The 60,948-nt window shown below is 36.5% G+C and overlaps 1 protein-coding gene and 1 pseudogene across 1 annotated transcript; one reads left to right on the forward strand and one right to left on the reverse strand.

The window, feature by feature from the left end:
* Positions 1-7,007: 7,007 nt before the first annotated feature.
* Positions 7,008-8,922, forward strand: LOC140867030 (glycosyltransferase family 92 protein RCOM_0530710). Its single transcript, XM_073272099.1, has one exon. It carries the CDS (start codon positions 7,008-7,010, stop codon positions 8,613-8,615), a length of 1,608 nt encoding a protein of 535 aa, XP_073128200.1. The 3' UTR covers positions 8,616-8,922.
* A 20,619-nt stretch (positions 8,923-29,541) lies between these two features.
* On the reverse strand, positions 29,542-60,330 carry LOC140861973 (uncharacterized; annotated as a pseudogene).
* Positions 60,331-60,948: the final 618 nt, after the last annotated feature.

Here is a 60,948-nt window from a genome sequence, read left to right on the forward strand (position 1 = left end):
TTAATATTTAAAAATCCCTCAAGTCTTAATTTCGGGATAATGGTTTTTAGTATCAGATTATTATTATTTTTAAGAGTTTTAAAGATTTTGCTTAAGGTATAATATCTTTATTTTGAGTAATATCTACTATTAATATATTATCTACCCAAAATTTAAACCTAAAACACTCCCTAATCTATTCCAAACCCCATCAGCCGTCTCCCTCCCCCATTCTCACGATCCAAAAACCCCCAAGATCCCATAGACGTTCCTTCAAGAAATTTAGAAGTTTGGTCGCTCGTTCTTCGTCCCGGTGCTCCCGCAATCGCGTGTTATTCAAGGAAAATTACGAAAGGCATGTTTAATTCTTTTCTCAACACCATATAAGCTATTATTTTGGTTTTTACAGCAGAAAGTTTGTGGTATATATGTTTGTTGTTCAGAATTATATGCAGATGGTATTTTTCTTTCCTTTTTCTCACGTTTTGCTTGATCTTTCATGAGTATGATCAAGTTTTTTATGCATGGTAAAGGTTCAGGCGGCTAATCCACATCTGAGGGCATGTCTTAGGGTCCTTGTGGTCGAGTGGTCCTGTTGGTTTTGTCGGTCTGAAACGAAGCACTTCTCCTCTAGTGCACCAGATCGCGCAGATTTGTGTTCTGAGGAAGAAGGCTTCGTTCTCCCTCCTCAGTACATGGTTTGGGGTGAGGTCTAAAGGGTTTGAACCCCCTAGATGTTGGCTAGGATTGAGAAGTGGTTTCACGGAAAAATATGGCCGGAGTAGGGAGAACGATTGAATTTACGGCAGCCGCTCAGGGCTGGGCGCGAGCTGGGGGACAGCCTGTTGCAAGGCTTCGTTCTCCTTCCTCGGACCACCGTTTGGGCTGATTCTTGTCTTGTTAGAACCGCCTAGGAGTAGGTTAGATGTGTGTGGTAATAATTCGGCCAGTGGTGGCCGGAGTTGGTCGGCCAATTGCCGGAAGTAACTGCTGCTCGCCCAACCGAGAAGAGAAGGAGAGGGGTGATCGGGTTTGGGGTTTGGGGGGTTGCTGGGTCGGGTTATGGGTCAGGGTTGAGTGCTGGGTTGGTTCAGGTAGTCATGGGTTGGGTTAGGTCGGTCCGAGTCCGGGTTAGGTGGGCCGGGCTTGAGTATTTTAATTTTTAAATGTTTAATGTTTTAATTGGTTTTTGGGCCAATTAATTAGAAATAAAATTATTTGGGCCTTAAATAATTTATTTAAGTTAGCACAATGATTTTTATGGGCTTGGGAGTCCATGAGAATTTTTGGGCCAGTCAGTGGATTTTGGGCCAGTCTAGAGTTTTATTGGGCTTAAGTTAAGTAATTGGACTTAAATATTTTATTTAGGTCAAATTAAGTTTAATTAAGTTATTTGGGCTAAAATATGATTATTGAATTTTATTTAAGTTTAATGGGCTTAGAGTGAGTGATCAGCAGTCTGGACCAACCCATGAAAATAAACTAAGTTCGAAATATATATTTAATTATTTTTATGCATGAAGTCTATTTTAAGTAAAAGTATATTTATTATTAAAATTAATTAAATATATATTACGGACATATTTTAAGTGCATGCATACATGAAATATTTTATGATGTGTTTATGATTAAGAATTGAGCATGAAAAATATTTTTATGGAAATTGAAGTGATGTGACAGCATAGAAGTGGTTTTACCACTGACACAGATGTAGTTCTACTACCGGCATAGAAGTGGTTTTACCACTGGCACAGAGGTAGTTTACTACCAGCATAGAGGTGGATTTATCCACCGCCACGTACGATGGTTCTTTAGACTGATCAGTCGGCACAGTTATTAGTCACATTCATGGATATGACCATACTCAGTTTTTATGTTTATGACATGCTCAATTATGTTATGTGATGAAAAAAGTTATGTTATGTTTAAGATTTATGATTCAGCATTTATGTTATAAAAAATGTTTCCATTCATGCTCATGTACATGTATATGTATTAGTATCTACGTGATGCATTATTTTTAACCTTGTTATAAAGGATTAGACATGTTGAGCCCCTAGGCTCACTACGCTTATATGGTGCAGGTGAGCATGATGATATTTATGTAGCTCCTACCGGTGGTGAGGACGTATGAGCTCACGGAGCAGTGGACCCCGTGACCGTCGCAGTTATTTAGTCTATTATGATGAAATTTTGAAACATGTTTTATTTTATTATTATTCCGCATATGAGATTTTTCAGCAGCATTGTTTATCATTTTAAATTGATGCATGAAATATTTTTAAGGATTTATTTATTTATTTAATATTTTTCAGGTTATTTAAGAAATATATGTTATTTTTATATACATATATGTATGGGCGTATATGTATAGTATTAAAAAAAAAAAGTTTTTCCGCATTTTATTAGTAGTAGGTGTTTCAATTGGTATCAGAGCGCGGTCCTTAGAGGGTGTCTACTGTCACGTGAAGCTCAGAAATCCTGCTACCGGTCTGTAAGTTTTAAATGCTTTATTAAGATTTAGAAGGAGCTTATGTATTAATTTTAAGTATTTCATGTTCAGTAATACTTTTGAAACCCTTAGTTATGCATTGCGATTTACGTAAAGAAATATGTGATGGTACAGAATGCCTCCCAGACAGATGAATAGACGCGGAGGACCTCCACCTCCACCTCCGCAGAACCCTCTCTCAGCATTGGAGCAGGCCAATGCTAACATGATGGCAGGGATCACTGCTTTGTTAGAGCAGCAAGCTACTCGTCCTAGGCTCACCCACGATGAGGATGTAGCTGAGCGGTTCCAGAAGAAGGGACCAAAGGAGTTTACAGGCACCACTAATCCGCTCATTGCTGAGGGGTGGATTCGATCATTGGAGTCTATATTTGACTATATGGGGATTACAGATGCTGATAGGGTCAAGTGTGCGGTGTATATGATGAGGGGGGATGCAGCCTCTTGGTGGGAAGGCGCTGTTAGGGGCGTGAACCTACCTACTTTGACGTGGATAGAGTTCAGACGTATGTTCTATGCCAAGTATTTTACTGAGGATGTGCGCAGCCGCATGATCCGGGAGTTCATGAGTCTCCGCCAGGGGGACAAGTCTGTGGTGGAGTATATCACACAGTTCGAGAGAGGGTGTCGCTTTGTGCCCCTTATTGCTGACAGTGCACCGGATAAATTGAGACAGTTTGTTGATGGGTTACGGGCTGACATTAAGCATGACGTCCGCATGTTGGATGTCGCTACTTATGAGGCTGCAGTTAGTAGAGCATTGCGCTCTGAGAAGGGGAGAAGAGATATACAAAAGGAACAGCAGCGTAAGAGACAGTTCCAGCTGGAATCTTATCAACCATCTTCGCTACCACCCATAAAGAAACAGTTAACAGGGCCATCTAAGGACCTTAACCAGCAGAGTCAGCAGGGTCAGCAGCAGCAGCAACAGAGGGGCGGGGCCCCTAAGTCAGGAGGAGTACCACTTTGCCCGAAGTGTCAGAAACCACATTCGGGTCTGTGCCTGAGTGGGTCGAATGTGTGTTTCCATTGCAAGGAGCCGGGGCACATGTCCATGAATTGTCCCAGGAAGAAGAACACCACAGGGAGGGTGTTTGTCATGCAAGCAGCTGAGGCGGACCCAAACACCTCTTTGATCACCGGTATGCCATAACTTATTCTTTTAAGGGACCTTTGGTGAAGTTAAAAATATTTTGTTTATCAGAGTGCGCAGCAGAAGCATGACTTTTGGAATACCGAAACTTGGGAACTAGCTAGATAGGCGTGGATTTAGTAAATAGGATTTTGAGAGACTCCGCTATGGATTTTGATCAGTCGAATTTCGAGGACGAATTTCAATTTAAGGGGGGGAGAATTGTAACACCCGAAAATTTTAATACGTAAATTCGCATGCATAATTAGGGAAAATAATTATTTAAAAATTTATATTTGGGTTAAATGACATTTATGTGTTATTATGTGAATTATATGCATGATTTAAATTTATTTTATCATTTAACCCGCAGTTATGGTATTTTTGGATTTTTGAGAATATTTATTATTTTGATCGCGTAGACGGGACCGTGGACGGACGAGATACCAAAATTCTTAGCCAAAAATATTTTATGAGTTTATGAGCCTTAAAATCTTATTTTAAGGTATTTTGTCAAGAAAATTTTAGTATTTAGATATATATTTATTTAATAATTAATTTTTGGCCAAAATAAGTCATTTTATTGACTTTTATTAATATTTAAAAATCCCTCAAGTCTTAATTTCGGGATAATGGTTTTTAGTATCAGATTATTATTATTTTTAAGAGTTTTAAAGATTTTGCTTAAGGTATAATATCTTTATTTTGAGTAATATCTACTATTAATATATTATCTACCCAAAATTTAAACCTAAAACACTCCCTAATCTATTCCAAACCCCATCAGCCGTCTCCCTCCCCCATTCTCACGATCCAAAAACCCCCAAGATCCCATAGACGTTCCTTCAAGAAATTTAGAAGTTTGGTCGCTCGTTCTTCGTCCCGGTGCTCCCGCAATCGCGTGTTATTCAAGGAAAATTACGAAAGGCATGTTTAATTCTTTTCTCAACACAATATAAGCTATTATTTTGGTTTTTACAGCAGAAAGTTTGTGGTATATATGTTTGTTGTTCAGACTTATATGCAGATGGTATTTTTCTTTCCTTTTTCTCACGTTTTGCTTGATCTTTCATGAGTATGATCACGTTTTTTATGCATGGTAAAGGTCCAGGCGGCTAATCCACATATTAGGGCATGTATTAGGGTCCTTGTGGTCGAGTGGTCCTGTTGGTTTTGTCCATGGATGGTCTGAAACGAATCACTTCTCCTCTAGTGCACCAGATCGCGCAGATTTGTGTTCTGAGGGAGAAGGCTTCGTTCTCCCTCCTCAGTACATGGTTTGGGGTGAGGTCTAAAGGGTTTGAACCCCCTAGATGTTGGCTAGGATTGAGAAGTGGTTTCACGGAAAAATATGGCCGGAGTAGGGAGAACGATTGAATTTACGGCAGCCGCTCAGGGCTGGGCGCGAGCTGGGGGACAGCCTGTTGCAAGGCTTCGTTCTCCTTCCTCGGACCACCGTTTGGGCTGATTCTTGTCTTGTTAGAACCGCCTAGGAGTAGGTTAGATGCACATTCATGGATATGACCATACTCAGTTTTTATGTTTATGAAATGCTCAATTATGTTATGTATGATGAAAAAAGTTATGTTATGTTTAAGATTTATGATTCAGCATTTATGTTATGAAAAATGTTTCCATGCATGCTCATGTACATGTATATGTATTAGTATCTACGTGATGCATTATTTTTAACCTTGTTATAAAGGATTAGACATGTTGAGCCCCTAGGCTCACTACGCTTATATGGTGCAGGTGAGCATGATGATATTTATGTAGCTCCTACCGGTGGTGAGGACGTATGAGCTCACGGAGCAGTGTACCCCGTGACCGTCGCAGTTATTTAGTCTATTATGATGGAATTTTGAAACATGTTTTATTTTATTATTATTCCGCATATGAGATTTTTCAGCAGCATTGTTTATCATTTTAAATTGATGCATGAAATATTTTTAAGGATTTATTTATTTATTTAATATTTTTCAGGTTATTTAAGAAATATATGTTATTTTTATATACATATATGTATGGGCGTATATGTATAGTATTAAAAAAAAAAAAAGTTTTTCCGCATTTTATTAGTAGTAGGTGTTTCATCTAATATATAAATTCAAGCACTTCAAAGTTCCTCCTCATTTCACTCGTCGTCACTTATCTTTGGGAGTTAGTATTGATGATATGATAAAAATACTATCATATCTTTATTTATATTTTAGAGATATACCATAATATTGCATAGATATGCATAAATCTAGTTGTATTACACATTACAATTCTACAAGTTGTATTTTCTTTCATACGTCTCCCATATACTTCTTTTACACATCTTATTTATGTCTCTTTCTTACTCTTACCTTGCAATTTTCATACATTTTTTTTTTATTGAATCCTATACTGACTTTAGCGTCGGAGTGGTTTCGCCTACAGGCGAGCCATCTCACATGTTTTTTTGATACACAAAAATATTTGGGACCATTCGGCTCGGTTTATTGAAAATTTGTTCGTGATTACCGATTCAAGGTAATTCATTTGATGTGAAAATTTTTGAACGCATCAAATTATATAAGATATAAAGATAGTAATAGACAATGCCATGCAATATATATATATATATATATATATATATATATATATTTACAAAATTTTAATATTTTTATTGCATTAAAATTATTTTTTATAATTATCTTTTTTATTATAACATACTTGGACATATCGGAAATATATATTTTGTTATTTCACTATATATATAAACTAAAAATAATACTTTGATCATTACAATAGAATTAGATATATGCACCTTAGAGTTTGTAAGGAGAAATGCTTATTTATCAACTTATTCCGTGTTTTAGCATATTCTTTTTGTACACTACAAAAATTTGCTGGGTAGTAACGGTAAAATCCGTTAGAAATTCACGTTAGCAATAGATTTGTAACGGAATAAAAATCGTGGCTAATTCCTTCGTCGCTAAAATTTTAGCAAACGAATATTATCTATTTGTGACAAAATATAGTAATTATATTCCTTGCCTTTGGGTGGCGGTTGATCCCTTGCCTTGTGTTCACGTACACCTTTAGGGGAAAAAAAACTAGTGTACATCTTTTAAATGTAATGTATCATGTAACATTAACTTAAGCATTAGATAAAGTGGCATCACTCTTCCCCAATTTGAGAGGAGGCCATGAGTTCCAAATTCCAATCCCGCAACCCCACCCCTAGATAAAAAAAAAAAAAAAAAAAAAAAAAAAAAAAACATAACTTATACAAATAATATTTATATTAGTTAAATTGGTTAAAGTGAATGAATTGACGGTGATGGGTTCAAGTAATGGCAATAAAATGATAAAATTTGGTATTTTCCATGCCATGTATCCTTTAAAAATCACAGAATGGCCCGTAAAATTCGGACAACCTTCCCATACATGGTCGCATCTATCGTCTTCTGCGCCTCCATCTACCACCACTACCTTCGCCGGACCATCTCCTCCTCCGACCATATCCCGCCTTCACCAATTTCATCTCCAGTGCCGCCGCTATTTGTAATCTCCACCACGTCGGTTCTCCTGCCTGATTGGGAAGTTTTGGTAATCGTATCACCCGAGGAACCAAATCTGGCTGGAGATTACAGCGGTTATTCATGTTTATTCGACACAGATGAAGCGTCGGCGGCTAGTTTTATGGGAATTTTGCCTTTTCCCAATCGTTTCATATTTAATTGCATGCTACCCGTACGAGCTCGAAGGAGGCTTCCTTTCAGGCAACCGTCGTTGTTGAAGTCTCCGGCGATTCGACCTCAGAGACCGCCTCCATTGCTGCTTCTGAGGTGGTCTTATCTGGTGTACGATTCCCTCACAACTGAAGACGACGTCGTATTATTCGTTAAAGGTGTGAACACAAGGCAAGGGATCAACCGCCACCCAAAGGAATTAATGTGCGTGTTCGGAGAAGACGTGAAAACACCCGTCAAATCCTCAATGCAAGAGGTCTTCCGCTGTCAACGGCCGGATGATGATCTGGTACTAAAAAAAGTTTCATTAGAAATCATAGCGGAGAATCTGGTGGTTCCATCGGTGACGTACTACACGCCCCCGCGCAACTTAGCCTGCAGCAAGCTGGCCGGTACTGGGAGGAAGTCTCTGCTGTGCGCTAGCACCATGGTGTACAACGTGGCCAAGTTTTTGAAGGAATGGGTCTTGTACCATTCCAAAATCGGTGTTGAAAAATTCTTATTATACGATAATGGGAGCGATGATGATTTGGGTAAAGTGGTGGAAGAGTTGGTTGGAGAGGGTTTTGATGTCACCACATATTTTTGGTTGTGGCCTAAAACTCAAGAATCTGGTTTCTCCCATGCTGCCTTGTACGCCAGCCATTGTTGCAAGTGGATGATGTACATTGATGTGGACGAATTTTTGTACTCCCCCTCGTGGAAAAACTCTTCACCACCCTCTGAATCCATGTTACATTCATTACTAGTCTCTAACGATCACAGCTCGGGTTTGGGACTGGGACAGTTCCAAATCGGTTGCTACGAATTCGGGCCTTCCAATCAAGACGTTCACCCCATAATGGGAGTGACGCAGGGATATGATTGTAGGCGGTTGCATGAGAATAGACACAAGTCCATAGTGTTATTAGAAGCCATTGATCATTATTTGCTTAACGTGGTACACCATTTCAATTTAAGTTTAGGCTTCAAGTCCAAGAAATTGAGCACCAACGATATGGTGGTCAATCACTACAAGTATCAAGCTTGGCCTGAGTTTAAGGCCAAGTTTAGGAGGCGCGTGTCCGCTTACGTTTTGGATTGGACGCAGAAGTTGAACCCCGATTCCAATGATCGGACGCCTGGATTGGGGTTTATGCCGGTGGAGCCAGAAGGCTGGCCGCACATGTTTTGCGAATTACGCGATGGTCGCTTGAAAGACTTGACTTGGAAATGGTTTGGGGAAAAATCGAGCTTGGGTTATGATCGGATGGCATGGCAAAGAGGATAGAACTTAAATCATGCATGGTATTGTTGCTTACGGTGCATGGAAGAGAATTATCCATGGGATATAGATTAGGGACAGGGGAAAAGAATATACGCACGTTATATATATGATCGAGAAGCTAGTTAGCGTGCATGGTCAAAGAAAAAAAAGGCATTTTTGGTAACATCTTGGCGAAATTTAAAATTCAATCTAACTTTTGTAATTAGATTTAGAAAAGAAGGGAAAATTTATTCATTCTTTTGTTGATTTTTTTTTTTTAAACAAACATAGTAGGGGAGTAAATTTTAATGTACAATAAATCATGTCAGTATTTTATTGCTGGGGGAACTTTTATTCTCAAAAACGTCACATTAGCCGTAGCCGATACTCACATAAGTTCTTATAGGGGATGCTCACTATCAAAATTCTATATATATATATACGTTGATTGTATCCAAATGTAATTTAAAATGAAAATGGGATACCTTGCTCACTTGCGTACTTTGCTCGTCAAAGTCAATTAAGCAATTCACACCAATCGTCCTCTATTGTTAGGATCGATGCGCGGTGAAGTTAAAGACTTATTTTATAGATGAGATGAGATGAATATAATGAATAGATAGTTTAAAAATTTACTGGATTTAAAGGGGGAAAAAAAAGAAAGGATTTTTCAAGTTTTGTACAAGAAAACGGAAGAGAGTGCGATAAATCCATTTTTGAAATGTTAAGAGTTTCAACTTTCAACTAAACTCCAAGAAATTGTTAGTTTGAGTTTTTGTTTCTCAAAGTCAGGTGAAAACAGTAGGTAAATTTATATTTTTGGTCTTGTAATTTGCATATTTTTTATTTTTGGTTTTGTTAACAGTAAATTTGCATTTTTAGTCCCGTAACTTGCGTTTTTTTATTTTTAGTTCTGTTAACAATGAATTTGCATTTTTAGTCTTTTAACTTGCATTTTTTTTCCATTTTTAGTCATGTTAACACTCATTTTTCATTTTTAACCCTGTAACTTCCACACACACACATATATATATATATATATATATTTATACATATTAAAGGTGAATTTTCACTAATTTGTATTTTGTTTTTCATTTTTGGTCCGTAGTTTCTGCCGAAATTTGCTTGTGACAGACATGGATGCTATGAGTTCTTAAACTTTGGTTAAACCAAAATTAAAGACCATAAATCCAAACCGAAAAAATAAAATACTGAACAAAAAATCAAATTTTTTTAGTTCAGATATAAATTTTTAAATCGAAAATTATATGGTTCGATTTCATATTATATATGTCAAAATCGAAAAGACAAAAAAAACGAAATTTTCATTAGATTAATAGTTTTATTTATATTTGTATTTATATTATGTATTTTATAAGATGATATTTAGTGTAAGAATATTTTGAATAATGTTTAGTTGATTGTTTTTATTTAACTCATTAAGACTTTAAACGTTTTACTAAAAACGAATGTAAAACCATAATATATTATATTTTTAAAAATATTTTTATTACTAGTTAAATAACTGCCGAAACCAAATAAAGAAAATTGAATAACCAAACTATTTTGATAGAAACCGAACAAAATTGAAGGAAAAGGTTCCAATACCAGATTATATATATATATCTAAAGCCTAAAATCGAAATAAATTACTCAAAATCGAATCGTAGCGGCCAATGACCACCATAGTGGACGACGTCATATATTTTTTTGAAGAAAATGTCGTAATTTTTTTATAATATCATTTGAAAGAAAATACGAAGCATTTCGATAAAAAAAAATGAAAAAAAATCATGCATTGACAAAATTTTTTAAAAAATGTAAGTCACGAGACTAAAAATATAAATGTATCGTTAATAAAACCAAAAATAAAAAACATGCAAGTTTATGGGACTAAAAGTGCAAATTTATCTTTAACAAGACAAAAAATGTAAGTTACAAGAATAAAAATGCGAATTCCATCTTTATAGGACCAAATATAAAAAAAATGCAAGTAACAGGATTAAAAATAAAAAAATTATCGTTAATATGACCAAAAATAAAAAAATGAACAAATTACATAACTAAAAATGTAATTTTTCTGAAAACAGTACTCCGATTAATTAACCCTTTAAAGATTTGACAATTATTAGTTAAGTATTGGCTTCAAAAAAAGTATTAGACAAGTAATTGAAAAGTACACCGTACCAAAAATACCGATATGAAAAAAATTCATACCGGTACCGATACCGAAATTCTGAAATTTTGGTACGAAAAAATTCATACTGATACCGTACAAATATCGAAAAAAATTCGGTACACCGAAAAAATGTCTGTATATCGAAAAAATTTCGGTACGGTATCTCGATATTTCAGTATTTTGGTACGGTATCCCAGCCCTCATATACCAATTCTCTCAACATAAGTGCCAATGTTAACTTATAAACCCATATGTGTTCCATCCCCAAAAGCTTGTATATTGAGTGGTATAACCTCATGGGTTTATATGCCACTTTTAACAATGATTATTCAATGTGAAACAATTGTAACATTGCCGATCTCTTGAAAAGTCGATGTCGACGGTGGCCTACTCTAGATGACTTTCACTCACCTTTCAGTATTCGATGCATCCATCATGCACATTAATCTAGCTTTTTTTTTTCAATTATCGATAATGATATGATATATGGTAGCCATTTTCTAGATTGCTCCTTCTGCTATGCCAACTATCAACGAGAGCACCGATTCGTTTTCTAGCTAAGTTTAATATCCAATGTAAGACTTGTAACAATTTCTGTAAAGAAACTGTTTAATTTAGAATTATCTGTCTGCATTATGACAAATCATGAAATGAAAAAACCCTTCAAACTCAATTATATATATTAGAAATTATGCACATGTGTTGCACGTGAAAAATACACGTAAAAGTAATAAGAATTCGAAACAAAATCAACAAAAAAAATCTTATGAAACGATCTCACGAGTCAATTTTGTGAGACAGATTTTCTATATGGGTCACCATTGAAAAATTATTAATTTTTATGTCAAAAGTATTATTTTTATTTGTAAATATGATCAGGATTGACTCGTCTCACGGATAAAGTTCCATAAGACCATCTTACAAGAGACCTACTTTAAAATTAATTAATTCAATAAATTAAAGATAATGATAATAGTATTGTAAATTTTGACAACTAGTGTTAATTAATCATATGTAACTAATTTGGATTAAAACATGTTTTTTTAAAAAAAAAATTAAAAAGATTTGGATAGACTACTTTTTTTTTCTTCTCATATTTGTTTTTATCATATCATTTTTTTTGTGATATTCTCGCAAAAATTCATATATTTTCATATTTTCTTCAATTATTTCATTTTTTTGGCAATTAATTATTTACATTTTTATTTATTTACAATGGTGTTGACTATTCTTTTTTCTGTAAAATAACAATAATTGCTAATGGATGTTTGTATTTTCATAGTCACCTTTAATTTATTAGACACCTATATTTGATAATATATAAATTTCATATTATTATAACAATCTATAAACATATAAAAATATTGTCATACTAATAAAAAAAATCATCAATGGAATGTTGTCATTCATTTTCAATTTATAATAATAATATTTTTGGCATTAAATCATCTTTTTTAAATAACTCTTATGACACATATTTTAATATCTCATATTAGATCATAAGTATAATGAACACAATTAAATTACTAAAACTTTCATATTGGTTATCTCCGGATAATAATATCTTTTATTTTCTAATTGTTTATATATCTTCATATAATAATTTGCGCATTTTTATTTTGAGAGAAGTCCATTTAATTTATAAAGTTTGAATAGTACATATATATAACTTTATAACATAATATAATACATTTAATTTGAAAACCGAATACTCATTGTATGAAAAACGATAATTTTTCCTCCCTTTATATTTTTTGTGTGACCCAAAAGAGTTAATATTTTTGTTTCTTTCTCCTTCATCTTCTCCATCTCAGTGAAAAAAATTAAAAAAAAAAAACAAAAAATATATTCACATCTAGGTAATACTTTCATTCATTGTTTTTCTCGTCTATATCATCTGTTATATGTGAATATATATATATATATATATATATATATATATATATATATATATATATATGCACTCTACAACATTGTTGAATATTGATATAAGAATTTTTCAAATTCAATTTATTCATAATGATTTTTATAATAAAGTCTAGCTCAAAATAATGAAAATTTGGATGCATAATTATTTTAAATATGATTATAAAATCATATATAGGTAGAAAATTTTCTTGGTCTTTTGGTTGCAAACTATAGTGATAAATTAATGTAGAGAAATATTCCATATTTTAACAATTATAACTTTCTTTAAATACCTCATTTATCACTCTTGGATCAAACATTGTTGATTTCTTTATTTGAGAACCAACAAATCCAATATTTCATCTAAATGTTTCAATTAAGAATACTAATTACATGTGTTATATTGTGTATTTATTTATTTTGAAAAGAACCAAATCTTATTCAATCTATAACAATATCTTAAAACTAAAGAATGCTTTCAGATTTAAAAAGGGGAAAAATACACTTTTGGTCATGTAATTTGCACATTTTTCATTTTTGGTCCTGTTAAAAGTAAATTTTCAATTTTAGTCCTGTAACTTGCATAATTTTTTCATTTTTGGTCCTATTAACATTGAATTCACATTTTTAGTCCTGTAACTTTCATGATTTTTTTACTTTAAGTCCTGTATACATTGAATTTACAATTTTAGTCCGGTAACTTGCATTCTTTTTCATTTTTTGTCACGTTTGCATTGAATTTTCATTTTTTTAATCTTGTAACTTTCATATATTTTTATTTTTAGTCATATTATCGATGAATTTATATTTTTAATTAAATAAATTTCATATTTTTTATATTTTTATTCATAATATATTATGATTTACATATTTTAAAGCTTTTAAAATTTAATTGAATTATAATAAAAAATATTCAATTAAAATTATTCAAAAAAACTTTAAACTTATAAATATCATCTTATAAAATACATAATATAAATTAAACTATTAATCTAATGTGAATCATGTTTTTGGGTTTAGTAAAATTACAAATTATTGATCTAAAAATAAAAATTCGCCTTTAATATTACTAAAAATAAAAATTCAGCGTTAACAAGACCATTGAATTCCCCTTTAATATGATTAAAAATAAAAATAAAATTATATGGTTCTATTTCAGATTATATATATAAAAATTAAACCAAAAAAAATGATTTACATTAGATTAATAGTTTTATTTATATTATGTATTTTATAAGATGATATTTATAAGTGTAAAGTCTTTTTGAATAATTTATTTGAATTTTTTTTATTTAATTCATTTAAATTTTAAATGTTTTAAAATATGTAAATAATAATATATTATGAATAAAAATATAAAAAAGTATGAAATTTATTGAAATAAAAATATAAATTCATCGATAATATGACTAAAAATAAAAATATATGGAAGTTACAAAATTAAAAAAATTAAAATTCAATGCAAACGGGACTAAAAATGAAAAGTAATGCAAGTTAGCGGACTAAAATTGTAAATTCAATATTAACAAGACTTAAAGTGAAAAAACCATGAAAGTTACATGACTAAAAATGCGAAGTTAATGTTAATAGGCCAAAAAAAAAATGCAAGTTAAATGAGTAAAATTGCAAATTTACTTTTAACAAAACCAACAATAAAAAATGTGCAAATTACAGGACCAAAAGTGTACTTGTCCCTTTAAAAAGCGAGTAACACATAAGGGTAAAGGGTCCAATTCATGAAAACTATAAATTCATGCAACTTGTTTATTCTAGTTTTACAATCGACTAAGTTTATTCAAATGATTTTTTACTTATCGTACAAGTTGACCGACATGTTCGTTAGCTTGTTGATTTAATAGATGTTGAATTCATAAACGCCGAGTTTGATAAGAATTCGTGCAAAAGAGAACCCAATTTTAATACTTGATTGTATTTATATTGAAATTTTGTATATTTTATATATGTTTAAGTTATCTCACTTATGAGGTTGAATTTTATATATTATGATATAAGATTTATTATGCATCTTAACATCAATAAATTCACTAAAAATTTATTGATTTATATTTTAGCTCCCCCGAGTACTGAATAATCTTGGTTTAAGCCCTAACTGTATGAATTCATTTGCTTGAAATTATTGTTTCTCATTTTGCCAAAACTCATAACACATCAAACATGAAAAATGAATTTTAATTTAAAGAGATGATAATTCTTATATATTGCAATAAACGCGTTCACATATCATAATAATGATACAAATAGCTTAAGTATAATATGCTGATGATCATATTGTCATGAATCAAAAAACACAATTTGTATATTAATTATTAACTTTGACACTCAATTTTCAATTACTACCAAATCGAAATATCTCAAGAACCTACAATTTGTGGACAAAATAGTAACATTTTCATAATTTTAAAATCAAGACATATTGTTTTGTTTATACGAGGAATTCATATATGATTGAAAATCAATAATATTTGATAATATTAAACATATAATTCAATATAAAACACAAATATCAATATATGAATTTTCAAACTGTATATTCAATTTAATTAATTAATGGCTAATTAATAAATTTGGTAAATGTCTACATAATATATAGCATCTAGGATTGAATATTTGTAGTATAGTTCCATTCCATGAATCGACTATAGAATATAACTTTAATTATTTTGTTACTTAATTATAGTTATAAATTATTAATCATTTTGTCACATGAAAAATATTTATAACATGCAAGATAAGATATCTTTTTTTTGGGAGCCTATTTTATTTATATTTAATATATGGATATGAAACAAAGCATATATAGTTCAAACACAAATTATTACTCAATAGAAAGTTACTTGAATAAACAAATTATTGAGGATTTTTAACATGTAATATAAGATATCAGTTTTTTGTCCAACTCAATAATATAAAGAGAAAATAAGTTTTTTGGTTCAATAACTTTATCTCATTTGGGTTTTGGTCCATTAACTTTTCCGATGTGGGTTTTGATACACTAACTTTGCATTTTAAGTATTTTTTGGTCCAACTGCATATGTGTCAGCTTCTGATTAGTCCATTGGTCCACATCATCATTTTGGACCAATCAAAAATTGAAACGTATGCAGTTGGAACAAAAACCACTGAAAATGAAAAGTTAGTGTACCAAAACCCACATCGAAAAAGTTAATGGACCAAAACCAAAACATGGACAAGTTAATGGCCTAAAAAACTTATTTTTCCTAATATAAAATATAATAACAATCCCATAAACCAAAACTACGTATAATATAAAGAAATACATATAGGAAATTTCACAATGCATAAGCATGAAAAATTATGATTAGATTTTAAAAATACAATAACTGTAGTAGCATGTACCCAATTTTAGTAAGTAAATGTTATTTAATCCAATAAACATGATTAAGAGAACTCTTAATGGATTAACGGAGTCCGGAAATAGACCCAGAATGATAAAAAATGGTCCGAAGGGTCAGGTGGAACGGACGCAACGTCCGGGGATCGGACGCAACATTTGTGCTTTCAGAATGCGTCACTGCTTACGCACTTGATGTGACATCGGAAGCAACGATGGTGAATGGAAGCAACGTTCGTCAGGAAGAACGGACGAAACGATGAGGAACGGACATTCCGTTCGTGGTCTATAAATAGGGGTGCCGGGATTCACATTTGAGCACATCAATCACCTCTTCTCTCTCGTTTCTTCAGCCTTCTAGCTTAGATCTAGGGTATTCTAGGCGTCCCGTTGGAAATCCGGAAGTGGCGTAGCGGAGCTGTGACCTAGTTTTGAGACAATCGACAACAAATGGCTAACGACAGATGAAGGTATAGCTTTTGCTTCCTAAAAATATTTAGGAGTATGCAATAGCCTAGTTAAGGATTTTAGAGCACTATAATGATATTAGTATCATTTGGCAGTGTAGTGCGGTTATAGGCGTGGACTTAGAGCTGGTAGAACTTGCCTAGTATTTGAGGTACGAAAGTATTGTTCGAGATATCCTGACTGAGTATGCATGTATTATGTGACTGCATGATTTATATGCCATGATTTATATGCTGCATATATTTGCATCTTGAGCTATCTCTTTTGAGATGTCTGTTAGTAGGGTTCTACCCTATTCTGTTAGTGGATGGACTTCCATCGAATTGGGTCCGGCGTATCCACTGGTATTTTGGTATGGGAGCCACCTCCTGAAGCGACGACACAACGTGCTACATACCAGGGCCCGGTCTGTCTCTGTTATCTGATTCTTGACCTCTAGTCAGTAGGCGGTACACTTGCATTCATGTATACTCATACTCTCGTGCTGAGCATTTTATGCTCACGTCTCGTACTCTGTGTTTCTGAACACCCTATTCCATGGGGCAGGTTTGCGATTGGATGAGGCGGGTGGATCCAAGAGAGGCTAGACAGTGGTTGGCCAGCTGGAGATTCGCTTAGGTTTTTATTCTGTTGTTATTGGGTTGATACAACGTTCGATTTGGTTGTATAAACTATTTGGGTATTTACAGATTCCTTTCCTTGGGATTGTATATTGTTTATGGTTTCCGCAGTTTAATTCTGATTTCTATTTAATTAAGTTAATTGCATGCCTAAGTTCTGTTTAGTAGGTGATCTCGATAAGGGTCACTACAATAACTATAGTAGTTAATGTGAAAAAAATGAGTTCTATGTTTTGAGAATTAACTAACATTTATGAGGGTAATATTGACAATGAGTTAGATAAAATAGTTAGTTAGAGTGTGATTAAAAATATTTGGATTGCAAATAACACTTCTTTTAATTTAATGATATTATATTAGAAAAATGAAGTTCTTAACCGTATTATTTTTGGAATAAATAGGTAAAATTATTTTTTTGATCCTCTATGTTTGTCACTTTGTGATTTCGGTCTTCTATATTTTCAGATTTTAGTTTTAGTCCGCTATATTTGTTTTTTCGGTAATTTTAGTCCTTTTTCCGATGTGACGCTGATGTGGCACCAATGCAGTGATGATGTGGAGCTGACGTGTATAGTGCCACGTAAGCATTTTCGGAGAAAAATTACTAAAATTGCCAAAAATCGGAACATGCAGAACTAAAACTGAAATATGAAAACATTGAGGACCGAAATCACAAAGTGACAAACATATATGGCCAAAATTAAAGTTTTTCCAAATAAATACTATGCTATTAATCAACTTTTTATTCTCCAATTATATGGATGCACAAGTAAAAAGATACATTTGTTGTTTTTTTAAGTAGTGCGCTTGTTCTTGATATCATTAGATAAACACCTAATGCAATAAAAAAATATTTCATGATAGCAAACATATCATGATAAATAGTAAACGACATTATCACAAATTTTGTAATAATATTTTTATAGGTTTTATTAAGAAAACGAGTATAAAAATCAAATAAATATCGAAAACCAAACCACATGATATAGTTGATACTTTTATATAATTATCATTTAAGCATATAATTTCTGATTGATAACCACATGTAGAATTAGAGGTGTCAAACCAGGCTAGCAGGACGGACCAACACACAACCTATCGTAACCCACCATTCGGCGGGGTGGGGCGGCTGACACACCTTTTAGGTAGGTGGAAACACACCAACCCAACCCACATTTTAGGTGGCAAGACGGTCCAACCCGACGGCCTTACATGTAATTTGATGGGTTAGGACGGGCTGACCCACAATTCCACAATCCACCATTAGACAGAGCGAGCCGACTCGCTATTTGTTGGGTTGAAAAATTGTCAATCCAACTCACCTATTTTATATGGTGAGTCAAGCCAACCCGATGAACCTGACCATTTTGACACCTCTATGTAGAATAAAGAGATTAGAAAGTTAGAAACTCTTAAGAAAATAAAAGTTTTATTTTAAACATAATTTCTAACAAGTAGAATAAATATATTAGAAACTCGCTTGATCAGCCGTACAAACTGATCTGAGCGCTTTTGGGAAAACAACTTCAACATTATGGATCTGGATGATATATCCAGATTAGTGAGGGAGATAAAAATCACAAACAAAGGTGATAAAAATATCAATATCAGTGCTGCGGAACTCAAACATGGGGAGGAAAGAGTTGTGAGTGCCTTGTGGCTCGGGTAATCTCACTGAAATCTATAAATCGGGAGACATTACGTACACAAATTCCACATATTTTACAGTGTAAGAGAAACATTGATATTGAGTTTGTGGGGGAGAATACGTTCATTATGGAGTTTACATCGCCAGATTAAGAGGACGGTCCTGTTGGAAGGGTGTGGTGTCTCGTATTTTTAAACATTTATTAAGATAGTTGTGGAAAAAGGATGGAAATTTTTTTCATAACTTTGAACAATGCAGGGAGTGCATCACACTAACTCGAAATGAAATTCAAAACTTAAATAATAACAATATAATTTCGTGATTCTATCACGCACAAAATATTTGAAACACGGATGCAACCCTACGATCAAGATGAACTAAAATACGACACGTCAAAACCTAATACTAACATCTTAAGGGGATAGGGGAATGTGAGTTCAATTAAATATCTATGTACAAAAAAAATACATTTAAAATAATCGAGAAACCCACTTAAAAATTTCAAACTGAATTAAACATTAAAAAGATTAAAACTTAAAATACTTAAAATAAAAATTATCCTAAAAAGGTCGACGATTAAAATAATAAAAATGTTTACTTTTAAACATCGTGCATAAAATATTATAACAACATGATATAAATAAACGTATGTAAAAAAAATTTTCTTAAAAAAAAAAATCAGAGCTTCTGAACTGTCGTGTCATGCAATGTCTTCACCTCTTGGACTTTTCAGCCGTGCTACCAAAGCTTTTAAATCGAATCTGCTAATCCAATTGCACCATTCAAGTATAGTAAGTCTAAAGACTTAGCAAGATTAAAAACATGCATATCAATAACATCATAACTTTCAAAATGATTTTAACTTAAAAGAACATGCACATACATAACATGATACCTTAAAAACATTAACGTGCACTTCATGGTACTTTAACTCAGAAATGTTTAACATGATCTTCAAAACTCTTAAAAAAATGCAAGAACTTAATCATGGACATCATACATATCATAAAACATTAATTCTTGTTTTCTTGAAGAAATATATGCACTTAAAAGCTTATGCAAATCATGAACTTGATAAGACCACATAACATGAACATAATCCTAAAACTTAACGTTTGGGTGATGAATTATGTGAAATTGTGGCAACCATCATAATAGGCACATTCATCTTTCTTTCATGTTGATCAACAAGCATATGATATTTCGCCTCATAACATTCATTAATTCATTTTCGAAGGCCCCTCCGAAGCTCATCTCGGAGTACCTAACCCGTACATTGAGCCGTATTTGGAAAGGCCCCTCCGGAGCCCATCCCGGAGTACCAGTCCCGTATTGCCACCACAAAGACACATAAGTGATAAGACATCAAAAATATTTTCGTGCATTAACATATCATATCATGTTTCATCTTAACATCATTCATTCATGCTTCATCATCTTTTATTTCATCATAACTTATCATTCATCATATCATTTAATTCATTATGAAGCATCATTGTTTCATCGTAACATCCGTCATAACTTTAATTTCATGAGCATAAAACTTTACTAAATAACTTCATGCATGATTAAAATCATGTTTGCATATTGAAGATAGGTTTTATGAATGAAACTTAGACATGTACATGTGATATGAATCTAGAAGGCGCTCAAAGATTCATATTGTTCCAAGATTTGCTCCGTGATTTACGGTCGAGAGTTGAAGGATTTGGAATTCATGGGAATCAAGTTGGAGTTCTTGAAGATCATTTTGAGGGATGCTATAATCTTATTGAAGTCCAAGGAAGTAAAAAAAGTGGAGAAAATATCAAAGAAAACACCAAAACAAGTGTCTTGGACAGTCACGCATGCGCGCCCGCGCCATTTCACGAGCGCCCGCGCGTGGATGCAGTTTTAAAGTTTGGCGGACAGACCCTTATGCGTGCCCGCGCCTGATCTGGTGTTTTCAAGTTTTTCTGGACAGAGTCTTATGCGCGCCCGCGCGTCGATCCAGAAAGCTATGCGCGCCCGCGCCTGCTCACGCGCGCCCGCGCCTACACTCGTTTTTCACACAGTTCGGCGTGTTGTGTGTGTGCGAGACTTTTTGATATTTTGACATTATTTTCCTATTTTTGAGTCTTTTAATTATACTAGGAAACTTTTAGGAGATATCTTTGATATCTTTAGATATGTTTTGAATTATTTTGCGATATCTTTTATTATTCGTAGTTGTATTATAAATACAACAAAAACACTTATTATTGATATAGAATTCAGATTCAGTTTATACAAAAATTATTGAAAATTCTCTCAAGAATTTTATTCAAAGCTTTGCTTTGTTCTTCAAATCAAACTTTCTCAATTAATTACTTGGAAAACGTTTGTCGATTGTTTTTCACTGAAGATTGTCAGATACAAGTTTACCTGAAGGTTTTTTTTTTGGTTTCAATTTTTGTGGTTTCTGTTGTTAATCGTACCGTCGATTAAAGGTGGAAATCCAAAACCCTATCAATTTTACTTGTTTCAAAGATTGGGCAAAACTTTGGATCTTTTGTTTATTGGTTAGAGGGTGCGATTCAAATTGTAATCATGTTTGCTAATCTTACACATCCAGATTCATATCATTTGGTATCAAAGCTTAAGGTTTTGATTCAAGTCAGTCGTATCCTTCTTTAATCTATATTCTTTCTTCGTTCTTCGTTCATCTTTCCTTGTTCTTCGTTCTTCATCTCTCTCATCTCAAATTTCTGTGTCATTCTTTCAAACTTGTTATTCAAGTCTCGTATCTTGTGCTACAAGTTATAAATTAAAAAAAAGTGAAAAAATCGAAAAAAAGGGAGAAGCAAAATAACTTGTGGCAAAGTCTTGTGTCTTGTGAGTATTTGGATAAAAAAAAATTATTTCAATCTTCATAAGTCTCTTGACTTGCTTTTGTGCAATCTACGTGGGTCGATTGGCAAGTGTTTACAAGTTTTGAACTTGTGAGTTTGATATTTAAAATCACAAAGCATAAGTTATTCCATTTGAGTGAAAAAAAAGGGAGGGATTGAGTGATTTTCTTTGGAGTGACTAGTGAGAATTTGGGTGAGGATATTTTATTACTAACCTTTTTCTTGCAGGTACAATGTTTCAAAGAAACTTTGATGAGTATAGAAAGAGTGAAAAAAGATTATATGGGTATGATAGTAGTAGGAGAGAGAGAAGAGATGATGATAGTTGTCGTGGAGAAAAATATTTTGAATATTATTTGGTTAGGATTAAGAAAAATAAAATTCCATCGTTTGATGGTTATTCATATTCGGAGTCGTATTTGAAGTGGGAGAAAAGGGTAGAGTTTTTATTTGAAGGTCGTGATTTTTCTGAAGCTAGGAAGTTTAAACTTGTTTTACAAGAGTTTACCAACTATGCTTGCACTTGGTGGGATAAAGTTGTGGTGAACAGGAAAAGGCATGGAATGAATCCTATTTCTACATGGGATGAGATGAAGAGAGCTATGCGAAAATGTTTTGCTCCTAATCACTGTGAATATCCCAAACGTGAACATCAAGGTACATCTAAACTTACAAATTCTAGTACCTTTGATATTGCATGCTTATGGTATCGTAGAAAAGATATGCATGATATGAGCCAATGTTTTAAGGAGGCTATGATGAAAGCGTCGGATTCTTGTATAGAGGTTGAATCTAAATGTGAAGTGGAAGTAGTTGAGAAAATTGAGGTTGATGATAATTCAACTATTGATGATATGAGTGTTGAAATATGTGCGGAGGAAGGTGAATGGCTTGATGAAAAACCTTCTATTGTACATGGTGTGGTTGATAGTGGTGTTAATGTTGGCAAATGTGAAGTGGTAGGTGAGTTTTTATGTGTTCAAGAGTCGTCTAATGTTCTTGTAGTAGATGAGAGTCTTTTTGATGTTCATAGTGAGGCTAGTAATTTGTTGTTGGACGAGTCTTGTAATTTTACTATTCCATTGAGTCCAAAATAATTCCTTGAGAATCAATTGGAAATTGAAAATTTGAGTGATATGGCTGAAAAAAAGAGTGATGAAAAAAGTAAAATAGCCATAGAAAAAGAAAAAGAAAAAGAAAATTTAAAGGCCGAAAGAAAGAGAGTTCAAAAGAGTGAGATGACCTCTGAGAGAAAAAAAGAGAGGAAAGAAAAGAGAGGAAAGAGACCAATAAAAAAAGAAAATATTATGGTCCAAAATTATGAGAATGAAAATTTTGTTCAAATAAATAAAATCCCTAAAGTACTTTTGTACAAAGAGGTTTTATCTCATTGTCATGATTTAGCCGGTTCAATCCCGAGCATTGTTTGTTCTTCTTTGCAGGATTTTGGTGATGTGTTGATGAAGAAGCAAAGAAGATACAACATGTTGGATCCATGTGAAGTTGGTCACACACAAAGTGAGGTTAGAGGTTTGAGAGTTGTTCCATTTGAGAGGTATGATTTAAATGTTAAATACCAATCAAATGTCTACTTTCAAAGGTATGGTCTAAATTCTAAATTGCTTGGATTAAATTTCTTTGTTGAGAGATTTGTGAATAATTTGGATCATATGGTAGTGTTGGAGTCATTTCTTGTTCTTAATGTGTTGGAATCTTGTTGTGATACGAGATTAAGCAAGTTGGTGTATGTTGTTGTGAATTATTTGAATTGTGTTGATGTGAGTCGATTGTGCATGAATTGTATAGGTGGAAAGTCATATCTTCTTGAGTGGCTAGTATTAACTTTCGGGCTAGCTAATGTGCGTAATATTTTCATGGGATTGATGAGTTGTGTTTTGCATGCCTCTAGGGATATATTTGTTGTTGTTTGCTTTGATTATATCTTAGTATATAGCAAAATTTTTAAAGTGCATGTTGACCATTATAGAGTTATGTTAATCATGTTGGATATGAAGTTTTTGGGTCATGAGCATGTTAGAAAGTTGAATGTCTTTCGTGCAAAGGAACTTATTGATTTTGGTGTAAGTTCTCAAGGATTAAGAGTTGTTGGTGAAGAGTTGATTAAGTACCAACGAGGTAAGGAAAATCTGTTAGTTACTACACTATTACAAATGTATGAGTTCTTATCTCTTTTGGTTACAAGGTGCTTATGGTTTGAAAATGTTAATGAATTGCAAGAATGGGTTAATAATTTTGAGGATGTGTTTGAAAAATACTTGTGCAATGTTAATGAAAAATTTTATGTGAGCACGTATTTGTTTAAAGAAAATAAGTTTTTCTTTATATGTTCATCATTGCATGATTTATTTGATGAAAGGACATGTGTGTTCAAAATGAAGTGTAATTTTGAGAGGTCCAAAAGAATGAGTATAATGGATGAATATTTGTTGTGGTTACACATGAAGAGATATGTTGAGTGGAGTTGTAAGTGGGATAATGCATGTGAGTTGTTTCTTATTCCTAGAAAACAATGGTTGTATTTAACTATGCATTTTGTGTTAGGGTTAACTAGGTCTAAGAAGGGGATGAATTTGATCTTTATTTTGCTAAATGAAATTTTAATCATGTTTAAGCATGTGAGTGGTTATAAGGTGTTTATTTTAAGCATGAAGAATTTTGTGTTATTTGATATGATTATGAGTATGCAAGGTACATTAATGCATGTGAAAAATAATTTTAAAGTTTCTAATTCTTGCGTGGTTTTTGTTGATAAGGGGCAAGATTTGAGGACAAATATTTTTGAAGAAGGGGAGTCTGATATGAATCTAGGAGGCGCTCAAAGATTCATATTATTCCAAGATTTGCTCCGTGATTTACGGTCGAGAGTTGAAGGATTTGGAATTCATGGGAATCAAGTTGGAGTTCTTGAAGATCATTTTGAGGGATGCTATAATCTTATTGAAGTCCAAGGAAGTAAAGAAAGTGGAGGAAATATCAAAGAAAACACCAAAACAAGTATCTTGGACAGTCACGCATGCGCGCCCGCGCCATTTCACGAGCGCCCGCGCGTGGATGCAGTTTTAAAGTTTGGCGGACAGACCCTTATGCGCGCCCGCGCCTCCTTGACGCGTGCCCGCGCCTGATATGATGTTTTCAAGTTTTTTTGGACAGAGTCTTATGCGCGCCCGCGCCACTTCTCACGCGCGCCCGCGCGTCGATCCAGAAAGCTATGCGCGCCCGCGCCTGCTCACGCGCGCCCGCGCCTGCACTCGTTTTTCACACAGTTCGACATGTTGTGTGTGTGCGAGACTTTTTGATATTTTGACATTATTTTCCTATTTTTGAGTCTTTTAATTATACTAGGAAACTTTTAGGAGATATCTTTGATATCTTTAGATATGTTTTGAATTATTTTGCGATATCTTTTATTATTCGTAGTTGTATTATAAATACAACAAAAACACTTATATTGATATAGAATTCAGATTCAGTTTATACATAATTATTGAAATTATCTCAAGAATTTTATTCAAAGCTTTGCTTTGTTCTTCAAATCAAACTTTCTCAGTTAATTACTTGGAAAACGTTTGTCGATTGTTTCTCACTGAAGATTGTCAGATACAAGTTTATCTGAAGGTTTTCTTTGGTTTCAATTGTTGTGGTGTCTGTTGTTAATCGTACCGTCGATTAAAGGTGGAAATCCAAAACCCTATCAATTTTACTTATTTCAAAGATTGGGCAAAACTTTGGATCTTTTATTTATTGGTTAGAGGGTGCGATTCAAATTTTAATCGTGTTTGCTAATCTTACACATCCAGATTCATATCAACATGCATACCTAACATAATCGATTCACGTGAGTTGTTCTTTTTGTTCTTGACTTAAAACTTGAAACCTTTGCATAGGAACTCTTAAATATATTTTATAAGCCTTAAGAGATCATAACCATGAATATAGGACCCTAAAATAACATAAAAATAAGTGTAAATTCGAAGGCCATGCGCGGGGGCGCTACTTCCTAGGTGCGGGCGCTAACCCTGTGCAGGTGTGGCTGTTTGCACGCTCTCAAACTCTATTTTGCGGCCTGAATTTGGAAAAGTGGTAAACATAAAAGTTGTAGCCCTTTGTCTTGGATTTAAAATTCCGCTAGTTTCACCATAATTGGAGTTTTAAGTAAACAGTTATGCTCATTCTACCAAAATATATCACTGTCAAAAATACAAAACATTTGACACACTTTGGGGCGATTTTGGCCAATCTTCAAAAAGGATTTTGAGAAAACTCAAAACAAGAAAGTTGTAGATATATGAGCTAGATTTCAAATAAAATTAGCCTAATCTTATTTGGATTAGTACACGAGCCTTAATTGATAAAATTGTAACAAGTGTCGCTAATCCATAACAACCCAGCACATGTAACATTTCAAAGCTTCAACTCTAACTAACTCAACACTTCAAAATATGATATTTTCTACTACTCTTGCTATATACTTTAAATAAAACATGCCTTCAAACCTCAAGAACACATCAAACTTAAAAGAAACATGTATCTCTTGAATCAAACTCAAGAACTTGACAGAATTAATGACTTACTCTTCACGATTTCATACCATCACATAACATGCTCTTCAAACCCTTAAAATCAAAAATTCATGCTCTTTAAATTCTTGAAAATCATGCATACATATCTCAACATACATCTTTTCATATCAAAATTGTTATATCTTGAATGATGGTTTCAAAACCTTTAAAATATGTACTTGCCTTTGTTATTCGAAAAACGGAACTATCTTGGATCTTGGTAGAGATATAACCTTACTCAAATGAAATCGATACATGCTCAAAAGGCAGCCGAAGGAAGATGAGATCTGGGAATTTGTTCATTTGATCCTAAGATCAAAATAAAACTTTTACATGGTGAGAAGACACAAAGAATCAAAGGCAAAATCTAAGAAGAAAGGGAAAAGAAAATCTGTGCAGAAATGTCATACAAGATGGCTTTGATCTAGGCTGAAATATCCACCAAAAATAGCGATTCATGGCTCAAATCGAAGGTACAGATGTAAGAAATATGACCCTTTAAAAGGATTGAAGTTTGGACATCGGATATGAGACATCTACTGTAGCTGCTCCAAGAGAGGCGAGTTGGGGAGTCGGAGGTTGAGAGGGAAATGGGGAAGAAAGGAACGTGAGAAAATGAGGAAGAAATGAGAAGAAAGGACAATGCATTGATGGAGGGAGATAAGGAGAATATGGGTGGGGAAAAGGAGAAGAAAAATGGTTTGGTGGTTGGAATGAGTACATCAATACATAGTCTATCCAACTCGCTACAAATCGGACTATTAAAATTTCTCCTCCCGATGAATAAAATAAACTATATCAATATTATATTCAAAATACTCGTAAAATTATTTTCTCCGACCTCATTCGAAGGCTAGTCTCATTTTCTCAGTCCATGACTAATTCAATCGTGAAATATTTAATTATCTTGCAAGGCATAAAAATGTATTAGGCATATACCTAACATCAATTTATTTAAATAACTACTTTATACTTCATAAATGAAGTGCATAAAACCATTAAAATCATTTAATACATGCAATATCAACTTTTAAATCATTACACAACACATAAAAATATTTAATTGAGAATAAACTTTAAATCATAAATAATAAAATACAAATAACTTAAAATTAATTTAAAAATCCTTTAATAATTCATGAATTTATTTATGGATTTTTCGGTTGTTACAAAGGGTCGTGGAGTTTTTTTCCAAGATTTGATCGTGGTTATGGAACCCAAAAGGATGGACGATCCTCGTTCTCTGAATTTTAATGAGGTCTCATTCTGGGTTTAGTGTCACAACGTCCCTATGGCTTTTTCGAACCAGAATATCCTGGAGAAGATCAGTGCTCAAGTTGGTCTGGTGGAGGAGGTTGATCAGGGAGAAACTGGATCGTACTTGGGAAGTAATATTCGGATTTGGGTACGAATAGATATTCGGATTCCTTTGAAAAAATTTTTCTGCGTAGGGGTTGAAGTTGAGGATGATGCGATAATCCTTCTTACGTATGAAAGGCTTCCCGACTTCTGTTATCGATGTGGAGTTATTGGTCACTGTTTTAGAACCTGCGAGGAGAAGTAAGATGATAATGAGGAGCTGAGGTTTGGAGGTTGGTTGAGAGCCAATATTTCTGGGAGCAAGACCAAGGGGCAACATTCGCTGCCGAAAAATCCTCAACCAAGCCTTATCAGTTTGGATTTGGTTATTCAGGAGTTGAGAGGGGATGTTGATAAGGAAACGGAGGGGCTTGGTGGTGTCCGAAGGCAGGAGATGCGGGGATTTTTGAGAGAGGGGGAGGTGTTTGTGGACGTGGGGGGTAGGAGCAACATGATCGGGAGTGAGGGACTGATGGAGAGGATTGGAATGGTAATGTAGATATGGTGGAGGTTGAGGGGTTAAAAGATGATCAGAGTAAGCAAGAAACTTCAGAGAAAAAAACTAAGCGCAGCCCGATAAAATGGAAAAGGCTTGATCATGCTAAAACAAGTAGAAAGGTGTTGAATTCTTCTGAAAATGCCTCGGCTCTGGGTAATAAACGGGCAGCAGATGAGTATGTGGGGGTTGAGTCACTTGACAGTGGCAGAGGGGGTAAAAGACAAGTGGTTGAGACTGATCTAGATGGATTGAATAACACTCTAACGACAGTGGTTGCTCAGCAACCCCGCTGATCAATATAAGTTGTGTTGTTTGGAACGTCCAGGGGCTTGGGAACCAACGAGCTTTCCAAGAATTAAAGCGCTTATTGTCGAAAAAGTCCCTCTCTCTTTATTTTGTCTGAGACACGCAAGAGAGATATTAATAATTCTCAGTGGTCGAATCTACTTGGTTTTAAGGGGTGTTTTTCAGTGAATAGTAGGGGCAGCAGCGGGGGGTTGTGCCTTTGTTGGAAAGAGCCGATGGATGTTGCGATTAAATCTTACTCGCAAGGTCATATTGATTGCTTAGTTCAACAGGAGGGTAAGATAAGGAGGTTCACGGGGTTCTATGGTAATACGTGTACAAATCACAGGCATCAGTCTTGGTCACTTATTCAGAAACTTGCTAGGCTGGTAGAGTTTTTTGAGATACCATGACTGATGGGAGGGGATTTTAATGAGATCTTTTACGATAGTGAGAAGCTGGGTGGGAACAGAAGTTCTCTTGGGCAAATGGAGGCTTTCCAGAATGTATAAGATGAGTGTAACCTTCAAAACTTAAATTGTAACGCGGATATTTTCACTTGGGTGAACAGAAGGTGTAAAGAAGAGCTAATTTTTTAGAGGCTTGACAGATATGTTAACTCTTTTCAGTGGAGGTTATTATTTCCTACTGCCAAATGTATGTCGTTGGACTTCTTTCATTCGGATCATCGTCCAATATATTTGTCTCTGGGATCTTCTTCTGCTGAAAATTTTGTAGTTGGTCATCGAGCACAGAGTTTCGATTTGAGGCATTATGGGTTCATGATCCAGAATGTGAGGATGTGATTCGAGCTGCTTTGGGCCGGTTCTAGAACCTCTCAGTTGGGATTGGCTGCAAAAATTAAAAGATGTTCTGAGGCACTTCGGTACTGGGCTAGAGGACGATTTGGCTCAATTCCCCGTCAAATTAAGGAGAAACGTGATCAACTAGAAAGGTTTAGAACTCATGATTCTTGGTCAGTGGAGTTTGACGAAATTATGGAGTTAGAAGGGGAAGTTGAGAGACTCAGCAGCCAAGAGGAGATTTATTGGAGGCAGGGGAGTCGAGCTGATTGGCTTGCGATGGGGGATAAGAATACAAAATTTTTCCATAAGAGAGCTACAATGAGGAAAACTCAGAATCAAATCAGTGGGCTGATTTCTACTCATGGTAATTGTGAAGACCCCAATCTTCAACAGCCTTAAATGATCGATTAAATCAAGAATCAAATGCACAATAATTTGGATATGAAAAGGGTCACATGTAACAACCATTTTAATGGGTTTTATGGTCATAAAAATGCTGATTATGACCATTTAAGTGAGGCCTTTCAGCTCACCTTGAATCCTATAAGTAGCCCTCTCAATTGTGAAGGAAATCACATCCAAGAAAGCATTTTAAGTCCATTGTTCAGATTTTTTTCATCACACCAAACGAATTTTGAATCCAATCTCTACCGTTCAAAATATACATTTTTATGCTTTTCATATGTTGTCAAATTTTCAACCCAATCTAATGGTTAGATTTGTGTAAAACGCCTTTTCAAGAATACTGCACAAATTTATGCAAGAGGAAAGCATATTCTGGTTTTTGTCTAGAAACCGATCTATATCAAAACCAAATTCAATCTCCACCGTTCAAAACTTGTTTCTCCCCTATATAAATGTTCTTTCAAATTTCATCATGAGCCAACGGTTCAACGCGTCGCAAATTCTTCTGCAAGGTGACTGATTTTCAAGCACATACAAATCCGAAAAATCATTTTTTGCTATCCTATTATCGAGCAAGAAGCCCATAAAATTTCTTGTAATTTTCTGATCAATTTCGAAGAACATCATTACATGAATCTATGTCTAAGAATCGATCAAAGATCCGTTGGCCAAGGCCGAGTAGATATTACAACTTTTGAGCATCGAATTCTGCACAAGATCGAGAATTTTAAAGTCTTTAAGTTCGATCATTCCAGAAAGTTACATGCACATTTGATTCAAGAAAAACAAGTAAGTGGGCTTTTTCTTTTGCGTGATATAAGTCTCTACACTTATATTCATTCTTGAGTGAGTTAAACTTTATAAAATAAATTACATATGCTTTTGAAAATTTGATCGGCATGATAAGTATATTCGTTTCACTTTGATATACCATTTGTTGGCTATTCGTTATGTTATTTGAAGCATGTTAGAGTTATTTGAAAGTATTTGAGATGCACTATTAAGAATCAATTTAGAAATGATTAAGGAATTTTCGATGATTTGATTTGATATGGCCCTGATGCGGTAGGTTATAATAACCATTCCTTTGGCCTCGCTCCTTAGAAGAGTAACATGTAGGGGAGTGATCAGTAAACCATGGAAAATGAGATAATTATCAGTGAAAATTTTGGTTCGTATTTGTGTCAGATTCAGCATGCTTATTTTGTTTCGAGATTATGATATGCACTATGTATATTTTGGTGTTTATCATGTCCAATCGGTCCCCACTTTCTGAGTGTTTCCTAAAACACTCACCCCTTACTTCCATCCTCAGATAATGAAAAAGATCAGCTATGTGGAGACCTCGGGTGAAATTATTTTAAAAAAATCAATAAGACATTTTGCGACGCATACCTTACATTCGGCGACGCAAAAACACGTCGCGACAAGATTTTTTTTTTTTTTTGGACTAGGAGGAGCGGGCGCGCGGCCGCGCCTCCGTTGCGCAAAATTGCGCACCAGATGTGCGGGCGCGCTGGGGCTTCGAAAATCTCTAATTTTCTCTTCTTTTCTTGCTCCAAAGACCTAGAATGGTGACCTCTCAAAGTCTTGATTACAATATACAATAAAGAGATGTCCGAAAATCATTCAAATGAGTATCAAATGCAACAAGTTTGAAACTTCCAAATATTCAACAAGTTTTCAACATTTATTTAAAATCATTCGATTGCTAGACCCGAGCTCTACTTCTACTCTCATTTCAAATGTTTAAGGTCCTATAAAGCTTGAACCCTAACCTCCTGTTGCAATGCACACACACAAGACAAAACAACAACCGGAAAACCGGTGAGTATAAAAACCCAATATGAATGACAGAAACAAATGAGCATTTAAACATTTCAATGATATCAATATAAATCCATAAGTAATCTCAAATGGATAATGCATGGGTGAAATGCATGATCAAGAATCTGGGGTTATCAATTCTCTGATTCAGTCTGAATCTCGGTCTTAGGGATCCCAAGGGAAAAGAAAACACAACGTCACCACCTACTCTCCCAATTGGGGTGGGCATTGAGCTTCTCAACCCCGGAATTCGGCACTCTTATATAGAGTATTCTGGTCATGGAAGTTGCTCTACATTCCATGCCACTCAAATATAGACCCAAACGTCCGCTACAATCTAGACAAGTTTGCCATCAAATGTGAACAAAGTCTGGCTCAATATGAATGAGATGATGCAATTCAATGTATCAAAATCTCTGCTCAATCTGAGTATCTCATCTCATATATCAAATCATTAGCATGCATCATATATCGATAATCATTGAACAAAATCAAATTCATAATTTCATGCTATTCAATCAATTCATATAATTCAAATAATATAGCAAATAAGTGTGTGATTTATTGGGCTCGAGAATCTCAAATCTTCTCGAGGATTCAATCCCAAGCTCTTCATTGTCTATCCATACCTCAATTCCAAGTACAAATGCTCAAGTCTTGAAAGCTACATCAATATGAAACTCATATCAATTTCTTGTCATTCTTGCTAAATAATCATTTAACAATTTGTTCAAGATTCAACCCGACGACATAACGTCTAAAAATCGGGTATTTATAAAATTCTCAACATCAATATCACTACAATTCCATAACAATATCATCATCAAAATCATCTCTAATTTTCGAAAATCATTAACCAAAAATTCTAGAAATTCTGAAAATTCTTCAAAAATCAAAAACATGTTCAAACGATGGTATTTTCTCAAACCATCTTAGATATATCATCTCTATTATCTCAAGAACATATTTATCCAACTAAAATTCAAATCCAACAACATCTCAAAATTAGAACTTGATAGAATTTAATCATACTTACGTAGAAACGTAGCTCTTGTTGCGAGGATCGCAAAACCGTGCTCAAATCAAAATTCTACCGGTTGATTTTCTTGGATCGAGGCTTGAAATTCTTGAAAAGCCTTGGCTATAGCTTTCTCTCTCTCGGTGAAGTTGTGAAGATGGGAATGATTTGGAGACAACACTTATTTCTCATTAAGTGTATTGTCTAGCCAATTTGCATTTTAGTCCTTGAAACTCTCCCAAATTGCAATTTAGTCCCCGATCATTTATAAAATTCAATTTCAGTTATCTAATTTATGAAACATAGAATTTAATTCCAATTCTCATAAATTATTTAATTGGGTATTTTTTGGGGCATTACAAGCTAGAAGGGGATCATGAACAACAACTATTTTGGGATTGGTGATTAACTTGATACACGAAGATTCAAGAATTTATTTTAGTTTTATTTCTTACTATGTTATCGGTTCCGCACTTGTGTTTTCTCTGTAAAAACAGTTATGATTTATGACATAGACTTATTTTTGGCAAGATTTGTACTACGAGGTTGTTGTTTCAATGTTAAATTGTTAAACAACGCCGATGTCAACTAGGCCCGATTTCGGGGCGTGACATTTAAATGGTATCAAAGCCGCCAGGTTCCATAATCCGGATGGGAGGAAATTATTGCTGAAAAAAAAAATCAGTTGTCTAGAAGTAGCCCTAGTTCAGATAGACCAGCTGGGAAAATAGACCAGTTGGGAGAGAAAGAATATGATAAGACAAAATAACTGACTGATGGAATAGATTTGTTGAGACTAATCGAATACTAGAATGAACTTCTATTTTGTCCTTGAATGTGTAATGGGACATGCAAGTACTCAAATCAAGTTAGCTACAACCCAACACCATTTAGCTCAAAGAACGCACATGAATAAGAGTCAATAGAAGTAGACATTCCTGAAATGCAATAGACTAAGCTTATCACCAAAAGTAGGAATTTTAATTTATAGATCTGCCACACAATATCTTGTGTGGGTAAACCAATTAAGGATGATTTTGGTTAAAATAAACTCAGTTAAAGGAATTTAGGTTTGGACTATTGAAAAATATGGTTCAGGATATATTTAGAGAAGAATTCAACTATTAGTGATTCATAAGATTTTGGATACGTAATCCTCATATTAAGAAAAGTCCGGCTAAAATAAACATGCCGAGAGGATGGTTTTTGGGAACTTGATAAAGCCAAGTATGATTAAATATATTGGGTTCAACTAGTAGATTTATGCCAATAAGGAAACTTTTTATGGAGATTAATTGTATCAAAATAATTTTTGGGTTTAAATAAGATCCGGATACAAAATATTTATTAGTCTCTAATATATATATATATATATATATATATATATATATATATTCATCTTTCTGAAGTTATTTTTTTCCTCTCAACTAACCTATTAAATTGATTTCTCTTTTCATCTTGCCCAAAGGTTTAGAGATTGTATCTGTCTATAACATATTTTGTATACATTTTTCTTTTTGTTTTCTTTCGTCTCCGATTATACATTTTGAGTAACACTTCTATTTTACCAAGCCATCATTCGTCTTGATCCAATAAGTCAGTTTGACAATATTATTCTTGTTTTTTTTGTTTCAGTTATTCTATTCACGGACATACCACAGTCTACATAAACTATTTCAGTTTTACCTCTTATTTTCATATCAAAATTTTGCTACTTTCTTACTTGCATTTCTTTTAGAATATGTTCCTTTTTATTGTTTCTATTTTACCCAATCATGTTATCCAGTCATATGATAAATTTTATATGATTGTCAGCCTCATATATTTTTTAATATATATTTTTACTCATAGTTTGGATAACCCAATATTTTTTTTATTTATAAATATATTCATCATATTAATTTTATTTGTTCAATTGGGTTATTTTGGCAATTTATTTGAGTTACAAAGTTTTGTACATCATTATTCAACTAGATTTATCTCCTCAGAATTGATTACGTTACTTGGTCACACCATTTGACGTAGCTGATTCATTTTTTTAACCGATATGATTAATTTTTCTGATAATTCACATATCCGAGATTTTCATATTCACTTCCTCGTCTACATGATAAAATCCATAACACACTTCTACTATCCAAATCAATTTACTTAGTTGTCATAATCATATTGATTATACTAATTAGTTAAATTAATTTTCATTTATTGTCTATCGTTAAGTTGTTTCAAATATCATAAATCTAGTCAATATTCTTATTGTTTCGTGATGGAAAATCTATTCAATTCCCTTCCATCAGTATCACTTCTGAATAATAAGTTTCAAAAGTTTAGACTAGAATCCATTAATATTTTAAGTGGAGGTTAGGAAACTAGGATACATATTAGAGTTATAGTAGTATATGAAAATGCCAATTCAGAATTTACAAAATAGGTAAATCATGGTCTTATTTAGTTTAAGTTAAGACCATAGTTTTTCAATAGAATGAGTACCTATAAGGACGAATATAAGTTCAATTAAACAAAGAGCTTGATCGATATTATGATCCAACAGATGTTAAGTGCCAACCTCGCATCAACTTCAAATCAAGATTTGATATATTACAAATTTTGAAGTGTTTCCAACAAGAGATGGTTTCTATGGTGAATCTTAGCATTTTATATCAACCACAATTCAATGGGTATACTGGGATACATTTAGACCGTCGAGATTATACTACTATCACGAGCCTTAGATTTCGACGTAATGGGAGTAGAATGAAGAAATACTTCACTAATATTGTTGCTAGATGCCAAATGTGTGGACAAACTAAATTAGAATTCAAAGCCTCGGAGAACTTCTTCAACAACTAGAACTCGTGAGATGGAAATGAGAACATATTTCCATGAACCTTATGGTACTTTTGCCAAAGTAAAGACTAAGTCATGGTTGATCATTGATGGACTCACAAAACTTCGTGCATCGTTCACATGAATTTATTCTAGACAAATCGGCTACCCTATGAATGAACAAGATCGTGCGATTACGAGGAATCCTGACAAGCATATCAGAGTCAAATTCTTGAAATTGGACCACTCGTGATTAAAGGAAACTCGAACAAAGATTTGAAGTATGAAGGAATTCCAATCCGAATATTGGATACCAAGGATCAAGTTATGAGATGAAGAACCATTCCGTACATAAAAATACAATGGTTTAACTAGACGAAAAGAGAGGCCACATGGGAACTTGAGGAGAGATGCCCAAACTATATCTCTTCCTTTTTGAAGTGCAAGTCAACCCAAGTTTCGAGGACGAAACTTCCAATAAGGTGGGTGGGATGTGAAGACCCCAATATTCAACAACTTTACATGGCCGATTGAATCAAGAATCAAATGCACAATAATTTGGATATGCAAAGGGTCACATGTAACAACCATGTTAATGGGTTTTATGGCCATAAAATGCTGATTATGGCCATTGAAGTGAGACCTTTCATCTCATCTTGAAGCCTATAAGTATCCCTCTCAATTGTGAAGGAAATCACATCCAAGAAAGCATTTTAAGTCCATGGTTCATATTTTTTTCTCCATACCAAACGAATTCTGAATCCAATCTCCACCGTTAAAAATATACATTTTTATGTTTTTCATATGTTTTTAAATTTTCAACCCAATTCAACGGTTAGATTTGTGTAAAACTCCTTCTCAATAATACTGCACAGATTTATGCGAGAGGATAGTAGATTCTGGTTTTTGTCCAGAAACCAATATATATCACAACCAAATTCAATCTCAACCATTCAAAACTTGTTTCACCCCTATATAAACGTGCTGTCCAAATTGCATCACGATCCAACGGTTAAACGTGTCGCAAATGCTTCTGCAAGATGACTGATTTTCAAGCATATGCAAATCCAAAAAATCATTTTTTGCTATCCTATTCTCGAGCAAGAATCCCATCAGATTTCTTGCCATTTTCTGATCAATTTTTGTGAGACCTCGATTCTAAACAACTAATCTCGGCTTAAACAACAATTAAGCATACAAGATCCAAGACCAAAGTAAGAAAGAAAATTTTTTTTTTAAAGGGGGGTGCGCTCGGGCGGGCAAAAACTGCCGCTCGAGCGCGCCCTAAACTCCAGCACTGCTGGAAAATAAAAAAGGGGGGTGCGCTCGGGCGGGCAAAAACTGCCGCTCGAGCGTGCCCTCTGCAGCAGAAACATAACAGAGCAGAAAAAGCTTGGCAACTCAAACTAAAATTATTCCAAACATCAAACTCAAATTCATGCATTAAAAACATAACTTCTCCAGTTATTATATGAAATGCTAGTGTTGATCAACTACGCACCAGTCTATAACATGCAACAAAAGACTCGCATAATCGATACAACATAAACAACGAAGTTCGAGATCTAAACATGTTCCAAAACAACTAGGTAGACATGCTGACACGACTTCTAAACCGAGTCTCACTACTAGCTCTCCCTCTTGTTGCTAACCAGGCCTTCGCTGACTTGGTCCTGCCCCACCTGTTGCCAAGTACACATACAAACAAAGCAACAGCCGGATAAACCGGTGAGAATGATAATCCCAGTAAAAACAACATATCAAGTAATACAACAATAAACATGCTTTCAAGACAACAACGAAATCAATAACGATGTAATGAAATGCATGTCTTTAAACCGGGATATCAAATCTGATAACAAGGGATTGCTGTTGTGCTTTTGGGATCCCGAGGGTGAGATTACGTAACGACACACAGACTCACCCAATCGAGGTGGTGCCACGTATCCCACTCCTCTAGACTTTGAGCAACTATAATGAGTATGCTAGCACTAGGTGAAACGACTACGACCTAGGCCACTCAATCATAGTTCCCAAACGTCTAAACAAAAAGGGCGGTTCTACCCGCTGAAAACAAGATTGACTCAAGATGAATGCATAACAGAAACATATAACATAGCCATATAACAAAAGCTCAATCAAAACAACAAAACACAAGTTCCTCATGCTAGAACGAGTGTAGATGCAAGTATGTGATTTTAAGGGAAACTCGAGAACCAACTGTCCCGAGTATGCTATCCCGCTATCGATGTCTGCTTTTACCTTTCAATGCAGTAGTTCAAACTCTGGATAAGCTACAACAAAAGGTTTAACCAACAACTAAACAATCCAACAACAAAGGCAACGGTTCAAGGTAATCTCTTTACCGTTCTTCGTCCAACTCTTGACGAACAATGCTGCTAACACGGACTTGACAAACTCCAAACGAATCTGTTCAGATACAATCAAAGATCAATTACCATGATCGATTTACAAGCCAAGTTCAACAACTAAAAAACGGTTCGAAATCCCAAAACTCAAACCGACGACATAACGGCTAAAAACTGAACAAACCGGAAATGCAGACAGCAGTTCAATACCGATATAATCTTATAACAATGCTAATACAACAACAACAAGGCAATCCCAACAAATCTCAAAACTCAAACTTTTGAAAATGGCTTCCAAAAATGATAACAAATCCGAACGTCGCTCTATTTCAAAACTGACAGATAATAAACGATCAGAACTTTGTCAATAACAACATACTCGAATCTCGAACGATTCTAACGACATCCAAAAACTAGAATGTATCTGATCGTAGAGAAACTTACGATATAACGGAGCTCTCGCTGCAGTGATCGATAATCTGCCTTCAGAAATAAATTCCAACGGCCGGATCGAGCTCGGAATGAAATCACAAAGCTTGGAAACTCATTGGGTCGGCTTCAATGGAGATGGCGTGCAAGAAGGAAGAAGGAGAAGACTATTCTCAATCCAATCAAGTTGTAGATAATATATAAAAATCAATATTTGCATTTTAGTCCCTGAAATTTCCAAAATTTGCAAAAAGGACCCTGATCAAAATTAAGTCGGCTCGTGAACTCTGTAATATCCGATTAACTCAAATAAACTCATTTAAGATAAAAATGGGGCGTTACAATTCTCCCCCACTAAGAAGAGATTTCGTCCTCGAAATCAACAAGAACCACAACTCATAAGATAGAATAAAGAACTAAAGACAGTAAGAAGAACTCACGTCATCCGAATAACTCCGGAAATTGCTGCCTCATGTCAGATTCTGTCTCCCAAGTCGCTTCCTCGATGCCATGACGGCTCCACTGCACTTTCACCAACGGAATCGACTTGGTTCTGAGTTGTTTCTCCTTCCGATCAAGGATCTGAATCGGTCGCTCAAAGTAGCTCAGAGTCTCATCTAACTCAGCTTCGTTAGGCTGAAGAACATGAGAAGGATCTGGATGATACTTTCGCAGCATAGAGACGTGAAAAACGTCGTGAATACCAGATAAAGACGGAGGAAGTGCAAGTCTATAGGCAAGATCGCCTATCTTCTCGAGAATCTCGTATGGCCCGATGAATCTCGGAGATAACTTCCCTCTCTTACCGAATCTGACAGTGCCTCTGAAAAGAGAAATCTTAAGGAAAACACGATCTCCCTGCTCGAAACTCAGAGGTCTACGTCTGAAATTCGCATACTTTTCCTGTCTATCTTGAGCTGACTTCATTCTAGACTGAATGACCTTAACCTGTTCTGCCATATCTCGAAGCATATCCGGTCCCAAATCTGGTGACTCGGACAAGTCATCCCAAAACAGTGGAGATCGGCACTTCTTGCCGTACAAAGCCTCAAAAGGCGCCATACCGATACTCGCTTGGAAGCTGTTGTTGTAAGAAAACTCGACAAGAGGCAAAGAATCCTGCCAACTAGTGCCAAAGTCTAGCACTACCGCTCGCAGCATATCCTCTAACATCTGGATAGTCCGCTCTGACTGTCCATCGGTCTGAGGATGATAAGCTGTACTCAGATGCAATCGAGTACCAAGTGCCCCTTGAAGACTGTGCCAAAAGTGAGAAGTGAATCTAGGATCTCTGTCTGAAATGATCGACTTCGGCACACCATGCAATCTCACAACATTGCTAACATACAACTCAGTCATCTGATCATGATGATACTTCATCCTGTATGGAATAAAACATGCAGACTTCGTCAATCGGTCGATCACTACCCAAATAACATCGCATCCTCGAACGGATCATGGTAGCTTCGTGATGAAATCCATGGAAATGTGATCCCACTTACATTCAGGAACAGATAGACTGTGCAATAGACCTCCTGGTTGCTTCCGTTCTGCTTTTACTTGCTGACAGTTCAAACACCGAGATACAAACCTCGCAATATCGCTCTTCATTCTCTTCCACCAGAACTGGTTCTTCAAGTCGTTGTACATCTTACGACCTCCAGGATGAATACTGAACCGACTGCAATGAGCCTCTCAGAGAATACGCTGTCTCAAATCCGCAACATCAGGCACAACAAGACGGTTATTCACAAACAAGACTTCATCTTTAACCTGGAATTCAGACTGATGCCCAGATCTGACTTTCTCCACTGAAACTTGAATACTCGGCTCAGACTTCTGTGCTTCTCTGATTGCAACAAACAACTCCGGCTCGGCTTGAATAGCAAACACCCTGATAGTCTCCCTATCTGTTTCAAACTCTAAGCCAGAAGTGCAACAATCATCGATCAACTGAGAAACACCAATAGTAGAAATAGATAAAGAACATAGCTTTCGGCTCAAGGCATCTGCAACTGCATTTGACTTTCCGGGATAATACTTGATTTCGCATTCAAAATCTTTCAACAGATCTAACCATCTTCTCTGTCTCATATTCAGCTCTTCCTGTGAAAACAAGTACTTAAGGCTCTTATGGTCAGAAAAGATCTCGAAAGACTCACCATAAAGATAGTGACGCCAGATCTTCAGAGCAAAGACGATCGCAGCTAGTTCAAGATCATGAACCGGATAACGAGTCTCGTGCGGTTTCAGCTGCCTCGACGCATACGCTATAACGTGCTTATGCTGCATAAGAACACAACCCAAGTCTCGGTTAGAAGCATCACAATAGACTGTGAAACCCCCAGTACTCTTCGGAATAGAAAGAATTGGAGCACTGGTCAGTCTCCTCTTTAGATCAACGAAGCTCGCCTCACAATCTGAAGTCCAAACAAAAGGGGCATTTTTTTGAGTCAGCTGGGTAATTGGCTTGGCAATAGACGAGAAACCCTCGATGAAACGACGGTAATAACCAGCTAAACCCATGAAGCTTCGGATCTCCGGCACTGAAGTAGGTCTAGGCCAATTCATAACCGCTTCAATCTTGCTGGGATCGACAGAAATCCCATCTTCAGAAATAATATGATCGAGAAATACAACTCGATCTAACCAGAATTCGCATTTCAACACTGCTCAACTCGCAAAATCTGCAATACGGTCCTCAAGTGCTCTGCATGGTCAATACGGTTCTTTGAATAGGTAAGAATATCATCGATGAAGATAATGACGAACTCATCTAGATAGCGCTGAAAGATACGGTTCATCAATCCCATAAAAACCGCTGGAGCATTAGTCAAACCGAATGGCATGACTATAAACTCAAAGTGACCATACCTCGTTCTGAATGCGATCTTAGGAACGTCTTCCTCTCGCACTCTCAACTGGTGATAACCTGACCTCAGATCAATCTTAGAGTAGACAGAAGAACCCTGCAGCTGATCAAAAAGGTCATCTATTCGGGGTAAAGGATACCTGTTCTTAACTGTAGCCTGATTCAATTGGCGGTAGTCGATACAGAGCCGCATAGAACCATCCTTCTTTCAAACAAAAAGCACAGGAGCACCCCAAGGCGATACACTAGGTCTGATGTATCCCTTGGCAATCAAATCCTCAAGCTGCTCCTTCAACTCTCTCAATTCAATAAGTGCCATACGATACGGAGCTTTGGAGATAGGTTGAGTACCTGGCACTAAGTCAATGCTGAATTCGATTTCTCGAATAGGTGGCAAACCAGGAACCTCTTTCGGGAACACATCAGCAAATTCTTTAACCACCGGTAAATCTACCAAAGTTGGGCTAGATTTCAGTACATCAACTGCATACACCAAAAATCCTTCCGCACCTCTCTGTAGCAAACGAGTCATAGATAACACTGAAATCAAAGGAATTCTAGATCGAGAACCCTTACCAAAGAATTTCCACTTGTCTATCGTTTCAGGTCTGAACCTGACAACTTTCTGAAAACAATCGACTGTTGCCCTGTACTTGGTTAAAGCATCTATACCGACAATACAATCAAAATCTGACAGGCCAAGTATGATACAGTCGAATTCTAACAAATTTCCTTCAAAACACAGTTCACAGTTCCTGATTAATCTGACAGAAACAATTCCTCCACCCAAAGGTGAAGTAACAGCTACTACAGTAGGCAACAACTCAGTTGGCAAAGCATGCAATAACACAAATTTCTCAGAGATAAAGGAATGGGAAGCACCTATATCTATCAAAACATGAGCAAAATGACCAAAAATCGAACAGTTACCTGCTATAACATCATCAAGGTGCCGCCTGAGCCTGATCCTCTGTCAGAGCAAAGACACGTGCTTGCTGTCTCAGAGGCTGGTTCGCACTAGAATTACCTCCCTGTCTGTTCTGCTGCTGAGGCTGGAAAGAGTGCACTGCAGACGACTGCCTCTCAGGTTGAACTGCAGGTCTAGATGAACTCCCACTCTGAGCTCTATCTCTGTTACGCTGAGGACACACCTTAGAGAAGTGTCCCGGTTGCTGACAGGTGTTACAATTACCGAAGACTCCCACACACTGATCCGGTGAGTGTCTTCCTCCACACTTGCTGCAGTACAAGGATGATGATCCAGAGCTCTGTCCTGAACCAAACTGTCGGGAACCACTGGAACTAGACGAACTGTTCCCCTGCCTTTTGAACTGTTTACCCCTTGCCTTGTACTGATCCTTTCTGTTTCCCCCACTGCTACCACCTTCATACCTCTGCTGCTGGCTCTGATGCTGAGATGGTTGATTCTGATACTGAGACGGTGGGTTCTGATACTGCCTCTGTTGCTGAGGTGCCACCTGATTACCTCTTTGCCTCCACAAGCCTGCTTCTGCTCCCTTTGCGTGATTCATGGCATCCGCAAAGTTGTTAGGCCTGTTGGTGTTAACCAACGTGAAGATGTCGGGTTTCAACCCATTGATGAACTGATCTGCCTTAGCTTCTTCATCCCCGGCAATTAGCGGCGCAAAACGCAACAGACTATCAAACTTAGCCACGTACTCTTCAATGTTCAGATTCTCTTGCTTCAGATTTGCAAACTCTGCTCCCTTATCCTTACGATACGAGATAGGGAAAAACCGCTTATAAAACTCAGATTTAAAAAGAGTCCAAGTAACCTCTGTACCTCTACTCTCAAATGCTTTCTTTGTCATGATCCACCAGCTCTTAGCACCACCACGCAGCTGATGAATTACTAACCTGATTCGGCGGTCATCTGTATAGTCAATGGAATCAAACAACTGATCCATATCATCCAACCAACTCTCACAGTCAACTGGATTTTCTGAACCCATCAACAACGGCGGATTGAACGACTGAAACCTCTTCAGCAAGGTTTCCATAGGAGTCGCTGAAGCATCCAACTGATCAACTTCAGTGCTAGCTTGCTCAGTTGTAGGAATAACTGGTGGTGTGTTTCTGTTTATCACTCGACGAGGACCCATCTGATAATCAAAGGTTAGGACACGAGATATCTCAATCGCTACAATCAGTGTCCTTACAACCGCTTGAAATACCGGATACCAGTCGATAACAGAAACAATTTTATCTCAAGTAGATCATGCTTTATAAATTAAATCACATAACCATGTAATTCAATAATTCTCAATAATAAAGCATGCTCGCATGGAATTAAGTACACAGTTAAAATAATTCAAACACATGCGAGGAGCCATACACGCAGACTCGATCTACCCGCTCACTCTAGTTCAACCAAGAATCTTAACTCTCTGATACCACTTAATGTGAGACCTCGATTCTAAACAACTAATCTCGGCTTAAACAAAAATTAAGCATACAAGATCCAAGACCAAAGTAAGAAAGAAAATTTTTTTTTTTAAAGGGGGGTGCGCTCGGGCGGGCAAAAACTGCCGCTCGAGCGCGCCCTAAACTCCAGCGCTGCTGGAAAATAAAAAAAGGGGTTGCGCTCGGGCGGGCAAAAACTGCCGCTCGAGCGCGCCCTCTGCAGCAGAAACAAAACAGAGCAGAAAAAGCTTGGCAACTCAAACTAAAATTATTCCAAACATCAAACTCAAATTCATGCATTAAAAACATAACTTCTCCAGTTATTACATGAAATGCTAGTGTTGATCAACTACGCACCAGTCTATAACATGCAACAAAAGACTCGCATAATCTATACAACATAAACAACGAAGTTCAAGATCTAAACATGTTCCAAAACAACTAGGTAGACATGCTGACACGACTTCTAAACCGAGTCTCACTACTAGCTCTCCCTCTTGTTGCTAACCAGGCCTTCGCTGACTTGGTCCTGCCCCACCTGTTGCCAAGTACACATACAAAACAAAGCAATAGCCGGATAAATCGGTGAGAATGATAATCCCAGTAAAAACAACATATCAAGTAATACAACAATAAACATGCTTTCAAGACAACAACGAAATCAATAACGATGTAATGAAATGCATGTCTTTAAACCGGGATATCAAATCTGATAACGAGGGATTGCTGCTGTGCTTTTGGGATTCCGAGGGTGAGATTACGTAACGACACACCGACTCACCCAATCGAGGTGGTGCCACGTATCCCACTCCTCTAGACTTTGAGAAACTATAATGAGTATGCTAGCACTAGGTGAAACGACTACGACCTAGGCCACTCAATCATAGTTCCCAAACGTCTAAACAAAAAGGGCGGTTCTTGTTGGAAAACTGGCGTTCAGATCAATCACGATTGATACCCGGTGCAGCGGAAGTTTAAAATTTTATTATGGAACAATTCCATAGTGTGGGTATCAACCGTTCAACGATTAAATTATAAGTGTGTGTAAAATTTAAATAACAATTATTAAATTTTACCTTCAATCTCGAATCGAGATTATTGGACTCCAACAGATTTCTCTGCTCTTGTTGTCTCTCCCAGGAACTGATGAACTTCTTCAATCAGGTCCACGAATAGAGGTTTAATCCCTCTGATAGATTGCACTAGAAAATCTATCAGAAGTTTTCTACGAAAAGAATAAACGAATTTGATTCGCTATTCCAGACTGCAATTCAAAATCACAGACCGGAATTTCTCACGCAGAGAAGGGAGGGGGGCGGCCGAATTTCTTTTGAGAGAGAGCTAGGGTTTTCGATTTTCTGTCTCTCAAATTATGACCAGTTGTATGTAATTTTTGTACTGCAATAACTTATTTATAATGCAGGCCACTAACAGCTTAGGGCCCATTAGTCATAAGTTGAGGCCCGACAAGCAAAGCCCGCACGTTCAGAAATTAATATAAAATTCATCGTGACTCCGATTGATAAACCGATTTTACCAATGTGCACAGAAACCATTTCTGCACATTTTAAAGTCAAGATAAATTTTCCTGAATCCGAATTCAGTGGTTTCCAAAAATGTCCATCCCTATGTCATTTTAGGAAATCCTACTCCCTTACTCTTATTTAAGAAGTCCAACTTCTTTATTCATTAAATTTAACTCTTTAAATTTAACTATCTCAACGGGGATTAAAACTCCATTACACTGTGTGACCCTCAATGGTTCAGGGATACAGCTAGCCGTGGGCTCACAACTCCTTGTGACTCGGAACAACACTTTCCGACTTGCCCAACGAATCATGGTAAAGCGCCTAGCAACATCGCCCCATGATTCCCTAGGTATCACTGATAGTGCCTACAAGAACCAGTAGATTTTGGTTAGCGTACAGTACGGTCCCTTCATCCATATATCCCGATCGAATCAACAACCATTGGTATATCGAGAGTCGCTCAAGATTCGATAACTATGCAATACATCTTGAAGATCAAATTAGTGACATCGCATGTGCTACTAAGAAACCATTTCTTAAATCACATCAAGTACTCTGGCCAGAGATTCGTCACACTAATATCTTCTCAGATCGCATAGGATATCCACACTCGCAAGTATGTGGTGAATCCTTGACAACAATGCATCGACTCCTATATGTGTTGTAACTGTACCCAATCCCGACACCTGATGACCCCCATAGAGTCGGTAAACGAGTCAAAGCACAGTACTAGCATATAGAGTCTCCATGATGTTTCAAGTAGTAAGGACTAATGGTGTACAACCAAAACCGCGGACTTTATCCACTCGATAAGTGATAACCACTTGGAAAGTCCGGATAGGGTAGTTCGATTATTCATCCTATGAATATCCATTTGCATGCTTCGAACATCTCCATGTTCCCTACCAATGAAACGTGGTACTCCGCATCGCAAATGCTAGTCTCAAACTCGAGCGATCCTTATCCTTATTCTCGGACGGCTCAATCGACTAGGAACAGTTTAGAATATACAGTGACTATAAGATGTATTTCATGACAGACATCCCCATGTTCTACCACATCTTACATACACTATAGTATATTCAAGGTCTTTATCAAAACAACAATAGTATATCATAATATAACATTATGAAGAAAGATAAAGTCATTGCCATTAAAAAAATATAAATTATATTAAACAAAAGATTATTTATACAAAGAGTCATCAAAGCCCATAGCCACAAGTTGGCTCACTGGGCACCCACTCTTTCAATCTCCCACTTGCCCTATAGCCAACTAGTCATACTACGTAGACCCATTGCTTCGCGATGTTTGTCAAACAATGGTCCTGGCAAGGGCTTAGTAAGCGGATCAGCGATATTGTCTGCAGAGGCCACTCGTTCGACAGTGATGTCTCCTCTTTCCACAATCTCCCGGATGATGTGGTATTTCCTCAGTACGTGTTTGGATCTTTGATGAGACCTTGGTTCCTTTGCTTGAGCAACGGCACCCGTGTTGTCACAGTACACCGGGACTGGACCAACAAATTCAGGAATGACGCCCAACTCTTGGACGAACTTCCTCATCCAAACGGCCTCTTTAGCAGCAGCTGATGCTGCAATGTATTCAGCCTCAGTGGTGGAATCCGCTGTGGTGTCCTGCTTGGAACTCTTCCAAGAGACAGCACCGCCATTGAGCATGAACACAAATCCAGAGGTTGACTTCGAGTCATCCACGTCACTTTGGAAGCTAGAGTCGGTATAGCCTTCCAATTTCAGATCTCGTCCTCCATATACCATGAACATATTCTTAGTCCTTCGTAAGTACTTAAGAATGTCCTTCACGGCTTTCCAATGCATTTGACCAGGATTAGCCTGATATCTGCTCGTGACACTCAGAGCAAATGCTACATCCGGTCTGGTAGATATCATCCCATACATGATACTACCTATAGCTGACGCATATGGTACATGTGTCATATTCTCTATCTCTGCATCAGTCTTGGGACACATAGACTTGGATAAAGAAACTCCATGACACATGGGTAGATGTCCTCTCTTGGACCCATCCATTGAAAACCGTTTCAATATGGTGTCGATGTAGGTTGATTGGGTGAGTCCTATCATTCTCTTAGATCTATCTCTATAGATCTGTATCCCAAGAATGTAGGATGCCTCACCCAAATCCTTCATCGAGAATCTACCTGATAACCATATCTTTGTTGACTGCAACATCCCTACATCATTCCCAATGAGTAGGATGTCATCAACATAAAGTACTAAGAATGTCACAGCATCCTTAACTACTTTCTTGTACACGCACGGTTCCTCCGGGTTCTTGATGAAACCAAAATCTTTTATTGTTTCATCAAATTTCTGGTTCCAACTTCTTGATGCTTGTTTTAGACCATAAATTGATCTCTGAAGCTTGCATACCTTATGCTCGCTTCCCATGGATGTGAACCCCTCTGGCTGCTTCATATAGATTTCTTCCTTAATGTCTCCATTAAGAAAAGCAGTCTTCACATCCATTTGCCATATCTCATAGTCATACCATGCAGCTATGGCAATAAGGATTCTTATGGACTTGAACATTGCAACTGGTGAAAAAGTTTCATCATAGTCAACTCCTTGTCTTTGAGTGTAACCTTTCGCCACCAATCGCGCCTTGTAGGTCAATACCTTACCATCAGGCCCAAGCTTTCTCTTGTAGATCCATTTACACCCTATTGGAACAATTCCATCAGGAGGATCTACTAAAGACCAAACTTGGTTTGTATGCATTGAATCCAATTCAGACTGCATAGCTTCAAGCCATAAATTTGAATCCGCATCAGAAATTGCTTCCTTGAAGTTTCTTGGATCACATCCAATGTCGGGTTCATCTTGATCCCCTTCAAGAAGAAGACCATATCGAACAGGAGGTCTAGAAGTCCTCTCGGATCTTCTAGGTTCAGGCGTGTCCGGTAATGGTTCCTGAGGCGTAGGATCGTTATTTTGTATTTCGGGTTCTTCTCGAACTTCTTCGAGTTCCATCATCTCGCCTTTCTTATCCAATAAGAACTCCTTCTCCAAGAAGGTGGCATTCCTAGAAACAAACACCTTTGTTTCAGCAGGATAATAGAAATAATATCCGATTGAATTCTTCGGATACCCTACAAAATAACATAAGCTGGATCGACTATCCAACTTATCTCCCACTGTCCGCTTCACGTAAGCAGGACATCCCCAAATCCTCAAGTACGAATACTTAGGAGCTTTGCCATTCCATAACTCGTATGGTGTTTTGTCCACTGCTTTAGTGTGGACGTTGTTCAACAACAATACCGCCGTTTCAAGCGCATAGCCCCAAAACGAAGGTGGAAGCTCAGTGAAGCTCATCATGGATCGAACCATGTCCAACAAAGTTCGATTACGACGCTCCGATACACCATTCAGCTGTGGTGTCATAGGAGGAGTCCACTGAGAGAGAATCCCATTCTCTTTCAGATAGTCCAAAAACTCGGTACTCAAGTATTCTCCACCTCGATCCGATCGAAGTGCTTTAATACTTTTACCTAGCTTGTTTTCTACTTCAGCCTTGAATTCTTTGAACTTTTCAAATGCTTCAGACTTATATTTCATCAAATATAAATACCCATACCTTGAATAATCATCAGTAAAGGTAATGAAGTAGGTGTGGCCATGTTGAGTCCCAACTCTAAATGGACCACAAACATCTGTATGGATCAAATCCAACAGATTTTGACTACGCTCAGGTTTCCCCTTAAAAGGAGATTTAGTCATTTTCCCTTTTAGGCAGGATTCACAAGTAGGTAGAGAGTTAATATCAGACATATCAAACATGCCCTCTCCCACTAGCTTGTTCATCCTCCTTGAGGAAATATGACCTAGTCTAGCGTGCCAAAGGTTTGCCGGGTTTTGCCTATCGATTTTCCTTTTGTTTGTTGTCGCCGGTTTATCAATATAATTTATTGGAACGTCTTTTAGTTTTAAGTTGTATAGATCGTTTTCAAGTTGTCCATTTCCAATCAAACATTCATTCTTGTAAATATTGCAAATCCCATTCACAAAATTGCAAGAATAACCATCTCTATCTAGCATAGAAACAGAAATAATGTTTTTAATTAAATCCGGAACAAATAAAACATCTCTTAAAAATAACTTAAAACCGTTCTGCAAAATTAAACAAACATCTCCAATGGCTGTAGCTTCAACTCTGGAACCATTCCCGAGCCTCAGCTGGGTCACACCCATTCTAAGCCTGCGACTTCTTGTCATCACCTGCAAATCATTGCAAATGTGAGATCCACATCCGGTATCCAATACCCAAGAAGTAGTATTAAGTGAAATGTTTATTTCAATATAGAACATACCCTTTGCAGTTCCCAACTGCTCTAGATATTCCTTGCAGTTGCGCTTCCAATGACCGGGCTTCTTGCAGTAATGGCAAACATCCTTGGATTTTCCATTGTTTGAAGCCTTTGTCTTGTGCTTCTTCTCGGGTTCGACTTTCTTGGGTGGGGCAGAACGTTTCTTACCCTTCGTACTTGGCCCCTTCTTAGCAGAAGATGAGGAGCCCACCAAGAAAGCTGGTTTATCCTTCTTTAGTGTGGATTCATATGTCACAAGCATATTGACCATCTCTTCAAGGGTGGCCTCTATCTTGTTCATATTAAAATTTACCACAAATCCGTCAAACGAAGAAGGAAGAGACAGAAGCAGTAAATCCACGTTGAGTTCATGCTCCAACACCAAATCAAGAGTTGCTAACTTCTGTATGAGCCAAATCACTCGTACCCCATGATCACGGACCGAAGTCCCTTCACGCATGCGACACGTCATTAGCTCCTTAACAGTAGCGAACCTTTCAGCCCTCGATTGAGCCCCAAAAAGTTCCTTGAGTTGAGCGTGAATGTCAGCAGCATTCACGGTGTCCTCAAATCACCTCTGGAGTTCATCAGACATCGAGGCTTGCATATAGCATTTGGTCTTGATGTCATGGTCCCACCATGCATCAAGTTTGGCCAATTCCTCCGGACTTACGTCAGCTGGTGCTTCCTTCGGAGGTGATTTCTCTAACACGTAGAGCATCTTCTCCGAAGTCAAGACAATTTTCAACTTCCGGAACCATTCCGTATAGTTTGCGCCAGTCAACTTGTTTTGTTCGAGGATCGAGAATAATGGATTACGCGAATTCATTGTATGAAATACTGAAAAGAAAAACAGACATATATCAATGATTGTTTAAGCAATTTACTAAGACATAAAATAGGCGAATTTAATTTTATGAATCTCACTCCCACTATTTTAACGATTTCACTACCCTCTAGTGAAAACGGGAAACTTTTTCCTTAGTGAGAACATGGAGTCCAATTGACAAACTTATGGTCCCGAATAATATCAGCCAACCATAATTCTCAAAAGGTAGAGCCCAATTGCTTCCAAAGCAACCCCCATGTTTTTACCTCATGTCCAATAAGGGCCCAATAATATGACGCCGTTTATAGTGACATGTCAAGATGACCCATCAATATTAAGTTGTGATGGACGGTCGCCATGTGGATCCCCCAATAATATGAGCCGATCCCATGGGAGTTCCACCCAACTTACAACATGTGTCGATCCAATGTACAGCTTTCCGACGGACGGGCCCCCCCAATAATATGAGCCGGACCGTATCCGCGGGTAGCATCACATACATTGACCGTTGATGGAAGGTAGGAACATTTAAACAAATTTAAATTTCCTTTATTTATCTTGATATCAATTTTAAATCATATTTAAAATGAGGGATTTTAATTATAAAAATTTGTCTCATCAATTTCAAATTATTGCATGCTTGCCGGATTCACGCAATTATGTCTAAAACATGCATACAATCATAATATCATATATTATATATAGGATGATCGATTCCATTTCTAATTGACTCGTGGTTGCCAATCACGAGTCTTAGTCCAATCCTAGGTAATATGCAGTATGCAATGCAATCCTATTACATTAGCTTCCAATTTACATTTCTTCGTCTTTATTGTCTGTTGGGCCCACCATCTTCAAATCTTGATCTCCCACTAAATCTAATGTATTTACAATAAATAGCAATGACAAGTAGGGGATACATTTTAGGGGTGGGAACGGGCCATAAACCAAGCCCACTTTTATTACATATGACATTCATATTGGGCCATAAACCAGGCCCATTAATAAAACCAACAACAATAAAACAAATGTAAATTCCTAACATACACCTACAAAATTGGTCATGGCAATCGATCATCCTTATCCAATAACATTTAATTCAAAATTAATTCATTGGATATCATGCATATGGAAATTTAAATTTAAACAGGATAAAATCATATTTTATATATAAAATCATATTTTACATATAAAATCATATTTTACCTTTTATTAAATAAAATCATATTTTATCTACAGAATCTAATTTTATAGATAAAATCATATTTTACTTAATATATACATAAGATCAAATCTTATCATCAATTGTACCAAAAATAATTGATTTCAAAATTCAATTTAAGGATAAAATATTAAAATTTTCCAAAAATTCAAATTTATCCAAAAATCAATTTTAAAATTTTCGGACTCGAACAATTCGATCCGATGCCTCGTGAACCAATCAAAAACAATTTTTGACCGGACCAAAAATAAAATTTTTAACACATTAAAATTAATTTAAATAAAAAAAAATTAATTTTTCCCGCGGGCCGCCCGGGACACTCCCGGGCCGGCCCGCACCCGTGGGCGCGGGCCGGGGCAGCCCGGCTGCCCCTTTAGGGCAGCGACAATCGCTGCCCTGGCGGCGACGTGCGCCGCCGTGGGCGGCGCCGTGCGCCGCCCTGGGCAGCGACCGTCGCTGCCCCACCGGGCAGCGATCCAATCGCTGCCCGGGTTTTGCCCGAAAAAAAAAAATTTTTTTATTTAAAATATTTATTTTGTTTTAAAAAACCAAGACCCAAAAATTTTTGTACAATCGATTAATTTAATCGTTTGATCTGAGCAACCTGGCTCTGATACCACTGTTGGAAAACTGGCGTTCAGATCAATCACGATTGATACCCGGTGCAGCGGAAGTTTAAAATTTTATTATGGAACAATTCCATAGTGTGGGTATCAACCGTTCAACGATTAAATTATAAGTGTGTGTAAAATTTAAATAACAATTATTAAATTTTACCTTCAATCTCGAATCGAGATTATTGGACTCCAACAGATTTCTCTGCTCTTGTTGTCTCTCCCAGGAACTGATGAACTTCTTCAATCAGGTCCACGAATAGAGGTTTAATCCCTCTGATAGATTGCACTAGAAAATCTATCAGAAGTTTTCTACGAAAAGAATAAACGAATTTGATTCGCTATTCCAGACTGCAATTCAAAATCACAGACCGGAATTTCTCACGCAGAGAAGGGAGGGGGGCGGCCGAATTTCTTTTGAGAGAGAGCTAGGGTTTTCGATTTTCTGTCTCTCAAATTATGACCAGTTGTATGTAATTTCTGTACTGCAATAACTTATTTATAATGCAGGCCACTAACAGCTTAGGGCCCATTAGTCATAAGTTGAGGCCCGACAAGCAAAGCCCGCACGTTCAGAAATTAATATAAAATTCATCGTGACTCCGATTGATAAACCGATTTTACCAATGTGCACAGAAACCATTTCTGCACATTTTAAAGTCAAGATAAATTTTCCTGAATCCGAATTCAGTGGTTTCCAAAAATGTCCATCCCTATGTCATTTTAGGAAATCCTACTCCCTTACTCTTATTTAAGAAGTCCAACTTCTTTATTCATTAAATTTAACTCTTTAAATTTAACTATCTCAACGGGGATTAAAACTCCATTACACTGTGTGACCCTCAATGGTTCAGGGATACAGCTAGCCGTGGGCTCACAACTCCTTGTGACTCGGAACAACACTTTCCGACTTGCCCAACGAATCATGGTAAAGCGCCTAGCAACATCGCCCCATGATTCCCTAGGTATCACTGATAGTGCCTACAAGAACCAGTAGATTTTGGTTAGCGTACAGTACGGTCCCTTCATCCATATATCCCGATCGAATCAACAACCATTGGTATATCGAGAGTCGCTCAAGATTCGATAACTATGCAATACATCTTGAAGATCAAATTAGTGACATCGCATGTGCTACTAAGAAACCATTTCTTAAATCACATCAAGTACTCTGGCCAGAGATTCGTCACACTAATATCTCCTCAGATCGCATAGGATATCCACACTCGCAAGTATGTGGTGAATCCTTGACAACAATGCATCGACTCCTATATGTGTTGTAACTGTACCCAATCCCGACACCTGATGACCCCCATAGAGTCGGTAAACGAGTCAAAGCACAGTACTAGCATATAGAGTCTCCATGATGTTTCAAGTAGTAAGGACTAATGGTGTACAACCAAAACCGCGGACTTTATCCACTCGATAAGTGATAACCACTTGGAAAGTCCGGATAGGGTAGTTCGATTATTCATCCTATGAATATCCATTTGCATGCTTCGAACATCTCCATGTTCCCTACCAATGAAACGTGGTACTCCGCATCGCAAATGCTAGTCTCAAACTCGAGCGATCCTTATCCTTATTCTCGGACGGCTCAATCGACTAGGAACAGTTTAGAATATACAGTGACTATAAGATGTATTTCATGACAGACATCCCCATGTTCTACCACATCTTACATACACTATAGTATATTCAAGGTCTTTATCAAAACAACAATAGTATATCATAATATAACATTATGAAGAAAGATAAAGTCATTGCCATTAAAAAAATGTAAATTATATTAAACAAAAGATTGTTTATACAAAGAGTCATCAAAGCCCATAGCCACAAGTTGGCTCACTGGGCACCCACTCTTTTAGTTCTGCCCACTGAAAACAAGATTGGCTCAAGATGAATGCATAACAAAAATATAAAACATAGCCATATAACAAAAGCTCAATCAAAACAACAAAACACAAGTTCCTCATGCTAGAACGAGTGTAGATGCAAGTATGTGATTTTAAGGGAAACTCGAGAACCAACTGTCCCGAGTATGCTATCCTGCTATCGATGTCTGCTTTTACCTTTCAATGCAGTAGTTCCAACTCTGGATAAGCTACAACAAAAGGTTTAATCAACAACTAAACAATCCAACAACAAAGGCAACGGTTCAAGGTAATCTCTTTACCGTTCTTCGTCCAACTCTTGACGAACAATGCTGCTAACACGGACTTGACAAACTCCAAACGAATCTGTTCAGATACAATCAAAGATCAATTACCATGATCGACTTACAAGCCAAGTTCAACAACTCAAAAACGGTTCGAAATCCCAAAACTCAAACCGACGGCATAACGGCTAAAAACTGAACAAACCGGAAACGCAGACAGCAGTTCAATACCAATATAATCTCATAACAATGCTAATACAACAACAACAAGGCAATCCCAACAAATCTCAAAACTCAAACTTTCGAAAATGGCTTCCAAAAATCATAACAAATCCGAACGTCGCTCTATTTCAAAACTGACAAATAATAAACGATCAGAACTCTTTCAAGAAAAACATACTCGAATCTCGAACGATTCTAACGACATCCAAAAACTAGAATGTATCTGATCGTAGAGAAACTTACGGTATAACGGAGTTCTCGCTGCAGTGATCGATAATCTGCCTTCAGAAATAAATTCCAACGGCCGGATCGAGCTCGGAATGAAATCACAAAGCTTGGAAACTCATTGGGTCGGCTTCAATGGAGATGGCGTGCAAGAAGGAAGAAGGAGAAGACTATTCTCAATCCAATCAAGTTGTAGATAATATATAAAAATCAATATTTGCGTTTTAGTCCCTGAAATTTCCAAAATTTTCAAAAAGGACCCTGATCAAAATCAAGTGGGCTCGTAAACTCTGTAATCTCCGATTAACTCAAATAAACTCATTTAAGATAAAAAAAAAAAAAGGGGCGTTACAATTTTGAAGCACATCAGTAGATGAATCTATGTGATATGAATCTTATGTATGAAAGGCAACACGATTTCAACGAATCGCACCTCAATTCGATAACAAAAGAATTCAATAATGTTGTCCCGACTTTGAAACAAGTAACAGATTTTGGAATCTCCACCTCTAGTTGAACCTGTAACTAGCAACAGAGAATTCACGATAGAAAACAATCAAAGATTCAATTAGATCTTCAAAGGAACCTGTCTTTGACAACCCAATTAAAAATCGATTGACAAACGCCACAAAGCTATGAAACTTTGATAAGTTTGATTTTGGGTAAAGCAAAAGGTTTGATAAAATTCTAAAGAGAATTTTTGTATTGAATAATCAATAATCTGAAAATCTTAGTTATCATTAAAATAATGAATGTTGTAGTATTTATATTACAACCAAAAATATTGAAAGATAACGCAAAATAAATCAAAAAGATATCAAAGATATCTCCTAAATTTTACTAGTAGGAATAAAAGACATAAAATAAACAAAGTAAATCCAAAATATTAAAAATCCCGAACACACACACAAACACCTTCGATGCATGTAAAAGGGCATGGCGAGGGCGCGCTAAAGAGAGGCGCGGGCGCGCCGAAGTTGCGCAGACAATGGCGCGGGCGCGCGATAAGGCAGCGCGGGCGCGCCGAGAGCTCGCAAAACATCGTCAATTTTGCATCCGTAAGCGCGGGCGCGCGATCATGAGGCGCGGACGCGCTTCTTCTTCGCAAAATAATGGCGCGGGCGCGCCTTGGCTTCGAGCAGGGTCTTCAATTTCTTCACTTTCTTGACCTCTTTTGACCTCAATAAGATTATAACTTCCTCCAAATTGAATATCAAGAAATCCAACGCCCTCTTGTGTCTTCAACAACAAAGATTGAAGTGCTTCCTTAAACTTCTGAGTTCGGCCTCTCATAACCGGTCCTCGTGGTATCTCCAACGGATCCTTAGTCACTTGATCAGCATGCGAGCCATCCATGATCGCATCATCCTTCCCTTCTTGAAAAGGATTTGTCCTCAAATCTTGATCATCACCTACATCAAACGGAGATAAATCAAAAACATTAAAAGTAGCACTGACATTATACTCACCTGGCAAATCTAATTTGTAAGCGTTGTCGTTGATGCGCTCCAATACTTGAAACGGTCCATCGCCTCTAGGTAGAAGCTTTGAGCGTCGTTTTTCAGGAAACCGCTCTTTTCTCAAATGCAACCACACCCAATCTCCTGGTTCAAACACAACTCTCTTCTTTCCCTTATTTGCTTGCTTTGTATACTGTAAATTCTTTTTCTCAATGTTCACCTTTACTTTTTCATGCAAATTTATCACAAATTCCGCTTTTTTCTTACCATCCATGTTAACCCTTTCACTCATAGGCAAATACATCAAATCCAACGAGGTTAAAGGATTAAAACCATACACAATTTCAAATGGTGAAAAATTTGTAGTAGAATGCACACTACGATTATATGCAAACTCAACAAAGGGCAAACATTCTTCCCAACTCTTCAAATTCTTTTTAATTATAGCACGCAACAAAGTTCCTAACGTTCTATTAACAACTTCAGTTTGACCATCCGTTTGAGGATGACATGTAGTCGAAAACAGTAGTTTAGTACCAAGTTTTCACCATAATGTTTTCCAAAAGTAGCTCAAGAAACGAGTATCTCTATCAGACACAATACTCCTAGGCATGCCATGCAATCTAACAATTTCATTAAAGAACAATTCAGCAACATGAGAAGCATCATCAGATTTATGACAAGCAATAAAATGAGCCATCTTAGAAAATCTATCAACCACAACAAAAATTGAATCCCTCCCCTTCTTAGACCTCGGTAGTCCTAAAACAAAATCCATAGAGATATCTACCCACGGTTCACTAGGAACAGGAAGCGGAGTATACAAACCATGTGGATGTTGCCTAGACTTTGCTTTCTTACAAGTCACACATCTTTCACAAATTTTCTCAACATCATGCTTCATATGTGGCCAATAAAAATGTTCATGCAAAGTTTCATAAGTTTTAGCCACTCCAAAATGTCCCATTAAGCCACCCCCATGTGATTTCCTCACAAGTAATTCACGAATAGATGACTTAGGAATACATAACTTATCTTCCTTAAACAAATACCCATCATGCATGAAGAATTTATCTTTTGGACCATGCAAACATGACGCGTATATCTCACCAAAATCAAGATCACTAGTATATAACTCTTTCACATACTCAAATCCTAAGAATTTAGAATCTAGAGTAGATAAAAGTACATACCTTCGTGATAGAGCATCCGCTACCACATTTTTCTTCCCTTGCTTGTATTTGATAACGTAGGGAAAAGTTTCCACAAACGCAACCCACTTAGCATGCCTCTTGTTTAGCTTTTGTTGTCCTTTGAGATGCTTCAATGATTCATGATCCGTATGAATCACAAATTCCTTTGGCCTCAAATAGTGTTGCCATATCTCAAGTACCCTTACCAACGCATAAAACTCCTTGTCGTAGGTAGGATAATTCAAGGACGCCCCACTAAGCTTCTCACTGAAGTAAGCAATCGGTCGCCCACCTTGCATCAAGACACCTCCAATTCCTACACCTGAAGCATCACATTCAATTTCAAAAGTGTTAGTAAAATTAGGTAATACAAGTACAGGAGCATTAATTAATTTATGCTTGACAATATTAAAAGACTTCTCTTGCTCCTCGCCCCAATGGAATGGAACGTTCTTCTTGATCACTGCAGTCATAGGTGCCGCCAAAGTACTGAAATCTTTCACAAATATCCTATAGAAACTTGCAAGACCATGAAAACTTTGAACTTGACCAATAGAAGTAGGCGTTGGCCAATCTCGAATTGCACTTACCTTCTCCTCATCAACTCTGACACCTTGGGAACTCACAACAAAACCAAGAAACACAAGTTCTTTTATACAAAACACACACTTCTTCAATTTAGCATACAATTGTTCAGCTTTTAGTATGATTAGCACAATTCTCAAATGTTCGACATGCTCATCCAAATTTTTGCTATATACCAAGATATCATCAAAATATACCACAACAAATTTTCCAATATAAGCACGCAACACATGATTCATCAATCTCATAAAAGTGCTAGGTGCATTAGTTAGTCCAAAGGGCATAACCAACCACTCATACAAGCCGTATTTGGTTTTAAAAGCAGTTTTCCACTCATCACCTTCTCTCATCCTAATTTGATGGTAACCACTTTTTAAATCAATTTTACTAAAGACGCTAAAACCATGCAACTCATCCAACATATCATTTAGTCTAGGAATAGGATGCCTATACTTGATGGTAATGTTATTAATGGCCCTACAATCCACACACATTCTCCATGAACCGTCTTTCTTAGGAACTAACAAAACAGGCACAGCACACGGTGACATGGACTCACGCACAAAACCTTTATCTAAAAGTTCACTTACCTGTCTTTGCATTTCTTTTGTTTCCTCCGGGTTGCTCCTATACGCTGGACGGTTTGGCAACGCACTTCCGGGCACAAAATCAATTTGATGTTCAATCCCCCTCAAAGGTGGTAAGCCTTGAGGCAAATCCTCCGAAAATAAATCTTCAAATCCTGCAAAAGAGAAACAACAGTGCTCGGAAGATTTCCGGCTATATCACTTGTGTTAAGGAGAAACTCCTTATAGAAAATCAACACAAGTGGAGTATGCACATGAAAAATCTCTCGCAACTCACTCTTTTGGGCCATAAATATTTTTTTATCGGCCTCTTTCCTCTCAATTTTTTTTTCATCTTTTTTTCTCTCAATATTTTTTTCTAAGGTCATCTCACTTTTTTGTTCACTCTTTTTTTTGGCCTCTTCTTTCTTTTTATTTTTCAAATGGTCCTCCAACACTTGCTTTGGAGTCATTGGTAACAATACAATAGGCTCCTTTTTCAAGGTAAAAGAATAACGATTTTTAAAACTGTCATGTATCACCTTCCTATCAAATTGTCATGGCCTACCCAACAAAATATGACAAGCTTGCATAGGCACCACATCACACAACACTTCATCTACATACTTACCAATGGAAAACGGTACTACCACCTGCTTATGCACTTTCACCTCCGAAATATCATTAAACCATTGCAATTTATAAGGTTGAGGATGTTTTATAACAGGCAAACTCAACTTTTCCACCAGCTCATAACTCGCTACATTAGTGCAACTCCCACTATCAATAATAACACTACATAATTTGTTATTCACAAAGCATCTAGTATGGAATAAATTCTCCCTTTGAGTTTCTTCCTCCTCCTTTTGTTGTACATTCAACACTCTCCTGGTCACTAGCAATTCTCCAACCACCGCATCATATCCCTCTTCATCAGGATCCTCCAACGCAGGCATACTATCATATTTCTCATCCTCACTCTCCGACTCAATCTCACCACCAGCATTAATAATCATAATTTTTTTATTAGGACACTGGCTGGCAATATGACCAAGTCCTTGACATCTAAAACATTTAATATCCCTAGAACGAGTATTAGTAGTTTCAGGTGTACCTTTACGCACTTGTTTTGGTGCCTCCAATTTGGTGTCAAATTTTGGCTTGGATACCGACTTGTTGTCCTCCCGTTTTGTAACGTTTGGACGCCAAGGAGTCGACGATCCTCCACCGGTAGGAAGTCGACCAGCTCCTCTCCTCTTGAGCTGCTGCTCCACCTTCATGGCCATCTGCACCATCTCATCCAAATCAAAACAGTGGCGAAGCTCCACTTGATCTTGGATTTCTCTATTCAAACCGCACAAGAATCTGGCCATTGTAGCTTCATTATCCTCCTCAATGTTGGCCCGGATCATCGTGGTTTCCACTCCTTGTAGTAATCCTCCACGCTTCTTGGTCCTTGCTTCAGAGTTTGTAATCGCCTGTACATGTCACGATAATAATAGTTAGGCACAAAATGCTTCTTCATGACACGCTTCATCTCCTCCCACGTCTCAATAGGCGGCTCTCCACACCTCCTTCTAGTGGTCACTAATTGATCCCACCAGATTAATGCATAGTCTACAAACTCAGCCACTGCCAACCTCACTTTCTCAAAGTCAGAATAGTGATGGCAATCAAACACAAACTCCACACGCTTCTCCCATTCCAAATACGCCTCCGGGTCAGACTTCCCATGAAACGCTGGAATTTTCATCTTAATACTACTAATATTTCCATCCTCCTTACTGCACTCCGTATGTTTTCCTCGTACTGCTTCTCGCCTATATCTACCCCCATGTACTCTTCTCTCTCCATCCCAATTCTCATCAAAACTCTCCTCATCTCCTTCAAAATTATTCCCCCTCCTATCTTTAATATTTTTTCCACTACCACTACTCTCCTCCAATATACTCATCCGCTCATGAAGAGGTTCCAACTCCGACCTCATCACCCTAGTAAATTTCCCCATCAATGCCTCCATTTGAACCTTGGAAATTCCTTGGTTCACACTTTCACTAGCATCTTTATTAGGATTCATGGTACATGCAAGAAAAAGGTTAGTAGTAAATTTCTCACACAAGTTCTCACAGATCACTCCAAACGAATCACTCCAACACTCTTTTTCTTTCCACTCAATTTATGTAGGATTTTGCTTTGTGTAAAAGTGAATCAAACTCTCAAGTTCACAACTTTTAGACGCTTGAAGATCGACTCTCGAAGATTGCACAAACACAAGTAGGAAATTTTATGGACAACTTGACTCTGACTCGCTTCAAGGATGAACAAAGACAAAGAAATTGGCCACAAGTTACTTTTCTTCACTTTTTTTTTTGACCGATTTTTTTTTTTTTTGAAATTTATAACTTGTAGCACAAGACACGAGACTTGGATAACAAGTTTGAAAGAAACGACACAAAAATTTTATAAAGAATATACTTAGATGAAGAACGAAGAACACGAAGAACACGAAGAACAGAGATAGATGAAGATAGGTACTTACTTGATTCAAAACCTTGGCTTTGATACCAAATGATATGAATCTTATGTATGAAAGGCAACACGATTTCAACGAATCGCACCTCAATTCGATAACAAAAGA

This window comes from Henckelia pumila, chromosome 4 (assembly GCF_033568475.1).
Source record: "Henckelia pumila isolate YLH828 chromosome 4, ASM3356847v2, whole genome shotgun sequence".
In the NCBI taxonomy this organism is placed as follows: Eukaryota; Viridiplantae; Streptophyta; class Magnoliopsida; order Lamiales; family Gesneriaceae; genus Henckelia; species Henckelia pumila.

Excerpts from the sequence above, each read along its gene's own strand:
- LOC140867030 (XM_073272099.1), top strand. The coding sequence starts at position 7,008 with ATGGCCCGTAAAATTCGGACAACCTTCCCATACATGGTCGCATCTATC.